The following is a 72,089-nucleotide window of genomic DNA, read 5'->3' on the forward strand; positions in this document are numbered from 1 at the left end:
TATGGAACGCGATTACCATGGTGACCAAAGGTTTATGGATCAGTTCAGTGTTTTTGTAATAAAATGTTATTTTGCAAGCAAAGCGCCCTTGTGTTTATGAAAAGCATTGTTTGGATATTGAAGGTCTCAAATTTAAAAAAAAAAGACCTAAGGGAAAGTTGTGCTTGAATTGCATCCTGTAAGAAAAAACTGTTTACCTCATATGTTTTCTTGGAAAGTAATATTTTTAAGAAAATTAGCAGTGTTCCATTGTTTACAAAACAATGGAAAAAAAATAGAAACATACTTTTGTCGAAGAAATCTTGTGCGTTCAAGCTTTCTCTTGATATGTCCTAAGCCTATATAGCAGCGGCCGGGGCCCTATGGCTCGAGAGGCATACTATATATGGCTCCTTTCCTGAGATTTCAGAGATAAAATAGAACATGTTCCATAATTTGATTTGTTGCTTTGTGCTGAACCAAATGTTGCACATGCAAAACTGAGTCAAAACTGATTCAATTAGGGTCCAGTCTATTATATGTAGGACCAACTTTTTTCTTCATTTTAGAGGCAAGGTTTCACACCAACACACAGCAGTAAATCGATAAATAAACCTTTATATGGAAGCTCATTTTAACAATTTCTGTTCATCATTGAGAACCATTATGACAAAAGGGACATAACCTAAAACAAAGGTTAGCTCTCCCTCCCCAAAGAAATATAAATATTTTTGCTTGTATGTATCATTGGATCAAAAAAGTTCCTGACCCTTTCTTCAGGGAAGAAAATAAGTATTTGAACACCCTGCTATTTTGCTATTCCTCCCACTTAGAAATCATGGAGGGGTCTGAAATTTTCATCATAGGTGCATGTCTACTGTAAGAGAGATAAACTAAAAAGAAAAATCCAGAAATCACAATGCATGACATAGCAACAGAACTATTTTTTTCTAGGCCTTCAAAATGAGTCAAACTGGTTCTTTTAGCTTGAGAAAAAAACATCTGGCATTGAATAAGTTAAGGGGAACAGTTAAATGTGGTTCAATCCAAAAAGGCACTAAGCTTCAACGACACAAGAAACAGAGGAGAAAGACTGCGGAATCGGTGCGCTTTCGTCTCAGCAACACCTATCCACGAGGCAGGCGAGCTGGCTGGTGAGCCGGCTGATGAGAAAGCCCCCTCCCATAGGACTGTCCTCTAAATAGGCATGAAATTATATCTGCCTCTGACTGAGATTAGTTTCCGTGCAGCCTCTCTCTCGTCCTCGGGCCCTTCGTCCAAAACAGCCACTTTGCAATTTTCAGCTCGCTCCTCTTCAAGTTAAGGAAAGTTCATTTCCATCAGGAGGTGCTTGGGCGTCCTTGATCCGCCTTCACGGGTCCTGCCGGATTTGTCACACATACCGAGCGCTCGGAGGACGCGGTCGACGGCGGCCGTGTCATGCACGTATAATTTGCGCTTTATTTTATTATTAAAATTTACCGGAAGGACTGGATTCTGGTCAATCACGGCCATAAAAGTCTGCTTGTCGCTTCCAGAATGCGCCTAATCTGTCTTTATTTTCAGAGGTCACGGTTTTGTGCGGTTAGAATGAGGCGCATTGTGTGGAGACATTCTGCCTTTTTCCTTTTTTTCACCTCCCTGTCCACCAAGTATGAAATTCTTCACTCCGAAATTGGCACAGCAAAACGGTAGCGACCAAGCGGCACATCTTGCATTATGAGGACAAAAACGGCTTTTACTGGACATTGCCAAGAGAACCGGGACAGACTTTCATAAACTAGAGTAGGCCTTGGGATATGGCGTCTCTGCCTTGTGACATTTTCACATTACAGAGTGGAACATTCTGTTTTTTCAGCCTCAATTTACGGCATTTTCCCTTCAATACAACATTAACAACAAATTATTTTGCATGCCCAAAACTTAACATATTCTAAATTTGAGGTGTTGCTGTGTATGATAACTTAAATATCTAAGACGCCTGTTTGCTATTGGCCCAAGTCATGAAAACGCCGAAATGCTATTGGCTGGACACTCTTCCACAATGTCTTTCCCTCACTTCAGTTCAAAATCTCATAATCCAATAATGTATTTTTTTTCTATAGGTCCCAAGCTTGCAGTGATGCTAAAGGGAGGAATAAAAACATGATAACCATGGAAAATAAGCTTGGGATTATGAAAATATTCAAAGAAGGCACGCTAATCGCTACGTTTGCTGAGGTGCATGGCCGTAACCAATCGGCAATCGGAACTATTATTGCATGCCTAAGTCATTTGCGATGTTTGTGTGTAGGGATTACCACTCTTAAGGACCCTTCTTAAGGTATCTTATTTTCCTCAATTGGAGGTCTTTGAGTTTTCCCTTGCTCTTATGTTGGTTTAAGATCAGGGGATGATGGAATTATAAATTGCAGTACTGTGAGAAGTGTTCTTATTAAGGTTATACAAAAAAATGTGACTTGATATGGATATTACTTGGCAGAAATCCACTTAATATTTGTGTTAGGAATTTAATTAACCATGAAAATCAAGGGAATGCGGTCTTGCTATTGATATTGCCACAGTGTTGTTTATTGCAGACATAAATCATGGCTAATGTGCTCAATACCAGTGTCTGAAACTCATGACCATGACACCAGGGCAGACAACTCTAAAAAATAGTTGCCTGCCCAGCCATAAAGTTGTCTGCCCCAATTTTTACAGCTTGAAACACAATAAGACGACTAATCGCAAAAAAAAAACATTGTTGCAAAGTATTAAGGATTGATAATCAGAATATATAACAGAACAACACTTTAAAGTTAAGTTTATTATAAATCTACTTATCACATTCATTGCATGTATATGACATCATTGTTTTCCATCTGCCATCAGTATGTACCTGTATTTACTCATCTTCATTCATGGAATGTTTGCGTTGCGTCCTCTGCGACAAGCCACGCGAACTCCTCTTTCCACGATGCTTTTCATGTACGTTTACGTTTTGTAGCGTCATCATTTTTTTTCGCTTCTTTTGAATCTTTCTTCTGGGGCTGAGGTTTTGGCTTGATTCCTAACCACTTTTCCATTTTTCTTGTGTTCTCTGTGCGTCTACTTTGGAAAATGATATGCAAATGGGCGACCTTATAAGGCTCGGGAAAGTCCAGAAGCACGAAGTTATTCGATGCAGGCTTCTGATTGGCTGCCGAGTATGCAAATTGCCAAACAAACTGAAATTCCGAAATTTCTAAACTGAAAGAAGATTTCGAAATCGTAATAAAGCAAACGTTTGATTTGAAAAAAAAGAAAACCTTTTTTTTTTTTGAAAAAGTTGTCGGCCACCCGGGCTGAGACGTTTTTTAAGTTGTACGCCCGACGTAAAAGACGTTATTTCAGACACTGTCAATACCTTAAAACAAGTCAACGATATCACAACTATGTATAACCAAAAAAAAACCCTTCTCCAATATCCCAGGTATGATAAATATTTTATTTCGGCAAAAGACACACAATTGATGCATTTGTATCTTTCATGACTTTTTCAGTACAGAGGAAATAACCCAAACATATACACAGTGTGGGTATATATGTTCTTAAAGTGCAAGTCATTTATACAAGGTCAATCATGCGTTACATTAGCGTCACGAACTTCAGTTCATTTACTTTGAGTGTGCTATCTGAATAGTAAAATAACTGTCTCACACACACACACATTATATATATATATATATATATATATATATACATATATATATATATATATATATATATATATATATATAATTTGTATAGATATATACATATGAATACAAAATAAACTTTACAAGTCACCGAAACTTCCTATTTTTTTTTTTTCGCGCTTTTGTCGGAGCACAATAACAATCAAATCACGATCTATTTCAAGTTTTGAGAGGAAAAGTGTACCATGACGTGTCTCGAGAAACCATTTTCACACAGCCCAGCGCAAGCTGACCAGAGGCCGGACAAAAACTCATTCTTACCCCGTTAGAGGGAGAAATAGCTTATTTGACGTCTGTTTTTTTCTTGTATTAAGATAACTTATCGTGTTTCTTAAATACAATTAGAACAAGTAATTTGTCCACCAGGGGTTTTTAAAGACAACACAAAAGCAGACCCCTTGAAAGCAAACCACAGAAAAGCAGATGTTTATTTTTTTCTGTTCGTACTTATTTGGGGTGGGGGGGCTGGTTATTGGGTGAAACCTAGCTAAAGACACTCAACTCATCCAACCCGAACCCCAACCGCGACAGTAACCCTAATCCTTAACCTAACCCTAAACCTCACCCTCACCCTCACCCTCACCCTCACCCTCACCCTCACCCTCACCTTCACCCTCACCCCCACCCTGACCCTGACCCTGACCTTGACACTACCCCTCACCCTAACCCTACCCTAGCCTTAACCCTAACCCTGACCCAGACCCGGACCCTGACCCCAACCCCAACCCTAACCCTAACCCTCACCCCAACCCTAACCCCAACTCAAAACCAACCCAAACCTTAACCCTCACCATAAAACTCATGCATACCTTAACCCCAACCCTCACCTCGACCCGGAACCCAACCCCACCCCCAACCCCACCCCCAACCTCAACCCCAAACCTTAACCCTTACTATAACACTCACCCATACCCTAACCCTAACCCTTACCCTAACCATAACCCCAACCCTAAAATAAGCATGTTTTTTCGCCAATGGGGTAAGAATTTCTTTTTTGCAGTTTGACTTCTGTGTTTTGTTGTTGTTTTTTTTAAATACATTTTCCTTTTTTGGGTCACGTGTCATGGGCATAGCCTCCTGCAAGCGGACATTCAGTAAACAGTTACATTCTCCGAAAAAACTAGCGGTACGTCGGACTCGGTGAGGAAAAACAGTCAATTTGCCCGGGAAGTAATCGACGCACGGGAAGTCGAAGCGACGTGACGACGGACAAAAAACGCGGCTGTCGCCATGCCGGCAGCAGCTGTTCGGGTTTGGCGTCGAACACCGTGAAATACACATACATACACAAACATACATGCACTCATTATTATGTCTTATGAATGTTTTCAATGCCCTTTATAGTGGTCAAGACAGAAAGGAAGAAAAAAAGTGCATATTGGTCATAAAACGGTACAGTGCCTAGCAAAAGTATTGGGCCCCCAAGAACTTCCTGTCATTTTGCCACATTTCAAGCTTCAATCTTAAACAATCAACAGCATGTGAGAAGCAACCATGAAGTGGGGACCATTTTTTTTCAACATTTTATATTTAACTTACAACAACAAAACTGAAAAGTAAGTGTTGCAAAAATATTGGCCCCCTGTTCTCAGCTCAGCCAACTGTCTACAAAAGTTCCCAAATGACTTCTAAGTGATCCAATATTGACCTAAATGGCTAACAATGACAAACAGAGTGCACCCGTGTGTCATTGAGTCTTGGCTTAAATGCACCGGTTGTGTGATGGGCTCAGAGGTTTGTGAAAGGAGAAGAGATAGCATCATGAAGACCGAAGAACACACATGGCAGGTCCGGGATGAAGTTGTGGAAATGTTCTAAGCAGGGAGGGCATCCAACAAGGTTTCACAACATTTACACCTCTCGTGAGCCCTGTGCTAGCAATAATATGAAAATGGAGAGAGTATAAAACCACTGCAAACCTACTAACACCTGGCTGTCCCCCTAAACTTTCAGCCCACACAAAGGGGAAACTATTCGGTGAAGCAACCAAGAGGATCATTATCACATTGGATGACATGCAGGCATACACAGGTGGGGTGGGACAATCTGTACATAAATATTAGTCGTATGTTGCAAGAATCTGCTCTTTATGGAATAGTGGAAAGAAAAAAGCCCTTTCGGAAAGAATACCTTAAAAAGGCCCATTAAGCCACATCTGAGACACATATAACACGTGGAACAAGGTGCTCTGCTCTGATGAGACCAAAATTGAACTTTTTGGGCTGAATTCAAAGCTTCACGTATAGCGAAAGAATAACACGGCGCATCACTTTGAGTACACCATCCACGCTGTCAAACATGGTAGTGGCAGCATCATGTTTTTGGGTTGTCTTTCCTTATCAAGGACTGGGAGGGAGAAATGGGCAAATATTTATGTTTCAATATGTTTACAGCCTGAAACATGGCAACATGTGAAAGGTTCCTTTTGAAAACAATACTCTCGCAAGGCACTATAAATTAGTATCGGACATCAACGCAGTTAAGAAATCAGCGGTTTTTAAATTTTTATTTATTGGCCGGCTGAACAAAAAAGCTCCGTTTCTGTGGCGTTGCTTCGGAGATCATTGCATAGTTTGGATATTCTTGACATCGTCTCGGAGCAGACGCGGAAAAGTAAGGATTTTTTTCGAAGTGAGAAAAAAGAAATTCCGTTTTGTTTTTGCCACAAAGTCGATTCTTCACGAGGGATGGGGTTCAGCTTCTTTATTGTTTTTTATCTATATTTTTGACCATTTTAATCTGACATTTTCAGAAAAAAATGTGACTTTGCACGTTTTATAACAGCTCACCGAGTGTCATCAAACACACCAAAAGAATCGCCCCATTGACCATGAATTTGACATTTTAAGTATTTCTTCTATTTTACATATACTTCCTTTTTCCCAATAAACATAGTATCTTTTTCAAGAGAAAAAGGAAAAAAAAACACTTCCAATGAGCCGTACTCTGGTTTAAAAAACGTAAGCTAGATTTGATCATTTTAAATATTAGTTTTCCTGTTTTACTGTATTTTCACGTTTTTTATTGTGTTTTACCATGTTATTTCTGATATGCAGGGTTGGGTATGGTTACTTTTACTTGATTACTTTCAATTACTTTTGGATTACTCCAATACCAAATATGCTAATAAAAGACAAAATAAACTAAATATGAATAAAATTATGACTCACAACATGTGGTAAGCTCTCTCTCCTGGCTTTGATCTCTTTGCTCTCCGGCAAAACTAACATCAAATGCGACAGAAACAAAATGAAAATAAATCCAAACAGCTTGCCAACATCTTTTTTGCCGTTCCATGTATTCCGTTACTCCCCAAGCCTGCACAAAATTTAGTAATTTTGTTCATATTTAGTTTCTTTTGTCTTTTATTAGCATATTTGGTATTGGAGTAATCCAAAAGTATTTGAAAGTAATCAAGTTAAAGTAACCCTACCCAACCCTGCTGATATGCGTATCAGACTGGTAGCCCTTCGCGCCAATATGTTACAAAAAAAGAAGCTCTCAGCTTCGATAGGTTTGGTGACCCTCGGATTAAACGTTTTGGGAAAGAAGCTGAACCCAACCCTAAAAACGAAGAAAAGAGGCCCTACGAATGCGTACAAATGTGTTAATGGAGCAAAACGCTCCGTTTACATGGTAAAATGGCCAAACAAACACCAGCATGGGACCTCCTAGCAAGGGCGATTGTCTTCATGGCATACGAAGGGTTGGACACTGGAAAATTAGCAAGTTGACGCGTCAACAGACCGACAGACCCTAGCGAAAGTATTGGCTCCCGTAAAACTTTTTGTCATTTTTGCCACTTTTTAGGCTTTAAACTTAAAGCTAAAAAGCTGTAACTATTTTCCAAGAATCAACAACATGTGAGACTCAATCCTGAAATACATCCAAATTATTTCAACATTTTGAATCATATTTACGACGAAAAAAGAAAAGTGTTATAAATATTGCCCCCCTGTTCTCTCAGCTCAGCCAACTGACTCCAGAAGTTCCCCGATGACTACTGAATGATTTAATGGCGACCTAAAAGACTAACAATGACAAACAGAGTCTGTCAAGTTTGGTTTTAATGCTCCGCGATGAAAGCAGACTCTGGACACACAGCATTTTGAACACCAACAAACAAAGCGGGCATTGCCGGGATAAAGTTATTGGAAAAATGCAAAGCAGAAATGGGATTCAAGAATATTTCACAACATTTACACATCCCCCGAAACACTGTGCAAGCAATTAAATCAAAATGGAGAGAGCAAAAAAAAAAAAACCCCACTGCAAACCCACTAAGTCTGTCCGTCCCTCAAAACCTTTAGCCCAAACAAAAGGATAACTAATGAGAGAAGCTACCACGAGGCCCATGATCACACTGGATGACCTGGAGGCATACACAGCCAAGGTTGGACAATCCGTGCAAAAGACAACTATTACTCGTACTCTGAATAAATGTTTCCTTTATGGAAGAGTGGAGAGAAAAAACGCCTTACAAAGGTCTTTTGGGCATTTGCAAGAAGCAATGGGGGACACAAACAACATGTGGAACAAGGTGCTATGGTCAGATGAGAAAAAAATTGAACGTTTTGGGCTTAATTCAAAGTGTGACGTTTGGCATAAGAGTAACACTGTACATCACCCTGAAACCCCCATCCACACTTTCAAACATGGTGGTGCAGAGCATAATGATGCCACCATGCTCTTGATGGAAAGGTAGATGGAACTAAATAAAGGACAATTCTGGCAGAAAATCTGTTGGGGTCTGCAAGAGACCTGAGAATGGGGCGCAGGTTCACAGTACAACAGGACAATGAACCTCAACATAAAGCAAAATCTAAAATGGAATAAGTCGAAACGAACAATATAAAGGTGTTAGAATGGCCAATACAACGGATGGATCTCAATTCTATTGAACAAATATCTGAAAAAATGCTGTTCACAAACCTTCCTTTTATGCAAGACTGGCAAGAAGAAAGTATTTTTGAAATAATATCAAAAAGGCCCGTTAGGCATTTGCAAGAATCTCCATGGGAGACACAAATAACATGTGAAAAAAGGTGCTCTGGTCAGATGAAACCAACATTCAACTTTTGGGCTGTAAAAGCATTGTTTGGTGTAAGAGTGCACATCGCCCTGAAAACACCATCCTCACTGTCAAACATGGTGGTGGCAACAACATGTTCTGGGTTGCTTTTCTTAGGTAGGGACTGGGAATATCGTTTGAGTTGATGGGAAGATGGATCGAGCCAAATACAGAGCGATTTTAGCAGAAAATATGTTGGAGTCTGCAAGAGACCTGAAAATGAGGGCGCAGGTTCTCCCTTCAACAGGAGAATAACCTTAAAAATAAAGCAAAATCTACAATGTAATGGTTGAAAACTAACAATATAAACTTGTTGGAATGGCCAAGCCAAAGTTCAGCCCTCAATCCTGTAGAGCCTTTGTGGAACGATCTGAAAAAGTCGGCGCAGAAACAATCACCATCCAACCTTAAGGAACTTGAGTTGTTTTATAAGGAAGAATGGGCAAATATCTGTTTCAAGATGTGCAGACCAAAACTACTTGTGGCTGTGATCGAGGCTGTACAAAGTATTAAGTCAAAGGGGGCCAATATTTTTGCAACGTCTACTTTTCAAGTTTTTTTTTCAAGCACAATAAAAAATGCTGAATACATTTAGTTTCTTTTCAGGGTTGTGTCTGCCAATACTTGCGCAAGGCACTGTATAAATGCTAAAAACAGTCAACCAGCTTTCCGATTATTCCGCGGTCCGAGACGTCCATGCTGATGTTTGTTCCCAGAGTGCAACGCGTTTTGTGGTCGCGGTCCCGTGAGAAGATCACCTCGCCTCCAATCACAAACCCTACTTCCCTATGACCAGCACAGAGTCCGGTTTAGTCCTTTATTTTCTTGGACCAAAGTCCAAAACAGACCCTCAACTCAACTCCTTTAAAGCGAATGAAACTTACAATATGTGCACTGAAATAAAAAATTAAATAATATAGTAGGAAAATAAATAGAATTCCAAGAAGGCTTTGTTTTTTTTTTCTCTTGAGCGTATGTGTTTTTACTTTTCAAAATAGTTACTCTGAATACTCGACGTGGATACTTCGCTCTCGGTTTAGCCACGTTAGCGTAGTGGCGTTAGCGCCGGAGAGCTCAACAGTCGTATGCGTCGCAAAGGACAGATTTTGGCCTAACGAGCTGCATGATGGTTTGCGGACAACACGTTACGGCTAACGGCTACGTCTGTCATCCAAAAACAAACATCGTACGGTGATACCTCGGTAGTCGGTTAAATCTGTTCTAACAAATCGGTATTGGGATTCGAAAATCTGAGTCATTTTTTGCTACAGTAAAAATCAGAATTCAAACGAACCCGAACGCATGTGGCCGAGTTACATGAGTGGCTATCTTGGCTACTGTTGCCCCGTCAACTATCATCATTTATTGTGATTTAGCGAGTTTTATTGCCTTTTTGGCTGATCATAAAGGGTCCTAAGTTAATTATAAGTTTCTTAATTTCTTAAATATTGGACACCTGCAAAGGAGATTGCAGAGCATGCTGGTTTGCTATTTTGACTATTATTCCTCACTATTGTTCGTTGGTTTGACTATGATGCACTTTACATCATTGTGCTGTTCTGTTATTTCCACAACCCTTTCGTGCAGAACTGCTTTTGAAACCTGGGCTCAGAATTGGGCTTTTAGATCAGGTTGGAATTTCTTATTTGAGGTTTGGGCTCCCTCCCCTGTTCTTGCATGTTCAAAATCCATTGATGTCTTCATTGTCTACTATCATTTAAATTTATCAGTGAGTCACAAGGGAAAGGAAAAGAGAGACCAACAATTGAGTTGAAGAATTGAATAATAGGAACATAACAGAAAAAAACATAACTTCTTATTTATAACTTATTTTAATTAATTGCAATTGTAAGTCTTTCCTTTGTTTCAGTTGCGTTTAATTCTCTGTTCCTGTTAGAACCTATCCGTACAAAGACGGTTCTTTCCGGTGGAAATTCTCTTATTTTCATTTTGCTTTTACGTAATTTATAAGTTTATTCTGTTTTTAAAATTGGACCCCTGCAAAGGAAATCACAAAGGATTCCAGTTCGTTATTTTGACTATTACTAATTTGACCTGTTCATATCGTTGTCACTATCAAAGCTGCTTTTTGTAACTTAGTAGATTAGTAGATCAAAAGAAAGGGCTCAGGGGAGGGTTTTTTGAACAGATTTGGAATTTGGCATTATAAGGTTTTTTTTGTACAGTCCTCACCTGTTCTCTTTGCAAAGTCAAGAATGCATTGCTGTATTTTCTCTGTATTTTGAGTCCCTCTAACCTATAAACTTCCAGTAGCACCAAAATCCTAGTGCCTTTTCCCTGTCGCTTTGTGCCCGTAATATTCTGTACTAAAAACTTCAAAGGAACTGCTCATCTCAGATTTTTAATTTTAAAAAGACATGCAAAGGAAGAAAAGCCTTTCTTTTCTATTACTCGAACTAGTTGGTGTTCAAAAAACGATCCCGAACGAGTCATGGTCGAGTACCGAGGTATCACTGTATTTATAACATGTGCTGTATCTGTACACTAGTATTTTGGTTTTTCATGAATAGCATTCAGGGCAGTTTTAAAGTCTGTGTTTTGTTTTGTTCTATATTTTTTTGTTTTTGTGTTTTTTTTTTCTTGGTTTGGTCGGTTTAAAGTGACCCCTCAAAGGTTCTGGCGACCAAGCTTTCTTCGTAGAAGGCTAGCTATGGTAGTTTCGATTCACCTTCAAGTTACAGTACACGTAAGAGTTAAAAAATACACGTGGAGGTAACCTTCACGTCTCATGCTCACAATTTGACTGGTCTCGTCACTGGAAATCGGACACATCGAAAATAAACGTCCTTGCGGTCTTAACGGGACGTTTAACAATGGATGACTTATACATTTTTATGCGCCGCTAGGAAAGTGAAATGAGCGGTTTAAATGGTCTCATGACTTTCGGGGCCCGAAGGAATTCCTAATGTTGATGAAATATGTTGGAAACTGTTAATGGGACTTTGTGAGGCGGTGGGGTGTATGTTTAGCACGGCGCGACGTGCAATAAATTGTTTTGTATGTGGTTGTACCAGAAAAGTTCCAGGATTTGTGTAGAATCGAATGTATTTTAAAGGAAAATTACATGTGGGTCAGATGATTAACCAGCACATGTATGAAGAACATGGCCCTGAGCATCTGACACTTCCGGGTAGGGAAGAGACTCCCCATCGTGGAGCAGCCTCTATAGTTAGCTCTAATTTTATCTTATGGATTCATTTTTAAACCACTATATCTATGATTCTTTCAAAAATGGCAAATGTTGTAGTCCTGTCTGAGATTAGAAGGGAAAGGTATTGCCATGATTCTTATGACACCTGTAATTACTCCCGACTGTATACTTGAATACTCCAAATACATAATTTGGTCAACCTCACACATTTGTATCTTTTGTGTTTCCGATTGGCAATTAATGAACACATTGAGTGTGTCAGGCATGAAAATGTCTCATCTTTTCATATTTTAAGTCAAGAAAGTGTACTTAACATTTAATAAAATTGGCTCTTCTAGCATTTGGTAGATGACTTTGCTAATTTAAAGTATTTCTCTTCTAATCAGAGTTAGAAATGTTTTTTAAAATTATCTAACTGTTAACTAGAAATACAAATCTGCTTAAAAAGATTTTTTTTATAACCATACAGGGTGTACTAAAAATCTTAGGGTTAGGGTTAACATTTTTCACATTGAATATCTCAGAAAATATTAAGGATATAAAAATATGTATTGTAAATTCAGAAAGCTTGTCGTCTCAATTTTTTCATGGAATGTTCAAATAAGTTCAATGTGATCACACTACACATATCAAGCCGATAGTCAAATTCTTGCCAAACATGTCCCAGCATTGCATTGTCAATGGATGAAAGAGCTTCTGCAATTCATGCTTCATGCATCACTGGTTTGTGCTTAGTCGGAGAAAGCTGTCTACGGACCATTCTTCTTTGAAACAGCAACAGTCAATTGTAAGAAGTACCTCGACATGCTGGAAAACTGGTTCATGGATACGTTTAGAAAGAGTCTGGTGACTTCATTTTCCAACAGGATGGGGTGCCACCACACTGGAGCTGAAGGGTTATGCAGTTTCTGAACACAACACTGCGCAGTCAGATGGATTGGACAGTCTGTGCAGAATGATCATCTAACGTCCGGGCCAACCAGATCTGTGGATCTCACACCTTACGAACGGGAATTTGTGAAACAAATGGTCTATGTGCCTTCTACTCCAAGAGACATGGACGAGCGGAAGGCACGAAGCTGTTGCAACAATTGACAAATTCAAAACTGGGACACATTCGGCAAGACTTTCACTATCTGCATCTGACCAATGAGGCTCACCTTAAACTTCTTTGAACATGCCATAAACAATTGAGTATCCAAGCTTTTTGAATGTGCCAGATTTCTTTTTATATCCTTAAAGCCCCAGTGTGTAATATTTGGCATGATCCCAGACAAACATCGCGGTAACCCCAAGGTAGGGATTCTACTATGTAAAAGAAGTACAAATTTCTCAACCTATGATTTTTTGTAAAAAATAACACTGATATGACAGTTTATGTATATTTGCTCGATATTCAAATCTATGTCTTATTTTTAGTAACTGACAGTTTTTTTTGTCCCACTGGATGGCGCGAAATATTTCACACTATCCCTTTAAGAGTTTCCACAATATTCAATGTCAAAATGTGCCAAAGAGCTTTGGAACACCCCATATTGAAATAATATCATTAAAATATGTCACAATAAGAATGACTATAATTAAAAGGAGCCTGAGTTTAATGGCGATAATGGCTATAAACGACGTGCGCTTTGTTTCTATGGATGTCAATGGTAGTAACAGAAGTTAAGAATGTCATTTTTGCAGTGGACCATAGCAACAATCAAATCCACTCCAAGGGGTGTTCCGGTATTCCCCGGAGGTGAATATTTGTGTGTTTTTTCCCCGATTCCAGTCGAGCGTAGGAATGAACCAATGTGCTCACCCCGACGGAACGGAGGAGCCATTCGAAATCGGAGAGCAGAGAAAGAAGTTAGGAGCTGTCGGCAGCCGGGCGCTTTTTGCCAAAGTGACTGGCGGCGTCTCTGTTACGCAGATTAGGCTGAATCTTGTAAATATGGGGCCCCACCGACCAGCGCCAGTTCCCGCGGGCTTCGGTTCCGGTCGGGTCTGCTCCGGCCGCGGCTGTTCCGGATGCGGACGCGCACGGCTTGTTCTGAAGAAGCTGCAGGAGCATGCTCATTTCGGGGCCCATCCGGGACACCATGCTGGCCCTCACGCTCTGCACCGTGTCCTCGTCACAGTCCATCAGGCTCTGCAGCAGTCTCCCGTAGAACCTGAAGGCCCCGCACAAAAGAGATAAAACGAAAAACACTTAGATTGTGGACCACGGATTGAGATTTGAGAACCCTGCCTTGAATACAGGGTTGTACGAGTGCTTGAAATCCTACAAAACGCTTGGATTTTTATGTTGTATTTCAAGGTTTGAAAAGTACTTCAATTTTGGGGGAAGTGCTTTAAAGCTTTGCTACCCTGACACAATAAAAGCTTAGTGGAAAAGCAAGGACACATAATATACAGTGCCAGTATTGGCCCCTCAACAACTTTTTGTCATTTTGCCACAGTACAGGCTCCAAACTTAAAATCCCCCCAACATTATAAAACTTTTTTCAAGAATCATCTAGCATGTGAGACACGACCCTGAAGTGGAACAATTTTTTTAACATTTTCTTATATATTTACAAAGGAAAACATGTTGCAAAAATATTGGCCCCTGTTCTTTGCAATTCAGCCAACCGACTCTAGAATTTGCCTGATGACTTTTGAATGATCCAAAACCTAAATGACAATGATGAAAAATACTGTATACTGTATTAAGTCTCAGTTTGAATGCACCTACTCTCTGACGGGGTCTGTGAAAGCAGACGGTGGAGAACAGATAGCATTATGAAGAACAAATAACACACCAAGCAGATTGGTGGTAAAGTTATGGAAAAGTTCAAAGCAGGAATGGAATGCAAGAAGATTTCACCACATTTATATATCTCATGTGCAAACAATAATATAAAAATGGAGAGAGCATAAACTTACTTCAAACCTACCAAGACCTGACTATCCCACTAAACTTAGAAAATTAATCAAAAAACAAACAAAACAATACATTATCACATTGGATGACCTGCAGGCATACATAGCTGAGGTTTGACAATCTGTGCATTAGTCGTCCTCTGCATAAATCTTCCCTTTATGCAAGAGTGGCAAGAGGTAAGCCTTTATCGAAATAATATCAAAAAGGCCTGTTAGGCATTTGCACGAAGCTGCATGGTAGACATAAATATCATGTGGAACAAGGTGTTCTGGTCAGATGAGACCAATATTCAACTATATTGGGCTTAATGCAAAGCATTACGTTTGGTGTAAGAGTAACACTGCTCATTGCCCTGAAAACACCCTCCTCACTGTCAAACATGGTGGTGGCAGCAACATGCCCTGGGATATTTTTTCTCAGGTAGGGAATAGGAATATCGTTAGAGTTGATGGGAAAATAGATGGAGCCAAATACAGGGCGATTTTAGCAGAAAATCTGTTGGAGTCTGCAAGAGACCTGGAAATGAGGGCGCAGGTTCTCCTTTTAACAGGACAATGATCCTAAATATAAAACAAAATCAACAATGTAATGGTTGAAAGCTAACAATATAAAAATGGTAGAATGGCCAAACTAAAGTCCAGCCCTCAACCCTATAGAGCCTTTGTGGAAAGATCTGAAAAATTCGGTGAACAATCAATCACCATCAAACTGTAAATACCTTGAGCTGCCTTTTAAGGGATAGGGAAATATTTCAGTTTGAAGATGAGCAAAACTTAAAGACATACCCAGAAAGACCTGCGGCTGTGATCGCGGCAAAGGGAGGTTGTACAAAGTATTAACTCAAAGGGGGGCAATATCTTTTTTTTGTTTTTTTTAGCACAATAAAAAATATTGAATATATTTTGGTTTCTTTTCACAATCGCGTCTCACGTGTTGTTGTTTCTTGGAAAATATGTTTTCATCTATGGGTTTTAAGCCTGAAATATGGCAATATGTCAAAAATTTCTTGGAGGGGGCCAATACTTTCGCAAGGAACTGTATGCCCTCTGTGCCGTCGAATTTGATTTCCCGGCCGCTTCGAGCAGATGGTAACCGAAACATGCGAGTGAATGCAACGTGGGCCATCTGTTATGCTACATAAATCCAGGTCAAAGTGGCATTCGGTGTTCAACGTTCATATCTGCAGCACTCAATTCTACTTTTGTAGGAAAACTCTTCAAACAGTGGCGCTAAATAGGGCATGCATAGCCTATAGGTGTCTAATCAGCACCACCAGTATCACCTTACGTGCGTAGAATGTGAGCCCTGTTTTCAGTCAGGAGTATCCTACTAGGGCAGGCATGTAAAACCTATGGCCCGGATCCGGCCCATTGGATGATTTGACCCGGCCCGCCCTAAATATTTGAGTATGTTAGAAAAAGAAGCAAGTCTCTAGGTCATTTCTATCAAAAGTTATGTTTTTTTTATTTAATAAAGACAAACCAAATGATCTCTGCGGCCGCTATAGGGAAGTGTTGAGTTTCTATCTCGTGGTGAGTTGGTTCAGGTGTAAAACGGCATTCACTCAACTGTTTAAATAAACCAGTTGACACATTTAATCCCAAACATTAAAACATTTCTTTTCCCAATGTTTGTGAATAAATGTGTTGTTTCTGTCATCCGTGATTATAATATGTAGGTTAGGTTGCTAATGAAGGCTGAAGCTGAATGATAAACCATGATACTGAAAAACAAAGCTAAAAAAAAATGGAGTTGTCATTCTTTCACTGATCCAGCCCGCCTCAGTACAGAAAGTCTGGCTACGGACCCAGAGCTTAAATTAGTTTGACATCACAGGGCGTTTCATAACAGAGTACGCCCGGGATACGGCGACCCGGCTCACGATGTTTTCACTTTAGAGTATGAAATAAGACATTTTAGGACCCTCTTTGTGACATATTTCCCACGATACGTCATCAACAACAAGGCATGAAAATTTGGATATGCTAAAGGCGGACATACCTCCCACAATACCTTTCCCTTTCTTCATTCAGATCAGAAAGTGGTATACTTTGTAAATAAGGCGATACAATACTACAGTGCCGTGAGAAAGTATTTGCCCCCGGTTGGGATTTCCGTGTTTTTTGCCTATGTATCACACGTAAAGGTTTCAGTTCATCAAACTAATTTAGATATCACACAGAAACCACCCAAGGATATACAAAATGCGGTTGGAATTCTTGATCCTGTTTAATAAGGCACAAAAAAAACCCCAAAAAAACCCGAATCAAAACATATCTGGCCCAATGTGAAAAAGCAATTGCTCCTTTTTGTTAAATCACAACTGGCCATATCCACTGTTTACTATGGTTTACTGCCGTCCGTCATGGTGGCCTCACTCGGTTAGGTCAAGAGTGTGCAAAGAGTCAATACTCACTAACTAGCGTGGCCGTAACTTATCGAGGCGATTAAAACAAGAAAATCTTCTGTACGCATGTAAGTGGGACTTTTAAAACTAGTTGTAATTTCATTCTGCAGTCTCCTCCCCCGTCTGCATTCACACCTGAACTCCACTGTACCAGCTCACGGCACACCAAAGGTAGAGAAACTATCATGTTTTCATTCCATGTATATTTATTTATAATTATAATCAATTATATACATGTATATTACACATAAGTACTAATTACGATCTACAATTCTGTTATTTCAATGCTTTTATCTGGAGTATCAAGGATTCTGAGCTATTTTTCATGTTTCTTTTATGGTTGCAACAGATGAATGTTTAAATATTGGTAAAGTGGTCGTTTTTTTTTTTTTTGATGAATCAATTAATTGGATTTATAAAAAGAACACATGTTTTATTTTCTCCACTTTATTAACATATTGAACTTTTGAACGGAAAAAAATAGTGCACAAAACAACAGAATATTCTATAATATGAAACAATAACAAAATCCAAACAACGATACACACAAATGTTTGCTACTGTAGGACATTCAACATAGTATCAGAATTCTGTTTTGCAATGAAAAAAAATAATAATATCAGGACATGTGCTTAAATGCAATTATTCAGCAGCAGTGTTCCCTCTAAGCTGCGCGTGTGCGCAATTGCGCACTGCTTGCACATTCTCAGCGCACTAGAAAATCTAGCCAGCGCACAAAAATGAGGGCTCAAAATGACTAATTAAGAGGCAACTTAAGTCAAAGATACAGTGCATGAAGGTACAAATGCACGGGTTCCCCCGACGTTGTGTCCTAAATGCGGTATTTTGAAGTCGAGTTGAAGTAGAACGAAGTTGAGTAAAGTTAGTAGAGTTTGTCGAGAACCGGCTTCTTCGGCTCGGCTCACTAAAAGGAACCGGCTCTTTTGGGTCCTAAACGGCTCTTCAGGTTGATTTTGCTTCTTTAATCCCAACATGACTGAATATTATGTAAAATTATGCACAAAATGACTTAAAGGAAGGGGGGAATAGAACAAAAAAGAAAAAAATACCAAAATGAAAAAGTAGTGAAAAGCTGAAAAAAAAGAAACAAAAAGGAAGGGAAAAAAAGAAGGAAAAATTTAGAAAAAAAACAGAAAAAAAATAAAAGAAAGAACTGTAGGAAAAAAGTTAATAGAGAACAAAAAGAAAAAAGTAACGGCTTGGAAAAAATAAACACAATGAGATTTTTTTTAAAGGAATTTAAAAAAAGTAGAAAAAAAAACACAGAAAAAAGAAGAAAAAGTTTGTGTTGCATTCAAATCATTTCTAATTATATCAAGTGAATTTTGTTGCCAACATTGTCCTTCCACTAAAAAATGTGATTAAGTACAGTTTTGTATCTTACACTCGACTAAATAAGCCCCCAAAAATGTTAATATTATGCGACAAAATATATCAGGAAATAAAAAGAAACGGATATCTTGTGAAAGATTTGTAAAAATAAATGACGTTTGTAGGCCGTACAACCTTTGCAATAGTACATGAGTCAATTCATTCAAAAGAGAAAAATAATTTTGCATTGCCGGAAACTCAGTAAAATGTGACTTGATGTCAAGTTTTGGACATGTTTGCTAATGAATTATCTTGCCACACTTGGGATTATGGTTGCTCACTGTTGTTTCAAGCGTTGCTCACCGACATTGTGTGAACGCTCACACGCGTGGAAAATTAGAGGGAACATTGTTCAGCAGTCCCCAGATGTCCGACCAGAGTGGTGGGAGGAACACTCACCTGTTGGGGAAATGGCTCGGCAGCTGAGCCACTTCTCCGATGGCGTCGGCATTGGCCCTGGCGATGGTGCAAATGTCCAGCTTGCTGTAGCATTCCTCCTGGACTTCGTAGATCATTCTTTGGAATGTGGAGCAGCGGCGGATGGTGGGGAACACCTTGGAGGTGATGCCATTGGCAATGCACTTAAGGCTCTCTTTCACAAACGCTTTTCCCTGCAGAAGGATGATAGCGTAAGGCAGGGAATTGTATGCCATGAAAGCAAAGTATTTGGATTTTTTACAATAACCACACCATATATTGTAATACCCCTCAAAGTGATCAATGACACACTCAGTCGCCGATTATCCCGTTTCCAATTTAATAACAAAATAACAAGCTGTATAAACATTCACACAAGAGCTACTGTTGGTCATAACTCACACCGTTCACATTCTCACCCAGAATGACTTCAGAGCACAAAACTTCCACATCTGTCGCCTCCCCCTCCCTCGTGTCAGGTCCTATCTTAAAGGGTCCATGCGTGAACACAAACAACAGCAACAAAAGTAACCGACATTACATTATATTTTAAAACAAAATTCAACAAAAACATCAAACCCGCTCTCCAGACACAGGCTACTGTAATTCTTCAGCGCATTTTATTTCGCTGTGTGTGATAGCTATAAAATAAGAATACCAGAGCCCATTTTAAAACTATACCACCTTGGATTTGTCTCCCTCCCGCAGGTACTTAAGATAATTTAGGCTCATTTTAGTCATAAATAATGGTTTCGAAACAAGGTGTCAGCAGAGTTCTTTTGTAAAAATGTCACAGATTATTGCAAACGAGAAGGATACATATGTATATACCTTCAGCTTTGGACCACCGACCCCTACCTCTCATACTATCAAATTGCTCTGGGTAGTTGGCCTACCGTGAGTAAAAAATTGTGTGATGATGAAGTAAAATGTAAAAGCTTTTCCTTTGTAATTTAGTTCCATAATGGTCTAATGAATTCAGAGTGTATTCAGGCTCCGTTCGGGACCCAGTGCTGTGGACTGCTCTTCCTCCCGAGATTCGATCTGCAAACTCAGTGGAACTGTTTAAATCTAGGCTTAAAACAGACTTATATTCTATAATTTATGGATGTTTCATGTTTCATGTTTCACGATGTCTGTATATTGCAACATCCATTGCAGCCTGGTCATCTCATGTGCGGTCCCTTGTCAAGGTTACTTGATTTTTCTCATGTTAAAGTTTTTGAGTTTTTCCTTGCCCTCATGTAGGTTTTAGATCAGGGGATAGTGCAATAATAGTCCGTAGTTTGCAATCATCTGTGGTCTCTGCAGCCCTTTGAGACTCCTTATGATTACGGGCTATACAAATAAACATTACTTGACTTATTTATTTCGTCGTGTTTATATTTTGTTTTTTTTTTCTCATCGTGTATTCATTTCTGTATTTGTTTTCATCACAAAACATTCATCATCATCAAACTCTAAGGAACTCGTGTCATGATTACTGATTCGGGGCAACTGCGGCTGCCCCGTTGGCGTCAACAGCCACGGGACCTGATTGGCTGTTGGACTCTTTTTAAACTCCCGTCTTCCGAAAGGAAGCCGTCAGACCGTCTGCGAACCTATGCACTCAGCTAAGCAAGCTTTTGTACTCACCGACATTATCCTGCCCTGTTTCCTGCCTAAAACCTGTTGCCGACCTCTTTTCTGGACCTGTTTCTGTTTTGCTCCTCTGTCCCGGCCATGGACCTGCTTTTCTCGCTGCCAACGACTACCCTTTGCTACCTGTGACCGACGATCATCGGCTCGTGGATGCAAGCACTATTCTTTTTCTTAATAAAAACTGAGTCAAACGAACGCTATTGGGTCCCGTCTCTGTTCCTGGTCTGTGACAACTTGAGCCCTTTGGTAGGAAAGAATGGGCAAATATTTCTGTTTCAAGATGTGCAAAACTTCTAGCGACCTACCCAAAAATACTTGTGGCTGTGCTCGCTGCAGTACAGTATAAACTTCTCAATATTTTATTTGTACAATAGAATAGAATAGAATATACCTTTATTGTCATTGTTACAACACGGGTTGAATATATTGTGACAACGTATTTTGGACGTGGCACTCCAGGTCCACATTTTACAGTGAGGATAAAGAAAACAAAGAGATAAAGTAACAACGAAGATGTTTGTACTGTCCTTGTTGGATAGGCTTTGTTTTCCTCTGGAGGGGTGTGTGTGAGGGGGTGAGGGACAGACAGAGATGGGCGGATCCAACTAGATGTTTGATCTTACTGTACACACGGTCCAGTGTTTTTTCCCTGATTGCTCAGTCACAATATAAAATGTTGGACACAATTTCAAGATTATGTCTTACTCGTTGATCATTCTAGTTTCTTATCTGTAAGTTTGAAACCTGAAATATGGCATTAGGTCAAAAAGTTCTGGGTAGGGGAAGGGGGGCGATAATTTCGCAAGACACCGTGTATTTTCCGACCGCGGCGGCGTGGAGTGTAAGCGTATACCTGAGTGTCAAATTTAGCAGCACTGTACAGGAAGGACTTGCAGATGTCGTGCATGCCGTCCGTGTCGCACGTGGAGTTTTCCAAGCAGGCGAAGGCGCCGCAGCCCACTTGGAGGGCGCCGTTGAGACAGCGTGCCACATCTGCTGCGGGCAAATAGACCACGGTGATTGGAACCTTAGCCAAAACTAGCGCATAGCAGTACTCTTCTTGCCAGGCTCAGGCGACAAGAAAAACAAGGAGGACACCACTGGAGATTGGACACCCGAAGCGAGGGAGTGGGCTAATGCATCGGTTTGAAAACAGGGTGAAAAAATGCCGGATGGAGCTACCGTAATTTCCTGACTATGGGGTACACCGAAAAACCCTAATTTGGCCGCAATTTAGCACCTAAAAACCGTGTGCACCTTATTCACGCAGACTACAGGAATACGGTCTGGAATGCATACATATACCTACGAATACATAGAGTAATGGAAAATGAAAAATATTTAAGGGTTTTACTGCATTCATTCAATTGATTTGCTACCGATTTATCAAATCCGAAAACATCCGAAACCTAAATTGCAAAACATTAAATGCGGTAGAGAAAAAAACCAAGTAACGAATGAATGCCTTTATTGTTATTTTACAAGTATAACGATATTTGAGCTCCGCCTTTATTGTTATTATACGAGTATAAGAAAATGTAAACTCCGCCTTTATTGTCACTATACGAGTATAACGACATTTAAGCTCCGCCTTTATTTGCATTATACAAGTACAACGAAATTTAAGCTACATCTTTATTGTCATTAAACAAGTATAACGAAATTTATCTCCGCCTTGATTGTTATAATACAAGTATAACGAAATTTAAGCTCCACCTTATTTGTTGTTTACAAGTATAACAAAATTTAAGCTCCGCCTTTATTGTTGTTATACAAGTATAATGAAATTTAAGCTCCGCCTTTATTGTCATCATACGAGTATAACGAAATTTGAGCTCTGCCTTTATTGTCGTTATACAATTATAACATAATTTGAGCTCCGCCTTTATCGTCTTTATACACGTATAATGAAATCTGAGCTCCGCATCTATTGTCATTATACCAAAATAACGAAATTTAAGCCCCGCCTTTATTGTCGTTATACAAGTACCGTATAACAAAATTTGAGCTCCACCTTTATTTTCATTACACAAGTATAACGAAATTCAAGCTAAGCTCCGTCTTTATTGTCATTATACAAGTATAACAAAATTTATCTCCGCCTTGATTGTTATAAAACAAGTAAAACGAAATTTAAGCTCTGCCTTATTTGTTGTTTATAAGTATAACGAAATTTAAGCTCCAACTTTATTGTAACTATACGAGTATAACAAAATTTAAGCTCCGCCTTTATTGTTATAATACAAGTATAACAAAGTTTAAACTCCGCCTTATATGTTGTTTTCAAGTATAACAAAATTTAAGCTCCGCCTTTATTGTTGTTATACAAGTATAATGAAATTTAAGCTCCGCCTTTATTGTCATCATACGAGTATAACGAAATTTGAGCTCTGCCTTTATTGTCGTTATACAATTATAACATAATTTGAGCTCCACCTTTATCGTCTTTATACAAGTATAATGAAATCTGAGCTCCGCATCTATTGTCATTATACCAACATAACGAAATTTAAGCCCCGCCTTTATTGTCGTTATACAAGTATAACAAAATTTGAGCTCCGCCTTTATTTTCATTATGCAAGTATAACGAAATTTAAGCTAAGCTCCGTCTTTATTGTCATTATACATGTATAACAAAATTTATCTCCGCCTTTATTGTCATTTTTCAAGTATAAGAAAATTTGAGCTCCGTCTTTATCGTCATTATACGAGTATAACTAAATTTAAGCTCCGCCTTTATTGTTATTATACAAGTATAACGAAATTTGAGCTTGAATAAGATAAGATAATGTGTGCAATAAACCAGTACTGAGCCTCTGTCAGCTACATATAAAGTGTCTGAAGAGGTAATGGTTGGTAACGGTGGTGGGAGTGCCGACACTCAACCACTAGATCACCCGTGGTACAGATGACATTCGAAATGTCATTAGAGCTTATCTTATCATCACACTAGTTTTACTCACTGTGCCAGGGACACTGATTTGCATAGTGCGCTCTAAAAAGTTCAACAGTCCCTCCACGTCATCCCAAACCAATTTTAGAAAATGGAAAAAAAGTATTTCAACAAAATATAATACAAGCTCTTTTACGTACGCATACATGTTGAACCGAGACGACAAACAAGTCAATAAGTCCGAATCACTTTTATTATCATTGTATTGCGACAAGGAAATTAGGGTTGCACTCCAGTTGGCAAAAATATATAATAAACAACAAATGGAAACATATAAAGTATTCATTTCTAGGATAAAGTACTCACATCTAATGTAAAAATTATACACAACCTGGATGTTGCACTTCAAACATTGGTATTGCACTTTGAACTGGGATATTGCATTAAAAATATGGTTGAAATATGGCTTAGAGATAAGAGATACACAATGTCAAGTCTATTGCGCACATAGCTCACGTAGCATTCAATGGTTCAGTCCAGTATATAAATACTATACTAATTACACTTTACAGTCAAGGTGTCACACCAACAGACCCCGTTTTGGCTATACGTCGCTAAAGAATCCATTATATGAAAGCTTGTTTTACAATTTAGGTTCACTGTTGAGACACATGATGATAAAAAAAACCCATGGAAAAACTGTAATCAGCCAGAAACGCCGGCCAAGCACACAGAGCAATTTGATTGGGTGAGCGGCAGGTTGGGCGGAGCTATGCACACAGCGCACTTCTCTCTGCCCAGCGCTGTCTGCACCTTGGGTAAATCGTCAATACCCACGTTTGCAGTATTTTGTAACGTTTTTACAAAACTAGCTCTGCTTGCACCTTGTGGTGAAACCATTGTTTAGGACAAAAATGAGCCTTAACGGTCTTAAGTAACTGCAAGAAGGAACGTTTAAAGTGGTATATTTTCTCATACGGGACACAGGCTCTGCATTATTCTTATTTCATAAATTTTATCAAATCATCTATCGTCACACAAAATGCACTGAAAATTCAATTTTGTACCATGGGCGAGTTTAGTGGTTTTGCTGAAATTTGTCCAAAAATATATGGTATAAATATTGTCCTATAATGTCTCTTTGGATCAAAAAACTTCTCCATCCCTGGTTTAACCTATTAGAATTAACTATGCAAATAAGTGTTGTTTCACCAAGAGTAAAAATAGTGTGATAATAGGCTAAGATCTCATGCCATTTGTAACACTGGGGATCTCGTGGTAATGTGTCGGCGCTCTAGCTACCACTACTCGGGTTATGTAATGTCAATAAAATTGTTCAAAACTCGGGTTCAATTCTCAGCACAACAATATAAAATTAATAATAACTAATCGAGCCTATTAATATATTAAACAGTATTAATATGTATCTAAACTCAATTCTATGCGTGTCATGATTACTGATGCGGGGCACCTGAGTCTGCTCCGTTGGCACCAACAGCCACGGACGCTGATTGGCTGCTTCCTCTTTTTTAAACCCCCGCCTTCCTGAAAACACTCGTCGGATCGTTTGTGAACCGACGCTACACGCTAGGCAAACTTTTGTGACTCCTGACTATCCTGCCCTGTTCTTTGTCTGATTCCCGTTGCCGACCTCTTTTCTTGACCCGTTTATGTTTTTGCTCCTCCGCCCCTGCCATCGATACGGAAGTGCCACTTCCGCGTTCCTACTATCTGCTACCCGTGACCGACGATCATCGGATCGTGGATGCAAGCCCTGTTCTCCTTCTTAATAAAAGCTGAGTAAAACGAACGCAATTGGGTCCTGTCTCCGTTCCTGGTACGTCACAAAGCGCCTTATAATCCCGCACTTATATAGGAAAGCTGTATGACAGAATACTAGTTTTGGGGGGGGGTGAGTCTTATACTCCAGTGCGCTTTTAAATGCGGAAAATACTTTTTAAAGAATATTTTGTATAAAAAGAGCTGTATATCTGATACCTCGGCAATACAGGAAGTCACAAGCTAACTTAGGCCAACCTTTCTCTCTTTCACTTGTTTCTCTCTCTCTCTTCTCTCTTTCTCTTTCCATCCCTTTCCCTCCTTTTGTCTCACTTTTTTCTCTCTTTCTTTATCTTTCTTTCTATCTCTTTCACTCTTTGTCTCTTTTTGTCACTGTTTTTCTTCTCTCCATTTTGTACTTCCTCTTTTTCTCTTTTTCATTCTGTTGCTCTGTTTATCCGTATATTTCTCCATTTCCCCCTTTCTTTCTCTCTTTCCCTCTCCCTCTCTCTCTCTTTGTTTTTCTCTTTCTTTCTTTCTTTTTCTTTCTTTTTCTCACTTTCTTTTTTAAGCTCTTTGTCTCTCTTTGTGTCTCTCTCTTCTCTCCCTTTATTTTCCTCTTCTAGTTTGCTGGTAGTCAGAAAATGCTGCTTTGGGAGTGTCTCTTAGCACTGGCGACATCCAGTGGGCACAGTTAAAACTGCAGGTCATTGTTTGGGACTTATTTTTCTTATGTACTTCTCTTAGCTTTGTCTCGCAGGCCTCATCTGGCCTGTAGTTTGCCTAGCCCTGGCCCAGGGCTCCAACTTTTTTTTTTTTCTTTGGGCGCAGATCGGCTTTTCCCTTGGCGAGAAGGATACTTCTCAGCAGAGTTTTTGGACCAACGGCACCAGAAATACCAAAGAGTTTCCTGAGAATGATTGGCCCGCCACCAGCCTCTGTCTGCAATTATTTTTTGCACCAACTGGTAACAGGGGAGCCGCGTTTTTAGGACTGCGACCACTTCGCTCTGCTTGACACAAAGACCAAATTGGGACCACTGTATCATGTAAGCCAGGGGTCTCCAACTTGTTTGACCTAAGGGGCCACATGGTAGGAAAAGAAACTCTCACAGGTGTCGGATTAGTTACTAGTAGATTAAAAAGAAAGAAAGAAAGAAAGAAAGAAAGAAAGAAAGAAAGAAAGAAAGAAAGAAAGAAAGAAAGAAAGAAAGAAAGAAAGAAAGAAAGAAAGAAAGAAAGAAAGAAAGAAAGAAAGAAAGAGTGAAGGAAAGGTAGAGAGAGGGAAAGAGGGAGAGAGAGAAAGAGGGAAAAATACAGAGAGAGAGGGAAATGTATATAGAGAGGGAAAGACAGAAAGAGAGGGGGTGAGAGGAGGAAAGAGTGAGATAAAGAGAGAAAGAGAGACAGAGGGAGAGAGAGACTGAGAGAGGGGAATAAAACAATAAAGATAGAAAAAAATAAAAAAATACAGGGAGAGAGAGAAAGAAGAAGAGAAAGAAAAAAGAAAGAAAGAAAGAGAGAGAAAGAAGGAACAAAAGAGAGAGAGAGAGAGAGAGAGAGAGAGAGAGAGAGAGAATATATAGAGAGAGAGGGAAATATATATAGAGAGGGAAAGATAGATAGAGAGAGGGTGAGAGAAGGAAAGAGTGAGATAAAGAGAGAGAGAGACAGAGAGAGAGAGAGAGAGAAAGAGTGAGAGAGGGGAATAAAACAAGAAAGATAGGAAAAAATGAAAAAATAAAGGGACAGAGAGAAAGAAGAAAAGAAAGGAAAAACAGAAATAAAGTGAGAAAAAGACAAAGAAATAGAGAGCGAGAGAAAGGGAGAGAGAGAAAAAGAGCGTAAGCAAGAGTGAAAAAAGAGAGAAAGAGAGAGAAAAGGCATGAGGGAATAAAAGTGGGGGAGAAAAATAGAGAGTGATAAAGAAAGAAAGTAAGGGAGAACAAAAAATAAATAAAATAAAGAAAGAGAGAGAATTTAAAAGTCAGAGAAAAAGAGAGAGAAAAATTAAGAGAGAGATCAAAGAGAGAAAGAGAAAAGAGAGAGAGAGAGAGAGAGAGAGAGAGAGAGAGAGAAAGAGGGAGAGAGAGAGAGCATGAGAGAGAGTAGGGCCGATAGAACAAGAAAGACAGAGGCAGAAATATGGTTGTGGTCTTGGGGCGAGCTCGCCACCTACAGGTCCGTCTAAGCATAAAATTACATTTTATTATTCGTGCCAAAATTCTTCCCAAGTTTAACGACGTTATGGAGCTTTCGAGTTTCGTATCATTGCTGTGTGCATATGTCGAGTGACGTCTCATGTCGGCGAAATTTTTGCTTCTAAAGATTTCTTATTTTCCTCATGCTGAGGTTTTTGAGATTCTCCTTGCCCGCATGCCGGTTTCAGATCAGGGGCTGGTACAATTGTGGCCTGTGCAGTCTTTTGAGACGTTTGTGATCAAGGACGTCACAAATAAATGTGACTTGGCTTGCTTTATTGGAACCTCGTTTTATGCATATTCAAAATGTGCGTCCTATTGTAAATCCTTGTTTATCGTGGTTAATGGGGATCAGGTGCGCTGCCGCCTTCGCTTGCAGCAGTATTGGACCGGGGATAATGGATCACAGCCACATGGGTGCTGTTCATTTTAAGCAGAAAGAACGAAAGAAAAGCCGCCACACATGACACAAATTGGCCCACTTCTGCCCTTGGTCATCACAATAGTCGACCGGGGATAAAGGATCGCAGCCGCACGGGTGCTGTTTATTTTAGGGGGAAACAACAGAATAAAAAGCTGCCACGCATGACACAAATTAGCCCTCTTTAGCCCCCGGTCTTCGCAATTGTCGACCGGGGATAATGGATTATTTTCTTCAAAATGACTAAGACATTACAGGATATTTATGGGGGTGGTTTCTGAAAAATAACACAGGACCTTGGCTCAACTTAAGCCAAGTATTGGATTGGTCAATTTTTTAGCCAAACTTGACTTCTTTTGTAGTCATGTTTATTTGTAACGCCATTAATCACAAAAAGTCTGAAAAGGCTGTACAAACTACAGACTGTTATTACACCATCACCTAGATTTAAACAGTTCCACTGAGGTTGCAGATCGAATCTCAGAGGGCAGAGCATTTCACACTCTCAGACCAGTGGATTTCTTCTTGGCTCTTAGGGGACGAAGGCTCCGAGCAGGAACCCAACTGTTTTTATTTTGGGTAAGCCAGAACGGAGCGCCCAATGACAAAAGTGCCTTCCGGTGTGATAGTCCTCGCTTGCAACAATATGCGATCAGGGATAATGGAACCCAGCCGCACGAGTGCACTTCACTTTTGGGTAAACCGCGCGGCAAAATAAGAGTTGCCAGGCCTGACAACAAAAGCGTTTTGCCGGCCCCTGTTTCCAGCAATATACGATGGGGATAATGGATCATGGAATAAGAAAAAATAAGGTGCACCCCTGGTCTGGCCCAATTTGATAAAGTGGCCTTCAAGATCTTTGAGTTTTTGGATGTCAATGTTGAAAACAACAGTGTGAAGTGGGTAACATGTCTGCCTCGTTCCCGTGGTTCTGGGTTTGAGTCTTTGCTTTAGTTTGGATGGGAATAATGGATTTTCTCAATGTCAATGGGGACATTGACCCATCTCTCAAGTCTCCTTTTGCCTTTCAATGCGCACACTAAATACAGTAGATCTCCCTAGATACAGTGTCCCCACCTTAGGAATATTTCACTTTATTTTTTTCAGCTCCTCTTTGTGGCATTTCCCCCACTATACGACATCAAGACCAAATTATTTTGAATGTCCAAAAATGTTCAAAGTGGGGTCTCTACGGTGCCTGTCAGTGATTGGTTTAGGTCATATAAAATGCTGGTCTGCTTTAACTCCAACAATGCCTTTCTCACACTTGGTTCAGTTCAAAATTGTGTGGATTTCATGAAAACTTTGTTATTTACTGTGATGCAATATTGTGTTTTTTGCACTTACTTTCCTGCTCTTTTGTCTTTCTCGCTTGCTCTTTTTTAATCCCTTGTCTCTTCTCTTTTCTCTCTTTTCTCTCTTCATCTTTCTTTTGCTTCCTTCCTTCTCTATTTCTTCCTTCTTTTCTCTCTTTCTTTGTTTCTATCTTTCTCTCTTGTTCTTTTGTCTTCTTTTTTCCTTTCTTCTTTTTTCCTCTCCATTCCTTCTTTATTTCTTCTTCTATTCCATCTTTCCGTATTTTTCTCTTCTTTCAATATGTTGCACTTTCTATCTTCCTTCTCTCGCTCTCCCTTCTTTCTTTCTCTCTTCATTTCGTCCTTTGTTTCTCTCTCTCTTCTTTTTGTCCTTTCTTTCTCTCTCTCTCTCTTATTCTTGCGTCCTTTCTTTCTCTCTCTCTCTTCCTTTTGAGAAAGAGAGGGAGAAACAAAAAGAGAGAGAGAGAGAAGAAGGTAGGGAGACAAGTATTCAAAGAGATGAAGAAAAATGGAATTAGGTGTGACTGAGAGAGCGAGAGAGGGAGAGCGAGAGAGAGAGAGGGAGAGAAAGAGAGAGAGAGAGAGAGAGACAGAGAGAGAGACAGAGAGAGAGACAGAGAGAGAGAGAGAGCTAGGGAGAGAAAGAGAGAGACAGAGAGAGACAGAGAGAGTGACAGAGAGAGAAACAGAGAGAGAGAGAGAGAGCTAGGGAGAGAAAGAGAGAGACAGAGAGAGACAGAGAGAGTGACAGAGAGAGAAACAGAGAGAGAGACAGAGAGAGAGAGCTAGGTAGAGAGAAAGAGGAAGAAAGTAAAAAAATAAAAAAAGAGAGGGACATAGAGAAACAAAAGATGGGGAGAAACAGAAGGAGTGAAGAGAAAGCAAGACAAAGAGGGAAAGACAGAGACAGAGAGAGTGAGATAAAGAGAGAGGGGGGATACAAGTAAAGGAGATGGACTGAGAGAGAGAGAGAGAGAGAGAGAGAGAGAGAGAGAGAGAAAAAGAGAAGAGAGAGAGAGATGATAGATGGAGAAAAAGAGACAGAAATAGGGTAATATGGGAGAGGGAAAAAGAGAGAAGGAGAAAACAAGAGGGCAAAAGATTCAGAGAAGAGAAGGAGAGAGACAAACACAGAAAGACAGAGAGACAGAGAAAAAAAAGAGCGATAGCCAGAGGGGAAGAAAGAAGAAAAGAAGAGAGAGAAAGAAAAAAAGTGAAAAGGGAGAGAGCAAGAAAGAGAGAGGGAGAGAGTAAGGAGGAGAGAAAAAAAGCAAGAAAGCTAGATAGGAAAATAAATACAGATAGTTTCTTTAGGAGTGTCGCCTGGGTTTGGCGACATCAAGTGGACATTCCTATACCACTAGTCATTTTTCTCTTGTGCTACTCTCCCCATCGGGATTCAACCCCTCGATTTGACCTGCAGACCGCATCTCTGACACCCTTGTCTCTATTTTTTTCTCTAAAAACTGAAAGAAGCATTATAGTGAGGACATTTCACACTAGTGCACAATTTTAGTGGGGGCGCTCTGCAGCACTCGCAGGTTCGGCGCTCATCTGTTGCCGGCTCGGACACTTGCAACCAAGTCACGCAACAAAAACCGCAAAAAAACTAAAAAGAAGAAGAAGAAAAAAAAAGATAGACGTGCGCGCGCGCACGCGTGCACGAGCTTCTCCGTGTGCTACTTACAAGGGCTGTTGGCCGAGAAGCGAGCTCTCCTGGACGGATAAGACTCGTTGTGGTCCAGCTCGTATGCAGATGATGCGTTGAGGAGCATCAGGAAAAAGAAGACTCCCGTCCTCACCAGCATCGTCTTCCCGGCGAAGGTGTCACAAGTGATGGCAAAGACACGGCCGAGCCTCCGCGGGGGATTCATTCGGATAGTAGATGGAAATTGCGAAAAGGAAGGGAAGAGGGGACGGGGGAAGGAATGAGATTAAGGGAAAGGAATGAAGGATGGTCTGCTCCTCGCTGTACTTTGGACTGGCATGACTGGCAGCGATGCTCAGTCGGAGCTGGAGCTTCCCACCTTTTATATACCGGCGAAGAGAGAGAGAGAGGGGAAGAGGGAGAGGGAGAGAAAGAGAGAGAGAGAGAAGGAGAGAGAGAGAGAGACGCCACGCGCGGTGCGCCTGCGCCAATTGCGCCGCTGCCTTATTAATTGGGGGGTGGGGGGTTTGGGGGTGATTCGCAAATTGCGATTATTCATCGCGTGGGGGAAAATGATGCCGTCTTATGAGATGCAGAGTCATCAAAAATGAAGAGTTATCTGGATAGCGGTCGGGTCGGGAAACCCGCACGTGCACGGGGAATCCGCACAAAAACTTGTTGCAATAAGTTAGAAGAGTTCTATTTAGTTTACTTCAAATTGTTATTTCTTTTACAGTGGAACCTCGGTTCTGGACCATAATCCGTTTCAGAACCCTGTTCGAAAACCGATTTGTTCAATCACCGAAATCGTTTTTCCCATTAAAAGTAATGTAAATCATTTTTAATCTGTTCCAACACCCTGAACGCTTACCATGCACGTAAACATGAAGCTAACCCAGGCTTATCGTACGTTCGCGTTTCGTACGAAAGATTACGCTAACTTGAACGTGTAAAAATAAAAAAATATGGTCGTTTACATGTCATATAGCACCCGGGTCTCCACAACAAGTGGCTAGCGCTTCATTGGAAATGAGGCTCCGTTACAACACCCTGAATGTTTTACGTAAACAAAGCTAACCCAGGCTAATCGTACGTTCGCGTTATCGTAATCTTCCGTACGAAAGATTACGGTAACACGAACGTGTAAAAATAAACAAAGGGTGAAGAAAAGAATTATGAATATGATTTCTTACCTTTGTGGTGCTCAGCAGAAGCCATGCTGTATGTATAGCAAGATCGGAAACTCGCACACCTTCTTCATATTTTGTTATTATTTCTTTCTTAAATGCAATAGTTGTACGCACTACTCTTCCTTTTTCACCTGTAGCAACTTTGCTGCTTGCACCGACCTTCTTCGGAGGCATAATTAGGGGCTAAAACATTTGGTACACCTATATTAAAAGCAAAAGCAAAACGAAACACGTCCGCACATGATAACAAATCTACACGATCTACACCCGTACGCCGCTCAGCATCGCACCCTAGCGTATCGGCGTTCAAACTCCGATTATTTGACCAAACAGCGAAGCAAGAATTTCTCGAAATTTTTGGTCGAGAACCGATTTGTTCGAACTGAGAGGCGTTCGAAAACCAAGGTTCCACTGTACATGCAATTGATGCCGGAACTTCGTCAGACCAGACTTTTTAGCTGTTCATCTATTTATCTGCCAGTACATCCTGTCACGAACCAGGTCAGAAAACAGGAATAAAGAACCCAATCGCGTAACATACTAACAGTTTATTAGGGAGAGGAGGAATGCGCGCACACTCGATCCGGGGATCGATGGACGCAGAAATCGATTGAAATCCGAACAAAAGAGTTGTCAAAATCTAACGGATCAGGCCGAAAATAAAACGGGATCAAACACAGGCAAATTCACAGAACTAGGCATTTCACACAGAGTTTAACAGGAGTCTTGCAGACGCTCTGACAACTTACGGCTCAAAGGACCGCGTTTAAGTACTCCCAGTGAGCAATCTGTCAACGCGTTTGAGCCAATGTCCATGGGCGGGGCAATTGGGCGCCGTGGCAACCGTGACAGAACCTGGCGCCACACGGCTCGGACCAATTGGGCGCCATGGCAACTGTGACACATCCATTTATCCATCAGTCAATACTTTCATTAGGACATCTTTTCAGTCATTTTTTTCCACCATCCATCAATTCCTCCCTCCCTCCATTCCTCCATCCATCCACCAAACTGCCTGTCCATCCATTTATTCATTTGTTCATCTGTCTGTCCTTCTCTCCATCCTTTCGTTAATCACATACAGTGTGTACAGTACTTTTCTCCATTTATTTGTCTTTCTGTCTTTGTGGCCCTCCATACATCTATCCATCCATCTATCCATTCCTCCACGTGATGGACTTCCACCCTCTATCTATTGCTCTCTCCCTCCCTTTCTCCTTAACCTCCCTCTCTCCATCCCACCCTTTACCCCTTCTATCCATCCATCTATCAATTCATCCATCCATCCATCCATCCATCCATCCATCCATCCATCCATCCATCCATCCATCCATCCAATTGTCTGAGTGTCTTTCCATTCATCTGTTCCTGTCCTTCCCTCCATCTATCTACATGTCTCCTACCTCAATCCATTCATCTTTCAGTCTTTCCTTCACTCTATTCATCCTTCTGTCTCTCTAACTCTTCATCCCCCAATCCAATCATCGGTCTGTTCATCCCTTTATACATTCATCCAATTATTTGTCAGAGCATGATTCCATTGACCAACCATCCATCTGTTCATCTCACTTTAAGTCATATTCTTTGTTTTTGCTTCGAAACTGGGTGGTAACATGGTGGCCCGGAGAGGGATGGGCGCCACCAGGCTGCACTTGCCCAAGATTCACCACAGGAAAAGTTGCCCCTACAACTCTAGTGGTTAAGGGATTCAACCAACCAACCAACCAACCAACCAACCAACCAACCAACCAACCAACCAACCAACTAACCAACCGACCAACTGACCAACCAACCAACTAACCAACCGACCAACCAACCAACCGACCACTCAACCGACGAACCGACCGACCAACCGACCGACCGACCAACCGACCGACCGACCGACCGACCAACCAACCGACCGACCAACCGACCAACCGACCAACTAACCAACCGACCACTCAATCAACGAACCGACCGACCAACCGACCGACCAACAAACCAACCAACCAACCAACACATAAAGTTAACATGGTATATGTGTTGTTGCACCATTTATGTGCACACATTTACATTAGAAAAACCAACCAACCAACCAACCAAACAATCAACCACTCAACCGACCAACCTACCGACCAACCTACCAACCAACCAACCAACTTACCAACCAACCTACTGACCGACCGACCGACCGACCGACCGACCGAACAACCAACCAACCAACCAATCAACCAACCAACCAACCAACCAACCAACCAACCGACCAACGAGCACATAAAGCTCACATGGTGTTGTTGCACCATTTATGTGCACACATTTACATTAGAAAAACCAACTAACCAACAACCACCCAACCAACCAAACAATCGACCACCCAACCGACCAACCAACCAACCAATCAACAGACCAACCAACCGACACACTAACCGACCAACCAACCAACCGACCAAACAATCGACCACTCAACCGACCAACTAACCGACCAATCAACAGACCAACCAACCGACACTCTAACCGACCAACCAACCGAACGACCAACCGACCAACCAACCAACCAACCAACCAACCAACCAACCAACCAACCAACCAACCAACCAACCAACCAACCAACCCATAAAGCTCAGATGGTACACGTGTTGTTGCACCATTTATGTGCACACATTTACATTAGAAAATGTTTTAAAACCATGCGTTTGATGCGAGTTTCATTGGAGCATCAATATTGGGTATGCATTTTAAGATAATAGATTTTCATACAAAGCAAAATCATCTGAACATTTAGTCATTTTTAGTATGAGAAAAACATATCAAGCTTTCATTAAAGAGATTAGCCACGGCCCACCGTTTTCAAATAATGTGGTTTAATTTCATTAGATGACATTTCAAACAGCAACAAGGACATTTTCGTCGGTTATCAACCAATCGTGCGGAGTGTTATTGACGCTACTGTTGACCTCCTTTTTCAAGAAGTCCACCAACTGGCTGTTTGCATACAGAGGGAGATGTGTGGGACTTATCTCACGCCTCTTCAGCAGCAAAGCAGACAGGATGAGCAACCCGTATGATGCCGCGGAGCAGAATGAGAACACGTCAGTGTCAGTGAGGAAACATTATGCTGTGAAATGACCTCATGTTAACAAAATCAACACTTTTGGCTCGGAGGAGTCTTATAACAGCGGCAACGTCCGATCAAACTCTTATAAACGTTCTATAGGATGGTGGCCACTTCTTTTGGGATTTTGATTAAAATCGAGCCTCTATAGCTGCATTCTCCCAAGCAATGGATATAAAAGCTATGGATGATGACAGTCAGGTGTAGTGAGATTGGACGCAGGCGTGCGCAGTTCTGCCACTCCCTAGTTGCTGCCCTCTGGGGGATGGTGGCCAGGGTTGGGTAGGGTTACTTTAACTTGATTACTTTCAATTACTTTTGGATTACTCCAATACCAAATATGCTAATAAAAGACAAAAGAAACTAAATATGAATAAAATGATGACTCACAACACGTGGTAAGCTTTCTCTCCTGGCTTTGATCTCTTTGATCTCCGGCAAAACTAACGTAAAATGTGACAGAAACAAAATGAAAATAAATCCAAACGGCTTGCCAACATCATTTTTGCCGTTCCATGTATTCCGTTACTCCCCAAGCCTGCACAAAATTTAGCAGTTTTATTCATATTTAGCTGCGATTGGCTGGCAACCAGTTCAGGGTGTCCCCTGCCCACTGCCCGGAGATGGCAGGGATGGGCTCCAGCCCCCCCACGACCCTAATGAGGACAAGCGGTACGGCTAATGAGATGAGATGAGATGAGATTCATATTTAGTTTCTTTTTTCTTTTATTAGCATATTTGGTATTGGAATAATTCAAAAGTAATTGAAAGTAATCAAGTTAAAGTAACCCTACCCAACCCTGATGGTGGCATGCCAGGTCCTGACACATTCTTTCCTCAAAGTTTCCAAAACATTAGTTGAAAATTGAATAAAAGAGTCCACAGATGGGAATGGAATGGATCCCTTATACCAAGGGTGTCAAACTCATTTAAGCTCGGGGGCCACACGTTAGAACAAACATTCTCTCGGGGGCAGGTTTAGTAGATTAAAGAGAAAAAAAAAAAAGAGAAAGAAATAAGAGAAAGATAGGTAGAGAGGGTGGGACAAAAAACAGAAGAGAGAGAGAGAGAGAGAGAGAGAGAGAGAGAGAGCGAGAGAGAGAGAGAGAGAGAGAGAGAAATTAGATAAAAACAGAAATAGTGAGAGAGGGGGAAAGAAAAAAAAATAATGAAATCCAAAGATAAATAGAAAGAGAGAAAAAGAGGAGAGAAGAGAGAAGTAGAGAAAGAGAGAAAAGGGAAAGACGGAAGGGGAAGGCACGAGACAGAGAGGAAGAGAGTAAAGGAAAAAATGAATAGAGAGCAAAAGAAGGTAAAAAGACAGAGAGAAAGAGACAAAAAGGAACAATGAAAGAGAAAAAGAGACAGAGAGAGTGAAAGAGAGAGAGAGACAGAGAGAGTGATAGAAAAATGAGAGAAATAAATATATCAAAAGAGAAATAGAAAGAGAGAAAGAGATGAGGAGAGAAAGAGAGAAGGGGAAGGGAAGAGAGAGAGAGAGAAAGAGAGGAAAGTGAGAGAATAGGTAAAAAGAAAGAGCAAATGAAGTTAAAAAGACGCAGAGAGAGAGATAGAGAAAAAGAGAGACACAGAGAGTGAAAGAGTTGGAGAAAGAGAGGGAGAGAGAAAGAGAGATTAGAGAGAGAGAAATACAAGTGCAGCGTTTGTGAGAGGCACCTGGCTTTGGCAACATCAAGTGGACCTATTTCTTTCTCTTGCGCTTCTCTGAGCGTTGTCTCGTGGGCCGGATCCAATCCCCTAGCGGGCCTGATCCGGCCCGCGGGCCGCCTGTTTGACACCTGTGCCTTATACTGAACATTAATCTTTGTTATTTGTTTAACCAACAAATATAAGTCATTATCTCACGATTAACAAATAATCAGTAAATATGTAATATTTTTTGTGTGTCGTAAAAATGTGCTAAAACTTGTAGGCGCTTTATTCTTCTTAATACAATTGTGTCACAGACCAGGAAAGGAGACGGGACCCAATTGCGTTCATTTTACTCGGTTTTATTTAGAAGGAGAAAAGGACTTGCATCCACGATCCGATGATAGGTAGTCGTTGACAGCGGGAAAAAACAGTTTGATGGCCTGGGCGGAGGAGCAAAACCATAAACGGGTCCAGAAAAGAGGTCGGCAACGGGAATCAGAAAGTAAACCGGGCAGGATAGAGTTGGAGAGTCACAAAAGCTTGCCTAGCTGGCAGCATAGGTTCGCAGACGATCTGACGGGTTCTTTCAGGAAGACGAGAGTTTAAAAAGAGTCGAACAGCCAATCAGGGTCCGTGGCTGTTGGCGCCAACGGGGCAGCCACAGGTGCCCCGCATCAGTAATCATGACACAATTGAGCTTGAACTGGCATACTGATTTACTGGTGGAGATTGAATTTATGAATATTTTTCCCTAAATATGATTTGGAAATGTATTAAATACTAAAAAATACACCATCCTTTAAATTTGAATAGCAGATTGTCTATCAAATGAATGAAATAAATGAAAAATCGACAAATGTTCTTTTTTAACCTTAAAAAAAAACAACTCATAATGTCAAGATACAGAAACTACACATTAAATATGTTGACATTACAAAAATTAATCTGAGACGTACCTCCTGGTGCAGTTCGATTTGTTGTAAAAAAAAAGTAGTATTTTTGCAGTATTACTGTAGTTTTTGGGGGGGGTATTAATATATATTTTTATAAATATTAAATATACTATGGTTGACCCTCCAACTCTATCACATCGACGTCGATGTCATTTGAGGACGAGGTTTAGATCTAGGTGCTATGTTATGATATCAATAGAGCGTCGAAAAAGTTGAGACGTGCTCCAGATTCGCACACTTGAGGATAATGTTTTGGAGAAACCGTATCGCTGTATTGTTTCCCTTTGGCCCCATTACATCGGTTTTGTTGGCAGAGGCCTGATGCACGCTGAAACGCCCGGAATTCGGAAAATAACACGATCAAGTAACACAAATAACGCATCCATCTATCTATCTATCTATCTATCTATCTATCTATCTATCTATCTATCTATCTATCTATCTATCTATCTATCTATCTATCTATCTATCTATCTATCTATCTATCTGTCTGTCTGTCTGTCTGTCTGTCTGTCTGTCTGTCTGTCTGTCTGTCTGTCTGTCTGTCTGTCTATCTGTCTATCTATCTATCTATCTATCTATCTATCTCAATCTCTCTCTCTTTCCATCTATTTTATCATTACTCTGCCTTTTTCTTTCCCTCTCTCTTTCTCACTCCTTCTCTCTCATTTCCTCTATCTATTCCTCCTTCTTTCTCTTTTCTTATCTCTCCTCTCTCTTTCTCTTTTTCACTCTCTGTCCCTCTCGCTTTCACTATCTCTTCATCTTACTTTCTCTTTCCCTCTCTCTGTTTCTGTCTCTTTTTCTCTCATCCTTCCTCTCTTGCCCTCTCCCGCCACCGCTTCCACTCTCTCTGTCTGCCTTGCCCTCTCTCTCTCTCTGCCCTGCTCTCGCTCTCTCTCTCTCTCTCTCTCTCTCTCTCTCTCTCTCTCTCTCTCTCTCTCTCTCTCTCTCTTTCACGCTCTCTCTCTTTCCCTCAATTCCTATTCCTTGCTCTCTCTCACACCTTCTCTATCCCTCTCTCTCTTAACCCAAGTATTGGATTGATCAATTTTTTAGCCAAACTTGTTTTTTATTTTTGTAGTCATGTTTATTTGTAACGCCATTAATCACAAAAAGTCTGAAAAGGACGTACAAACTACAGACTGTTATTACACCATCACCAACACCAAGTTCCACTGAGGTCTCTATGTCTATTCTATCTATCTATTTCTATCCCTCTCCCTCTCTTACTCCCCTTTCTTCTCTTTCTCTCACACCTTTTCTTACTCTCTCATTTTCTCTGTCCCTGTCTGTCTTTCATGTTACCTGTCCCTCTGTTTCTTTTTTCTCTGTTTCCCTCTTCTCTCTCCCTCATTCTTCCTATATATACTGGGAGTCCTGTATCCCTGTATAGGGGTATGGTGTCCATTTTAGTTGTAAAATGCAAATAGTCAAGGCTAAACGCAATTAACATCGGCTAAAACGTGATTCATGAATACCTGCAAACACATTCAATTAAAAGTTGTTGATCTTTATCCAAGGCAACTCAAAAACACTCTTAAGAAAATAAGTACTTCACGTAAATCAGCCTTGGCGGACGTTCCTACGCCATTGAGTTCTCTTGTACTACTCACATGCACAATTTATTGGTTTTTGCTAATCGGGGTCATAAATGTCAGATTTTCCGTATTGACAAAGTCCGTTTTTTATTCTTTTTATTCGCTATTCCACTCAAGGAAAAGCCACATGGATGATGCCGGCTGCTCTGACTCAGCGTGGAAAATCCCACTTTTATTACGGTGCACCTGCAAACCGGAATAATAAGCAGAACAAGCGAGAGCTTAGCTCACTTTGACCCCGGGGGACTCTCTCAATGTTTAATTTCACTTTATTTCGCTTGCAGATCTTGCACTTTTTTTCATCAGCTTTCAAAACGTAATTGACTTATTTTACTCACCGTGCCGGCGCACCTATTTAATACCGAGTCCCGAAAAGTTGGAGGCTTTGACGGGTCAATAAAAAGTGAGCTTGCAAAAGGATAGAATAATGAGGTTTTAAAATTTGTATGCGCATGGTTTGTTGCATAACCTTGCAATTTTATGACTACAATGTTTTTTTTTAATGGAGTCAGCACTGAGAAAGAAAAACCCAAAGACTAATATTATTTTGCTTCTTTATCTATATTTTTTCTTGTTTTTTGATACTCAGTATGTTTGTATTTGTGTATCTAGAGGTGAAAATTTACAAAAATAAATATATCAAAAAATAAAAAATAAAAATGACAGACAAATATATTTTTGGGCACCTTATTTATCATCATATAATACACAGTAAAATATATTCCATCATTGACATAAAAAAGTTTCTAAAGTTTAGTTATTGTATTTCTTTTAATAATTTTGTAAAAAAAACGATTTGTAGTTTTTTAAAATGAGAGAAAAATTGAAATTATTCTTTATTTTTAAAAGCAAATGAGCAAATGACAAATCATTTTTGGGTTGCTTTAAAAGTATGACTCAGGAAATCCATTATTCTGTCAACTGTCAGAACCAGAACAGACCATAGACCCAAAAGCGTAACGTTTCACACCGAGCTTTATTGCGGAAGCAGAGACGTCAGGCGCGGGAAAACAAAAGAAGCAGGAAGCCCACGAGATTGGAACGTGGTCGGAGGGCAAAAACGGGTTGTGCAGCCGAGACGGGAGATCAGAGCGTGGTCGGTGGACATAAAAGGTCGGGCAGCCGGGATGGGATATCAGAGGGTGGTCGGAAGAAGGAATCAAGTCAGGCAGCTGAAGACGATCGGAAAGCCAGGGGCAGACGAGCAGGATGCAGGATGCTATCTACTCGCTGTTTCCTTTTCAGTTTTTCACACGATAAAAACTTTTTATGATTTCCTCTGTTCCTGTTTCCATTAGAAAGGGGGAATGGGAATCAATAATTTACCCCCCTCTCCCTTTCTCTTTCTCTCCCTCTCTCTTCTCACTCTGACTCTCTCTTTCTCTCCCTCTCTCTCTCTTTCTCCCTCTCTCTTTTTATCTTTCTCTCTCTTGAGTTCTCTCTCTCTCATTTCTCTTTTCCTGCTCTTTTTTATATATCTCTGTCTGTCTTTATTGGTCCCTCTTCCTTCCTCTTTTTCTTTTCCACCCTTGCTTTTTCCTCTAGTTCTCTCTCCCTTTCTCTCTCTCTTGTTCGATTTCTTTATTTTCTCTCTCCCTCTTTATTTTTTCATACTCTTTTTCTTACTCTATTTCTTTCATCTCTCTATATTACTGTCTATCTTTCTCTCTCTCCTTGTCTCTCTTTTTCTTTCCTTGTTTTTCTGTTTTTCATCTTCTCTTGTGCTCTCTCTCTTTCTTTCCTGATCGGTTTTGTTTTATTTCTTTATTTTCTCTCTCACTCTTTATTTTTTTTCTGTTTTTCTCACTCTCTCGCTTTCTTTTCTCTCTTTCTCTATATTACTGTCTATCTTTCTCTCTCCCCGTGTCTCTATTTTTCTTTCCTTCTTTTTTCTTTGTTTTTCATCCCCTCTTGTGCTCTCTCTCTCTTTCTTTCCTGATCTCTGTAATCTATTAGTCTGGCCCAAAAACAGTTCTTTTCATACAAAGTGGCCCCCAATGAGTTTGACACCCCTGGTTTATATGAAGGTGAGTTTGAATTCAGAGGCTTTGTATTTTTCCGAAGTATTTATTGTATTTATGTAGTATTTTTGCAGGATCCCAGCATGCACAATGAGTTTCCAACCAGAATCATCGAAAGATGCACGTTTAAAAGACAAACTCATTTCACGGCAAGCGTGTTTGTGTGCCTCACAGCAGGAACCGTGAATTCAATCTCGGGAAGTTGTGCTGTGTCAGAGCGTGTCACTTTTTTACCTGAGTCTATTTGGGGAAAAAGTCAGCAGCAGCAGCAGCACATTTGAAGGACTGGAATGACTAAGATGCCCAGCGGGCTTGTGGCGCACTCCATACGGTATTTCAGCAGGCTGCGTGATAAAACCTCTGGTGTCACACTTGTATATCGTCAAAGTGGCAGTTCAATTTGCATGCTAATACTGTTCCTGATAGAATCTGATATGAGCTGCAACACTGCCACGCTTGTTTTCTGCCAACCTCCTTTTTACTTGGCATCCATCCATCTTAGATGAGGAGACTCGCTTTACTGTTTTTTTGTCACATATTGCATTGACTTTGACAGGTACAATGTCTTGCAAAAGTATTGCCTCCTTCAAGAACTTTTTGTCATATTGCCACATTTTAGGGTTCAAACTAAAAGCCAAAGTTTTGATTTTTTTTCCTCAAGGAATAAAAAACATGACAGACGCCAAAGCTGAACCAAATGATTTCAACATACAACCATCCATTCGTTATCTGAACCACTTATCCTCAATAGGATGCTGGAGCCCCTACGGGCAGTGGGCAGGGGACACCCTGAACTGGTTGCCAGCCATTTGCAGGGCACACAGAGAGAGACAACTCACTCGCTCATACCTAGGCCAATTAGCCTTACATGCATATTTTTGGGAAAGTGGGAGGAAACTGGAGTTCCCAGAAGAAATCTATGCAAGTACAGGGAGAACATGCAAACCCCGCACAGGAAGGCCAGTATCTGGATTTGGTTTCATGACCTCAGAACTGTGCCGCAGATGTGTTAACCACTCAGCAGCCCCATTTTAACATTATATATTATTTTTACAACAGAAAAAACTGAAAAGTAGTTGTTGCAAATGACCAGAAAAGTGTCGTTAGACAGTATTATTAACAACAAAGGATACGACAGAAAGGTCCGGGATGAAGTTGTGGGAAAGTTTAAGCAGGAATTCACACCAATTACGCATCTCTTGGAGAACAAAACAAGCAATATTGTAAAAATTCAGAGAACACAAAACCATTACAAACCTACCAAGACCTGGCCGTGATACTAAGGAGAAAACTAATCAGAGAAGCAACCAAGATCCCCATTTTCACATTGGATGATCTGCAGGCATACACAGCTCAGGTGATAACTCCTAGTCGTAATCTGAATAATTCTGCCTTTTATGGAAAAGTGGCAAAAAGAAAGCCCTTTCTGAAAGAGTTGATTGGGTGGAGCTGTATACAGGGCAATTTGGACAGAAAATCTGTTGGAGTCTGCAAGAAACCTGAGAAAGGAGCGCAGGTTCACTTTCCAACAGGAGACTCTCCCTAAAAATAAAGCAAAGTGTAAAATTGAATGGTTTAAAACTAACAATACAAAGGCATTAGACTGGTCAAACCAAAGCCCAGACCACACTCCTATAGAGTGTTTGTGGAAAGATCCGAAACATTCCGTACACAAATGATCACCGTCGAACCTTAAGGAACTTCAACTGTTTTTTAAGTAGGAAATAGAAAATATTTCAGTTTCTAGATGTGCAAAACTTAAAGAGACATACCCAAAGTATATGTTGCAACAAAAGGTTGTAAAAAGTATGAATTCAAAGGGGGCCAATATTTTTGCAAAGTCTACTTTTAATTTTCTCAAATTTGTCAGGACAGTATAAAATGTATTCTCTCACATGTTTTGTCTTTACAAGATTGAAGCTTAAAATATGGCAGTATGTCAAAAAGTTCTTAGGGGGGCTACTACTTTTGCAAGGCACTGTAGCTTCAAATTTCTCAAGGCTGCCCTATAAAACAAGACAGAAACTCGCAAAGGGAGGTGGGGGGGGATATTTTCTTTCAACTTTCCAAGGCTGTGATTGCTAAGTCAGGCTGCAGTCTTTTCCTAAAGGCGAGCAGGAAAATGTTCACAACGTACTTATTGTATTGCATCCAAACTGGAAATATATATGATTATATATATTATATATAATTATAATTATGGGGTGTAGTTAGCAAATTTACAGACATACATTTAATGCCAAACTAAATCATGAGCCACAGTTGGAAGTTGTACATATCAAAAAATTGGCAAATTCAAGAAATTCAAATTAATAAAAAGGCGGGAAAAATAACTACCGACGCTCAATTGTTTGCATATTGACGCGGAGTTGTCTTTGTACTGTGAGTTGATTTGGTTTTAAGTTACCCCGACACACAGTTTTCACAGTGCTATGGTGAACCTGATTGCTACAACTAAATGGAGAAACCCCTTAAGCATCAGTCGAGACTCTCTTTGGGGATCCTAGGGTTGCTACATCATATAGTTCCTCATTCCTTTAGCATTTTTTTAACAAACATTTTGGTTCTACTGTCTGATAGCGTTGCAAATTTTGATACATTACGATTTAAATTCTCTGCAATGTCAATGTAGACTTTCACTCATATTTATTGCCTTTTTTAATTAAATGTTTCACCGTTAGTAAAATATTCTATTTTAAAATACAATCTTTCTTATACTATTATATATTTTAGGTTATCTTCTTGTAAAAATTAAGTAAAATCATCTTCTGTCTTTTTGCAATTTTATACAACTTTTTTTTCCACTGCCAGTTAACGTTAAATGTTGACATAATTTTTTTTCCACTATTTTGCTCTTTTGATTTTAATCATTTTTTATCAAGACAACTTAAATGAAATGATCTGCCATTTCACATAAGTCTTCGCTTTTCTTATTTTTTCTTATTGCATTATTTTATATTTCTCATTACGCCAGATAAATAGTTTTTTTAAAAAAAATATTACTGCAAATAATACGTACAGCAGTGCAGCAATATATATATATATATATATCTGTCTTTCTCTCAGTCTCTTTTCCTCTGTCTTTTTTCTTCTCTTTTTTCTCTTAACTTTCTTTCTTTCTCTTTTTTCTCTTTCTCTCTCTTTGTTTCTCTTTTCTTTCTATTCTTTCTTTCTCTTTCTCTTTTTCTTTCTTTATATCTTTCTCCCTCTCTCTCTTTCTCTCTAGCTAGTGTGTGTGTGTATTGACAGTGCCTTCAGTTACGTAATCTTAATTTGCAGTCCAAGATGAAAAAATTGTATTGTGTGGAAAAGGAAAGCAATATAACATCTGTTAGTTTCTGTCAACACCTTCAACTCTCTTCTCTTTTTTTTGTTGCTCATTCAAAGCGACCTTCTGCAAGATTCCTTTTTGTCACTTCACTGCTACAAGCTGCATTTTCTTCACTCTGTCCACCCTCAGTATACAGCTATTTCCATTTTATTGAGCATATATACACTAGAAGGTACATAGAACTGTACAAAGAAGAAAAAGAAAAAAGTAACATGACACATAGACAATAAAGCATAAACAAAAGTGATTATATTCTTTGTCTTCTGAGTAAAATAACTAATATTATTGCAGTACTGATTAGCCATGAGTGGACTTAAGACCACTAAATCAAGGTTTCCCAACCTTTATGAAACTGAGAGCCCCTTTTTTGTGACTAGTTAGCGTGAAGGGCTACCAGTTTGATATACTATCTTAAAATAACTATTTTGATGTTACAATTACAGTATGTTTTAGTATGTTATTATCATGTTATTACCAGGTAGCCTAGATGGTAAGGCGCCCGCTTTGAGACTGGGAGGTTCGGGTTCGCGCCCCGGCCGAGTCATTCCTAAGACTTAAAAAGTGGTCGGCGGCGCCCTCTGTTGGCTGCGGCTGCATCGGCTCGCTACAACGGGTCAGGTGCAATCGACATTTCGTTCTGTGTACATTGTTACACAGAATGACAATACAAGGAAATTATTATTATTATTATTATTATTAGGTATGGATTATAAGGCATAGTTAAAATGGGCTCAGTCAACCACATATATGTAATAACGTATACAGTACAGTGTATACGGGGAACTGAATGATTAGGCAAATTATACATTTTTGTTTTCTTTTTTAACATAAAGCATGTTGGAATTTTTAAAACTATTATTCATGTGCGGAATCAGTGTAAGGTATGGGTATCAATGAGAACTCAAAATGAGTATTTATATTGGTATAAGCCATAAAAATATCCATCCATCCATTGTCTGCGCTGCTTATCCTCAGTAGGGTTGCGGGGGTGCTGGAGCCCATCCCAGCTATATTTGGGCAGTGGGCAGGGGACAACATGAACTGGTTGCCAGTCGCTGGGCAGCCTTAAAAATATGTTATAGGATTTTAGTTTTTGGTTTTTTTAAATTATAAGTGCAAAGAAGATCAAATTGCATGTATGTGTGGTATCAGTAAGGGTATCGAGTGCCACACGAGGGAAGTATCTGACTTAATTAATGCAGTAGAAAAGTGATATTTTTGTCAATATCAAAAGATAAAAAGAAGAAATATGAAATAGTATGTTTGTGTCGGTATGTGGTAATGGTATCGATGAGAACACAAGGGTTCAGTATCAATATTGGTATCATTCTAAAATGAGATGCTGGTATTGGAATGATTTATAATCAAATTTGATTCACAAGTGGTATAAGTATATGGTTTGGGTATCAATAACTTAAGAGCTGATTATCAATATCAAGATCTGTCTAAAAATATGTATTATCAAACGTGGTATAGCATCCATATGAATAGATTTTATCAGTTATTTTTTCTGAGAATATAGTATTTCATTTACGGGTGGTATTGGTATGTGGTATGGATATCGGCGACTATTCAAGAGTTGAGAATTGGTATCAGTATGAAAAAAATGTCCTTTCAAATGTGTCTAGGGATTGATATTTATATTTTTAGATCAGTCAATTCTGGGGAGGTGATTAATTAGTATTATTTTGGAATAATATAATTAGGGGCGGCAGTAGCTCAGGAGGTAGAGCGCTCGTCTTGGGATCAAGGGATCCCAGTTCGAATCCCGGCTTGTCCGTGTTACATGTCGAAGTGTCCTTGGGTAAGACACTGAACCCCTAATACCCCCAATAAGCAGGTTAGCGTCTTACATGGCTGCAATTCAAGGCCGCTATTGGGAAATGTGAAGCACACTGTAAAGCGCTTTTGGAAGTCATTGACTTGAAAAGCGCTATATAAATGCAGATCATTTCATGGAATAACTATATATGTATTAATATTTAAATCATGATTCAGGATGTGTGAGAAAAACTATGTAGGTATCTGTAGGACATGCATATATAATATATATATTGCATTGGGAAACAAAACACAGTCGACATCAACAATAAACATAGGTGATATGTAAAATTGTCCAAGAAGTCCAAAACGATGACGCAGCTTCGATCTACGCCGGTTGGTTGATGCAGTTAATGAAATGCTTCATGTCCAGATGCTGGTCTGCTGACTCATTCTAGTTTGTGCTCCTCCCTCATTTCACCATCGACCAGGCTACTGGAGATGACAGGAAAATTAAAGGTATGAGGTGGGCATCCCAATTATAAGCTATTTAAAAGAAGTGGGTCTTAAGTCTAGTTTTAAACACTTCCACTGAGGTTGCAGCTCTTATCTGAGAAGGAAGGCCTTCCACCGCCCCTGGTCACGGATGGAGAACGCTCTCAAGCCTGCAGATTTCTTCTTGGCTCTTGGAGTAACAAGCAGACCAGCATTTTCCGAGGAGAAGCTCCAAACAGGAACATAGGGGAAAATCAAATCGGAGAGATAAAAGGGTGCAAGTACATACAAACATGTGTATGTTAGTAAGACAACCTTAAAGTCTCAGCTAATATAGGAGTAATATGGTCAAACTTTCTTGTCTTAGTCAAAAGTCTAGCTGCCGCATTTCAAACTACCTGCAAACTTTTGATGCTAGACATTGGGAGACCAGAAAGAAATACGATACAGTAATCAAGCCGAGAAGTAATAAAAGCATGAATTACAATCTAAAAATTTGATTGAGACAGTACTGAGCGAATCTTCACAATATTACAAAGGTGAAAGAAAGCTATAATAGTAATATTTTTCACTTGTAACTGTCACAAGCCAGAGACAGAGACAGGACCCAATAGCGTTGGTTTAACTCAGTTTTATTGAAAAAGAGAGCAGTGCTTGCTTCCACGATCCGAGGATTGTCAGACACGGGTAGCTGGAGGCAGGAACGCGGTAGTGGCACTTCCGTGTCGAGCGGGGATAGTCAAGGGTGGCAGGAAAGCTGGTCGGTAGCCGGGACGGGAGAGCAAGGGCGGTATCGAGTCCAGAAAAGAGGCTGGCAACAGGTATCAGGCAGGGAACAGGGCAAAACAGGTCGATGGTCGGGATGGAAGAACAGGGCAGAAACGGGTCCAGAAACAGGTCGGCAACAGGTATGAGGCAGGAGAAAACAGGGCAGGAATATGTCGGAAGGTATGGAGCTTGCCTAGCTGGGAGCATAGGTTCGCAAACGGTCTGACGCTGGTAACAGGGAGCTGGGGGGGTTAAAAAGTGGCAAGGGGCCAATCAGCAACCAGGGATGCGCCAACAAGGGAGCCGCAGGTGCCCCAAATCAGTAATCATGACAGTAACTTAAACGACAGATTGGAATCAAATATGACACATTTTTGACTGAGTAACTTTGGGTAACATTACATTTTTCAATGTTAAGAGCAGTGTTCAAGAACAAGTCATGACAATGTACAGCTCGTTTTTGGGGGGGTTAAGGAACAAAAAATTAGGTTACATCCACAACTTATCGGTGCGGTTGCCTCCAGTGGCAGATACAATTGAGTGTTATCTGCATAGCAATGGAAACTCTTGTTATACTTGCAGATAATATCACCAAGCGGAATCATATAAATCCTAAAAAGAAGGGGGGGCAGGTACAGAGTCCTGTGGAACACCATTATCCATCAAGAAGCTAATGACAGTTTGTGAGCGCAAACAAGCGCATGGGGTCACGAAACTCTTCCTCTTGTTCACAGGATATGAAATGAGCACACAAATGAGAGACGCAGCAAGCTTAGTTTTGCTTTCAGGACTTGTCACTTGAAGCCTTTGCAAACATGATGAAGGTCATAAAGCAGGCCTTAACAACCTTTCAAGCCTACTACTCTTTTGTTACTGATTAGCACGGAGGGCTACCATTCTGGTGTACTTTTATTAGTACAACAACTTATGTTATTACTATATTTTCTGGACGATAATTTTCAGATTTTTATGGTTTGTTCAGGGGTGCGACTTATACTCCAATGAGATTTTTATGTGAATTTATTAACATTTTTTTTTTAATTATTGTATCATTTCGAATTTCATTTTCACACTAAACCACAAGAGAGCTCTCTAAGCCTGTGTTGATAATTTCAACCTTGCCGTGTAATGCCAAAAAGTAAAGCACAGAGCGTTTGCACCTTGTATGGAAATCACTTTTGAGCAAGTTGAAAATATTTTTAGTACTTTGGCGAAATGACACCAAATTTTCATACCAATTGTCAGCAGAGCACATTTTTTGTCGGGCATTGCGGCTCTTTTGTGAAGTTCTGTTCTGTGAACTGGCCTTGTGCGGCCGTGATCCATTATCCCAATTCACATTTTGCTGTGAGTAGAGTCCAGTAGAGTAGACTTGTCGTGCCTGGCAGTTTTTTTTTTCTTTTTTTTTCTAATATTTCCGCCAAAAATATTGTTGCAAGCGGGGACAACAGAAGACACTACTAGCCTACCTAAAATTAAAAGCAAGGTTGTGGCCACAATCCATTTACCGCAGTTGACTATTGCTGAGAGCAGGGAGAGGAAGACTGCATTTTCATTTTTGTTTCGGGCGGCCTAAAATGACTTGTACATTTGTGGCCGCAAGTCATTACTCCCGGTCAACCTTTGCTAAGAGCAGGGATCTGCAGATGGAATTTTTTTTTTCACTTACATCGGCCAATTTTGGCCTGCCGAAGGTGGAACACAAGGTTGTGGCTGCAATCCATTAACCACGGGTGACTATTGCTAAGAGCAGAGGCAGGAAGAGTGCATTTTTTAAATTTTGTTTTGGGCTGTCTAAAATATACAATTGTGGCCGCGAGCCATTTTCTCAGACAACCAGTGCTAAGAGCAGCGGCCTGCAGAGCACATTTTTTTTCTTGCTTCGGTCCACCAAAATGTGCCATTGTGGCCCGCCTAAAATGAACTGCACTGTTTTGGCCGTAATCGGTTATGCCCAGTTGACTCTTGCTGAGAGCGCAGATTTGTGTAATACCCTTTTTTTATGTTATTTCCTCCCAAAATGAACAGCACTCAAGCGGCTGCGATCCATTATCTGTTAAAAAATGGGAAATACAAAATAAAGAGTACTGAGAATAAGTAAATACATAAGAATAATAATAGGTAGGGCTGCAAGAGTATCGTGTCGGTAATGGTGTCGAACTTACCCTTACTCACAAAGGCGGCCGATACGAGTTTATTCGATTATTTTACAATAAGGACAGGGATGAAATCAATGATATAATAATGAATGATTTATATGTATTTCTTTAAGATTATGGAAGTAATTTTATGTGTGACCGGTATCTGTGTCTGCTATCTGTATCGACGATTACTCAAGCGCTTGGTATCGTTATCCATCTTAGAAATGTGATATCTCGCATCCTTAATTGTTAATCTGATATTTATATTTCTTGTGCTTGGTTAAAATTATAAACAAGACGAGCAAATACTAATCACATGTGACTTCTTTTCAAGCCCAGATTTCACTCTTAATTTATCTTAAATATAACAAGGTTAAATGCCTATTTTTTTATACCATTTAGCCTGTGAACTTCTAGCACCTTGTCATAAAGCTTGGCCAATTAGCTAGTGTTTTTTATAGTATACCGATTCAACATTCCTGACTATATACTTTTTTTTTTAATTCTTATTTTGTGCTAAACATAAAGAAACGAGGGGAGTTCACCGAGGTCTTCAAAGCTTAGCTCTGGTTTTAATACAGCAATAAAGACAGATTAGCTTTGGGGTAGTTAGCAGACGTGCTTTACATCGAAGTGGAAGTTTTTTTTCTCTTTTTATCTCCGGTATAAAATACAAATACGTTGGATGACGATGCTAATTTGAGCGCGTATTATAGCTCACATTTATTTACAGTTGATGAGTGTCACGTTATAGTTTTTATAGTTAAGGCTAGTTTTACTAAATGAGGCGTCATGTGATCGTTTTAAAGCGACACTGCTAGCTACAAAGTGTGAAATATCAATCAATAAAAACAATTTTAAGACTAGGAATGGAATTTTTGAGCTAACTGTCAAAGTAAACAATACAAAAAGCTTAATTTGATTATTTACCATGTATATTTCGCTTAGTCTTTTGTGTACTAGCCTGTCTGCTCTTTTCTGATGTTCTGTCCACCAAAAAATTGCACTTTTGCGGCTGTGATCCATTATCCCCGATCGCATATTGCCGCAAGCAGAGAGCGGCAGAGTACACATTTGTCGGACCTGACAGTTATTTTGCCATGACTGTATTTCTGTCAAAAATGAAATGCCACCATCTATGATTGCTGTGAGCAGGGACCTTGCAGACCCTTTTATTGAAAGGCATGCCGTTCTGGCCCGCCTAAAATGAAGTGCATGGTTGTGCCTGCGATCCATTATTCCTGATCTACTAGTGCTGAGACCAGTGGCCAGCGTTTTTTTGTTCATTTGTTTTTAGGCAGCTAAAGCGTGCCATTGTGGCCAACCTAAAACGAACTGCTCTGTTTTGCCCTTGATCTATTAACCCCAATTTACTATTGCTGAGAGGGGGGGTCGACAGGGCAAATTTGTGTTATGCGTCACGTTTTTTCTTCTTCTGTTAATTTAGATTTAATTTCCCCCTATGTTCCTGTCCAGAGCCTTTGCTCTGAAAATGCGGGTCTACTATGATGCCAAGAGCCAAGAAGAGATCCATAGCTTCGAGAGTGTTCTCCATTCGGGGCCCCGGTGCTGTGGAATCCTCTATCCCCTGAGATTCGATCTGCAACCTCAGTGGAACTGTTTAAATGTAAGCTTAAAACACACTTATAGTTAATTCATAAGCCTTAGAATATATTTCATATTGACAATATCTTTGCTGTTTGCTAATGCTACATCCATTGCAGCCTGGTCATTCTGAAGGGGGGGTTCCCTCATGTGCGGTCCCTTCTCTTGGTTTCTTCATTTTTTCCTTGCGTTCATGAAGGTTTTAGATCAGAGGATGGTGTAATAATAGTCTATAGTTTGCAATAATCTGTGAGTGTGCAGCCCTTTGAGACTTCTTGTGATTAAGGGTGTCACAAATAAACTTGACTTGACCTGTGTGACCACACTCCAAGTCAAGTGTTTAGTGTGCTCAGCTTACCGAACCCAATCTAATTGCAAACCTGAGCGTTTCGAGACACGGGTTTTTATGTGGAAAATGCGAGGTGTGTTCGTGTTCTGTTCGCCATTCAACAACACTGGTGGTGACTTTGTTGGAGGTGAATATTTTCCATTAAGAAATTCATGAGCTTGTAAACAGGTCGGGTCCTGGGAAGCGTCGCTCCATCTGGGATGATAACCAGCCTGTTTGCAGGAGGACAGTTTTTTGTTTTTTTTTTCCTAACGTGCCCTTCCCTGGCGAGAACAGCTCGCGGCTTAGAAGTTCCTTACCTCCCTGCATGAAATATTTCGAATATTTGAACTCTTTGATTATGCTAAGCTTGATTATTAGGGACAAGGGTCGGAAAGTGTAAACAGGTGGAGTCCAAACTACAGCAGATGTGGCCCTCAGGACATATTTATTACACTATGAATTATTCACGATTTTACAATTCACAGATGCTTTGACCGCCTGAGTCACCACTTCCTGTGGTGTGCCTTGGACAAATACAGGCTGGTGGCGCCCATTCCTCTCCATGTTGTTTTTTGGTAGGTGTTTGCTCACCCACATGAAACAAATAGTACTGGTTTAAATGGGTACCAGTAGCAGAAGAAGCCTCCTTATCCGACTCAAATACAGCACTTACATCATCTGCTCACCGTATTTTTCAGTATAAAGCATCCTCCAACTCTTCTGAGATTGAGTACTTGCTCTAAAAATATGGATTAATTTACTATAATGCTTTTGTAACATCTCAAATTGTTGCATGTCCCTTATTTAGTAATTTTAGGAGACTTTTTTTTAATCTATTACATGTATTACGGCTATCTTGGGGAAAAAAATCTAAAAAACATTTTTGGCTGAATTTTCACAATCCTAGAAAACATTTTTTTTTAAGAAAACAGAAAAAAAATTAAGTTAACTGATATCCATCCGTCCATCCAATTTCTTCCCCTTTTTTGGGGTTGGGTGGCAAGAGCAGAAGCCACAGCAGGGAAGCCCAGACCTCCCTATCCCCAGCCACTATATCCAGTTCATACGGATGGGATCCCGAAGCGTTTCCAGGCCAGCCTAGAGAGAGTCTCTCCAGCGTGTCCTGGGTCGTCATCAGTTTCTGCTGGAGAGGTATGCCCGTAACATCCGGGGGAGGTATCCAGGAAGCATCCTTATCAGATGCCCGAGCCAACTTAGCTGGTTCCTCTCGGCGGCTCTACACTCTGGCTCTTACAGATGGCCAAGCTTCTCACCTCTAAAGACAAGCCCAGCCACACTGCAGAGGACTCATTTCAGACACTTGTATCCAGGATCTTGATCTTTCGGTCATGACCTGCAGTTCCTGAACATAGGTGAGGGTAGTGATGTTGATCTCTACCGCGACGGACCGATACAGAGTCTGCATGACGGCAGACTCTGCACCGATAATTTGTGTAAAATTATCCCTCAGATATTTCTTTCTACTGTGCTATTTATTTGAGTAAAACAGGAAATTTGCACTTAAAATGAACAAATCGCTTGTTTAACAATATGTTTTAATATATTTCTGATATGATTAATTTTAAAATAATACAAGTTGAAAGACAATGAGACATATTTAATTTTCATTCTAAAATATTTTTTTTTTATAGTAATAGTGCTTCCAGGCTGTACTTTCCCAATACACACCACAAGAAGTGGTACCGCTACAACTCCAGCGATAAGGGATCCATGAACCGTGGCCTGGATGAAACAAATATTTGTATAACTTGCTCTGCTAATTTTAAGTATTACCATATTTTCACGTCTGTAAGGTGCACCCCCTTAAAAAATATGTTTTTGTCATAAATTTGTCCACACATAAGGCGCACCGGACTATAAGGTGCTACAGTCGGAACGTCAACAAAACAGTCAGATTTATTTTTTTGGGTTTGAACAATTTTATTGACACTATTAACAGCAAATAAACTGTGAGGTTTGAACAAATTTTCACTCAATCTTATTAACCCCCTTAACATTCTGACGGCTCACAAAGAAGCCAATACGTGTCTCAGACACATACAGACACGGTGTCTGTATTATGTCACCAATCACTCAAATGCGTCATTCTACGGAGGAAGGTTAAACTCTTGGAGTTCAAGAAACGCCAACCAGTTTCTATTTTCTTTTTCACTGTGTGGACAGAAAAGTAAGAACTTCATCGTGCAGGGAAACGTGGTTCTTTGCACACTCTTTAAACACTTTGAATTGATTTGAATTTAAAAAAAAAGACTCATCACAGAAACATCAAGATCAGTCTGAAACAAGATACCGGGAAAATATAAAGCCGGGCTAGCTCACCAAAGTCGTCTTGCAGCCATCACGTTCAACAATGATACGCAACCATGGACCTCTTACATCCGTGAGTGTAGTAAATCCAAACGTGTAAAATATTTCCACACTCCAAAACGAATAAAAGAAAAAATCAGCCGAGAAGTATCTGCATCAATATACGTTGCTTGTTGCTAGCTGTCAGTTTAGCCCCTTAATTCCTGTCTAAAAATGCAGTCTACAGTAGTAAAAAATTATTTTCTCCAGGCCGTAGAGCAACAGAACATGAGTTTCACATCTTTTTCAGCCAATTGCAGGCTTTGTTTTGCCCTGTTTTAGTCTATGCGAGCCTGTAAATGCTAAACAGGACCTGCCTCCTTTACCTACGAATAACTTTAGCCAATATTGACAGATTCAAATGATGATTGACACATTGGTTAGAAAATGAGTCGCCGGTTTATATATACCAGCATCAAACCTGTCAACCTCCACGGCCCCATGCCCGTACAAACTGTCGGATTTTCCCGTACAAAATACAAAATTTCGGAATGATGCATGATGGGAAATTTTCAGGCGGCAGACACATGAGCACAGTAGCATCAAACCGCTCGCTTCGTTTGCAACGAAAAAACCGATACCGAGATAGAGGCTTCCGTGGCGAACTCGTTTGACTTGATTGATTTGCCGTTTTGTGATAGTCGGTGTATACCGGATGGTACCCATTGACAAATTTGCGTTTTTCCGTACAGATTTCCTTGTACGTCGTACTCTTCTTAAAATGCATAAAAAACGTACTTTGCACGGTAAAACCGTACAGGTTGACAGGTATGCAGCATACACCGCTGACTACTTCTTCTACGGGGAAAAATCTAGTCGGCGGCTGCTCTCCTTGGTAGCGAGACCTAATGACTCAATATTGATCCATGTATAGGGCGCACTGTATTACAAGGCGCATGGTCAGCTTTTGAAATAAATAAAGGCTTTTAGGTGCGCCTTATAGTCGTAAAAATACAGCACCGTGTATTCCGGACTATAAGCCGCTACTTTTTTCCCAAACGTTCAACCCTGCGGCTTATTCAGATTCAGATTCAGATTCAGATTCAGATCTACTTTATTGTCATTCTAGTACACGTGTATACAGAACGAAATGTCGATACATCTGACCCGCACAGTTTCCACGAATGTACAGATATAAGTAAAAGTTGTATTGTATTATGGCTATGTATAGTATTTTACCATACCATAGTGCCGATAGTGCAAGAGGAGTAGCTAACCAGATGTGCAAAATGGGCATTCAGGTTAACAAGTCAGGTAAACAGTAACATTAACACTGTAACAATAACGCTGTAAGTACAATAGTGCCGAGAGCAAATGTGCAAGGAGTGGCAAGCTATAGAGAACTGCCAGTAGTGCAAAAAGTCAGATTAGCAGCCGTTAAGATTTAGGTTAACTATATGTTAGATTGACCATTTAACAGTCTAATGGCCAGGGGGACTAGACTACTGCGGAACCTGGTGGTCCTGCACCGCACACTGCAGTACCTCTTCCCAGAGGCTAGCAGAGTGAACAGTCCATGATGGGGGTGAGAGGGGTCCCCGATAATGTTCTTAGCATGGGATAGGCAGCGCTTCTGGCCAATGTCCTGAATGGAGGGAAGTGTAGTCCCGATTATTTTCTCTGCTGTCCTCGTTACCCTCCTCACACTACCCCAGTCGGTAGCGCTGCAGCCTCCACACCACACAGAGATACAGCTGGTCAGGATACACTCTATGGTGCCCCTGTAGAATGTGATGAGGGAGGGTGGGGGCAGGTGGGCTCTCCTCATCCTCCGCAGGAAGTACAGGCGCTGCTGTGCCCTCTTAACCAGTGATGCAGTGTTCACGGACCAGGTGAGTTTGTTTGTAATGTGCACCCCTAGGGACTTGATACTGCTGACAACCTCCACAGCCTTGTTGTTGATGCAAAGTGGGGCATGGTTGGGCTGGTTTTTCCTAAAGTCGACAATGATCTCTTTAGTTTTGTCAACATTCAGGACCAGGCTGTTGTCCCTGCACCAGGCCACCAACTGCTCCACCTCCTCTCTGTAGGCCAGGTCGTTGTCGTCCCTGATGAGGCCCACCACTGTTGTGTCGTCAGCATACTTCACGATGTGGTTTGTGGCGGACCTAGGGACGCAGTCGTGTGTCATCAAGGTGAACAGCAAGGGGCTCAGGACACAGCCTTGGGGGGAGCCCGTGCTGAGGTAGATGACATCTGAGATGTTCTGACCTATCCGCACTGATTGGGGTCTGTCACTGAGGAAGTCCAGCAGCCAGTTCCGCAGGGGGGTGTTGAAACCCAGGAGTCCCATTTTGTCTACCAGATGTTGTGGGATGATGGTGTTGAATGCTGAACTGAAGTCCAGGAACAGCATCCGCACATGGGTGTTCTTCTCCTCTAGGTGTGTCAGGCTCAGGTGAAGCGCAGAGGAGATGGCATCCCCGGTGGAGCGGTTTGTCCGGTAGGCAAACTGAAAGGGGTCGAATGAGGAGGGGAGACTGGAGGTGATGTGCTCTTTAACCAGTCTCTCAAAGCACTTCATTATGATAGGAGTCAGTGCAACGGGCCGGTAATCGTTGAATGATAAGATCTGGGGTTTCTTTGGCACAGGGATGATGTTGGCAATTTTGAAGCATGATGGTACTTTGGCTTGGTCTAGCGAGGTGTTGAAAATGTCTGTTAGTACACAAGCCAGCTGATCGGCGCACTCCCTAAGTACCCTCCCCGGAATGTTGTCCGGGCCTGGAGCCTTCCTTGTGTTGACCCCTCTCAGGGTCTTTCTCACGTCGGTTGAGTCCAGGTGGAGTGCCCTTTCGTCCTGATTTGGAACCGCTTTTGCTGCAGTGGTGCCGTTTTGTGCCTCGAACCTTCCAAAGAATTTGTTGAGGTCATTCAGAAAGTCCATGCTAGTGTCCTGCACTGGGGCGGTGGTTGGCTTGTATTTGGTAATGGCCTGAATGCCTTTCCACATATCCCTGGTGTTGGTTTTATTGAGGAAACGTTCCTGGATTTTTTGACTGTACGTTCGCTTTGCTAGTCTGATAGCACTGTTCAGGTTAGCCCTCGCTGATCTCAGCGCCTCCTTGTCACCAGATTTAAAGACAAGGTTCCGTACTTTTAGTTGTTTGCGTATCTCAGCAGTCATCCAGGGCTTCTGATTGGCACGGGTGCATATAGTTTTGGTATTGCTGACGTCTTCTGCGCATTTACTGATATAGGCTGACATAGAAATGGCGTACTCATCTATATTTATTTTGTTGTTGTAAGTGGCAGCCGATTTAAACATGTCCCAATCAGTGCAATCAAAGCAGTCCTGTAGTGCCTCCATTGCCCCCTCAGACCACACCCTCACCTGCTTCACTGTAGGTTTTTCTCTGGTCAGCAGGGGCTTGTATGCTGGCCAATTTATGTAATTTTTCTAACGGCCGCCAGCGGCACTCGAGTACAAAAGTCTTAGTTTGTGCACAAATTAATTTAGCGTAGACATATCCTCATCATGCAAATTGCAAAAAGAAAGGCACATGACGCAACTTTCAAGCTAAACGCAATCGAGCAGTCTGATAAAGAAGGAAAAGAGCCACTGCACGTAAACTTTACTTTGCGAGCGTGATGCTAGCGTGTTTGTGAATAAGGGAGCATGGGACGACGTCCATATGACAAAGTCTCTTACCCATACTGAAGGAAGACGACTTTGATGACGTCAGTTATAGGGAGGAAGATGAGAACGGTTAACCGTGCTAACTGCAAGAATGGTATGTTTTCTTAACAGAGCTGATTACTGTGTTGCGAGCGTGTTGCTAGTAGCGTTTTGCTACCCTTCACAGGCACAATAGTGGATATATATTTTTCCCACCCTTACCTTTGGAAATATACACTTTTTTCCTTGGATTACTTTCAACGGGCACCCGGACTCTGCAGGTCTGCATTAAATCTTAAGTACCGGGATCATTTTCAGTTCATTCTGCTGGCTGTGTTTTTTGGACTGTATCGGGTATGGATTAATTTTGTGTTTGTATTGCCTTTTCTCAATGTGGGCGCATGCCGCTAATATACAGGTGCGGCTTGTGTATGTACAAAATCGGTTTTCCTCCCGAAATGTGGTGGGTGCGGCTTATAATCAGGTGCGCTCTATAGTCCGGAATTTACGGTACTTTATTTATTTATTACAAAATGAAAGCTTTGAAATGAGTGGGCTTTTTAGAAAGAAACCTGCATAGTTTTCTTTAAGCTTAGTTTAGAATTTCCCTCCAGAAACTAGGAATATATTTCCTTGTGATTTTAAAATGCAAAAGATTAAAAAAAAGTCATAGTGTCCACTTGCATCCTTCAGTTTTCTCTGGAAGTGGCCCTTGGAATAAAAACCGCAGCAAACCTCAGAGATGTGTTGCCGTCATGTTACGTTCCGTCGGAAACATCGCAATTAGAACACATTTAGTTCGAGTTTAATAGTGTCATCATAAACTTTTAACAACTGTACAATCTCAACATTCTGACAGCGTATAATAATAAACCCCAACGTACGCACACGAGAGAAAGAACAGGAAGGCGTTTTCCGAGCGGGACAAAGTACCGCTGGAATAAATACAAGCCATTTGGCCGTTGCCAGCAGAACAGTACAGTGCCTAGTATTGAACACTACCCCTCTCCCCTAGAACTATTTGTCAAATTGCCACATTTCGGGCTTTAAACTTAAAGCGAAAAAGCTGACAATTTATAAGAATCAAAACATGGGGGAATAGGTATAAACTTGCGAGACACAATCGGGAGGTAAAATAAAATTCTTTCAACATTTTATATTTATAACGAAAAAAACTTAAAGGTTGGTGTTGCAAAAAATGTTAGGCCCCCTGTTCTCTCAGTTCACCCAAGTGCCCTAATGAATGTTGAATGATCCAATGTTGATCTAAAGGACTAACAATGAAACACAGAACTCACCTTCGAGTGATTAAGTCTCAGTTAATATCAAAATGGAAAGAGCATGAAAACCAATGAAAACCTACCAAGACCTGACCATCCTTTCAAAAGGTCTGGTTTGAACAAGGAGAAAACTAATCAGAGAAACAACCAATATACTAATTATCACGTTCGTTGACCTGCAAGCACATACAGCTGAGGTCATTTATCAAAGAATGGCAAGAAGAAAGCACTTTATGAAAGAATTCCATAAAAAGGCCTGTTTGGCATTTCCAGGAAGCCACGTGAGAGACACAAATAACATGTGGGACCTGGTGATCTGGTCCAAGTAGACCAAAATAAACATTTTATGCTAAATGCAAAATGTTACATTTGGCGTAAGAGTAACACTGCACATCACTCTGAAAACACCATCCCCAGTGTGAAACATGGTGGTGTCAGCATCATGCCTTTCATGAAGCGAGGACTGGAAAAATTGAGTTGAAGATGGATGGAACCGTATACATGGCGATTCTGGCAGAAAATCTGTTGGACTCTGCAAGAGACCTGAGAGTATGGTGCAGGTTCACCTTCTGACATGACAACGATCGCTAAAAGTAGAGCAAAATGAACAACGGAAGGATTTTAGACTAACAAAGGTGTTAGAAAGGCCAAGCCAAAGTCCAGACCTCAATCATATAGAGCATTTGTGGAACAATCTGAAAAGTACTGTGCACAAACAATCACCATCAAACCTTAAGTGACTTGAGTTGTTTTGTAAGGAAGAATGGACAAATATTTCTGCTTCAAGATGTGCAAAACTTAGAAACATACCTAAAAAGACTTGACCAGCTGCCTTCCGGCATACGCTATAGGTCACACAAAACAAAAACAAACAGACTCAGAGATAGTTTCTTCCCCAGAGCCATCACCACCCTTAACACACACCGCACAAAATTGAAACTCTTGCAAACACACTACCTCATACAGATGTCAAATTGTATTCATGCCTATGCTCACTTTGCACAATGTTGACTATTTTTTGCACAATGTTGACTATTTTTGCATTTAACGCATATTGCACTAATACGATCCCAAAACTGTATGTAACATCCTACATGCCCACGTTTCTTGTGTAAATATTGTGTAAACTAAAACATTTATCTTCTCTGTTTTCTTTTATCCTCTGTTAAATGTGAAACTTGAGTGCCACGTCCAATTTCGTTGTCACATTTTGTAACAATGACAATAAAGGTATATCCTATTCTATTCTATTCTATTCTATTCTATTCTATTCTATTCTATTGAGGCTGTGATCGCTAAAAGATGTTGTACAAAGTATTGACTCAAAAGGGGCCAATACATCTGCAAGGCCTAATTTCGTGTTTTTCTAGAACAATATAAAAAGTTTAATTTTATTTTCACGATTGTGTCTCATGGCGGTGCAGTGGTTAGCGCGTGTGCGGCACAGTTCTAAAGTCTTGGGAACCTCCTGTGTGGGTTCAAATCCAGCTACCAGACTAACTGTGCGGAGTTTGTATGTTCTCCCCGTGCTTGTGTGGGTTTCCTCCGGGCACTCCGGTTTCCTCCCACATTCCCAAGACATGCATTTCAGGTGGATTGGCCGGTCCAAATTGTCCCTAGGTGTGGATGAGCAAGCGAGTTGTCTGTCCTTTTGTGCCCTGCGATTGGCTGGCAACCACTTCAGGGTGTCCCCTGCCCACTGCCCGATGATTGCTGGGATGGGCTCCAGCACCCCCGCGACCCCACTGAGGATAAGCGGTGCAGCTAATGAGATGAGATGAGATGAGATTGTGTCTCACGTGTTGTTGTTTCTTGGAAAATATTTGGAGTTTTTTTAATTTATGTGTGTGAAGCCTGAAATATGGCAGTACGTCTAAAAGTTCTTGCGGGCCCACTACTTTGGCATGGCACTGTAAACCCCAACGTACGCACACAGGAGAAAGAACAGGAAGGCGTTTTCCGAGCGGGACAAAGTATCGCTGGAACGGATCCAAGCCATTTGGCCGTTGCCAGCAGAACAGTATGTGCCGTTTAAGTCATCGTCCGTTCGACAAATGTTTCTTTCTCGTGCTTAATTCATTTCAGCACGTTGTGCAGAGCAGCAGGACACTTTCCTATGTCACACCGAGAAAAATCTGGTCCGTACTACTTTCGGGTTCTCTGGTTATCATCTCGTTTTGCTTCTCCGCTGCCAGAGATGTGATTTTTTTTTTCCTGTGGAAAAAAAAGCTATAGAAAAAGAGCTAATCCGTTAAATAGCTGGCGGGCTGAGAGATTGCAGAAGTGTAACGCGGAGTCATCCGGGGTAATGCATGGAAGTTGAACTTAACATTTGGATTTGAGTTTTGAAGTCGTGATTTGTTTTGGTGTGGGAAACATTCAGATGCATTAGGTCTATCCATCTATTATCTGCACCGCTTATCCTCAGTAGGGTCGCGGGGGTCCTGGAGCCCATCCCAACTATCTTCAGGCAGTGGGCAGGGGACACCCTGAACTGGTTGCCAGCCAGTTGCAGGGCACACAGAGACAGACGACTCGCTCGCTCAGTCACACCTAGGGACGATTTGGACCGGCCAATTAACCTGACATGCATGTTTTAGAACACAGGTGTCAAACAGGCGGCCCGCGGGCCAGATCAGGCCCGCTAAGGGTTTGAATCCGGCCCGCGAGACAACACTCAGAGAAGCGCAAGAGAAAAACAAGCTGCAGGTTGAAATATGTCAACTTGATGTTGCCAAAGCCAGGTGCCTCTCACAAAGACACTGTACTTGTATTTATTTCTCTCTCTCTGTCTCTCTTCCACACCTTTTCTCCCACTCTCTGTCTCTGTCTCTTTCACTCTCTATGTCTCTCTTTTCCTCTTCTTTTGTTGCTCTTTGTCTCTTTCTCTCTCTGTGTCTTTTTAACTTATTTTGCTCTAACCTCATTTTTTCCTTTTCTCTCTTTTCTCTTTCTCTCTTCCTACCCTTCGCGCTTTCTTTTCTCTTTTCTCTCCTTCTGTCTTTCTATTTCTCTTTGGATTTCTTTCTTCCTCTCCCTTTCTTTCCCCCTCTCTCACGACTTCTCTTTTTTTCTCACGCTTTCTCCCTCTCTCTCTTTCTTTGTCCCACCCTCTCTCTTCTTTTCCATCCCTATTTCTCTTATTTCTTTATCTCTCTTTTTTCTTTCTCTTTAATCTACTAGTCCGCCCCCGACAGAATGTTTGTTCTATTTTGTGGCCCCCAAGTTAAAATGGGTTTGACACCCCTGTTTTAGAATGTGGAAGGAAACCAGAGTTCCCGGAGGAAACCCAAACAAGCATGGGTAGAACATACAAACTACACACTGGGTGGCTGCGATAGCTGGACCTGAACCCTGCACCTCTGCACCGTGGGGGTGCGAGCTAACCACACATTAGAACTAGATTTACAATGATGATTGGAATTCTTCTAATTGATACATGTTAAGTTTATAGTTTAGTAGACACTCAAAGTAAGGAGAGAAAACATCAATGGATTTTGAGCTTGCAGAGAGAACAGGATAAAGAACAAACCTCAGATAAGTAATGACACAGTTCTAAAAGATTTCCCCCTGAGCCCTTTCTTTCTATTAAAAACACTTAAGTTGCAAAAGGGTCTGGAAAAACTGCAACATGATAGGCCAATGGTGACAATAGTTTAATTAGCACAAAATAGTCAAAACAATTGTGAGGTATAATAGTTCAAATACCAAATTGTCATCCTTTCCTCTGCACATATATCCAATATTACAACAGAATAAAATTATCTGAAACAAAGTAGTGAGCATTCTTGACAGTGAGATTAGATACGGCACTCCAGGATAACTAAGCAATAAAGACTTATAAGAGGAAAAACTAGAATGTCAGGAAAAATAGGCAAAATGTTTACAAGCTAGTGCTTGAAGACTGGCCTAAATTGTCAGTGAACCAGAACAACAGTGCAATGAAAAAGTGCAATGACATTTAGCAGCAAAGTAATTCCAAAATATGTCGACAAATAAGATACAAATATGTGGCATGCTTATTTAGGGTGGTGATGGCCCTGGGAACGAAACGGTCCCTGAGACTCTTAGTCTTCGTTTTTAGGGACCTTTAGCGCCTACCAAAATTCGGGGATTGTGGCTGGGATGAGAGTAGTCCCTTTTAATGTTGGCTCTACTGCGGTATCTCGTGCCAGCTATGTCCTTCAGACTGGGCAGAGAGCAGCCAATGATTTTCTTAGCTGTGTTGAATACTCTGAAAACTTCCCTAACCTCATTGAAAAAAACAAAAAGTTTTTTTTTTCTGTATTCTCTATGAATTCTTTCTTTTCTTTTATTTCAACCATTGTGTGTGTTGGTATAGTTAGCGTTCCGGGTCGTTGGGTGGGGATTAAATTGTCTTATTGTACATTGAATGTACTTTTGATCACAATTTGAGTTGCAATTGATTGTCTGAAAAATGCTATACGAATACATTTTGACGTTATTGGATTTGACAAATTATGCAATGCAAAAGTGACTGTCAAGAGATTTTGCTTTGCTAGAATGAACACATTTTAAAGGGACAGTGTGTATTATGTAACACCTCCTAGTGGCAATAAAAAAATGTATTCATTAGGAAAAAAAACTATATTGATTTTAATAATAAGCAAAAACACGTACACTATCATACAAACATGTTTTTTTTTTAGAAATACTCATAGGTTGAGATGAATTTGCATTTATTTAACATAACATTAACATAACATGAGCCTCACCTAGAACAAGCTGCCTTTTATTCCACTATGGGTACCTGAAAACTCCCATAAAATTCCGGAAAAGAAATCAGCTTTTTGGTCGCTTTGAGTTTCTGTAGTTTGTATTCTTCACTTTATGATGAAAAGCCACAGAAGAAGTTGTAACCCAAAAGATCTAGCAAAGAATATAATTGAATTATGTGAGCTGTAGGAATGGGCAGAGCTATAGAAGGCGCGCGTGCGCACTTATTTTCCTATGCCCAGCGCCGTCTGCGCTGAAGGTAAATACCTTGTTATCCTCAATTGCGGTATTTCGTGACCTGTTTACAAAATAACTTTGCTTGCATCTAGTTTTAAATCAATTATTCGGGGCAAAAATTGCAGTCAAATTGAGCCTCAACACTCGAGAGTAACTGCAGAAGGGAGACCTACTTTAAGTGGTATATTTATATAGATATGGCTCTGGCATATTTATTATTTCATCGATTTTATCAAATTATCGAACTTCAGTGAATTAAACTGCTCTGAAAAATGAGCTTTTGCCTGGGGAGACGTTTTTGGCGGTTTTGTTGTATTTTATTGTATTTTGTTATATTTTGTCTTGAAATATATGGTGTGGCTCTCTCCCCCCCAAAAGAATAGATATGGGCAGAATGGCAGTGCAGCGGTTATTGCGTGTGCAGCACAGTTCTGAGGGATCAAAACCTTCCTGTGTGGAATTTACATGTTCTCCCCGTGCTTGTCTCCTTCTGGCACTCCGGTTTCCTCCCACATTCCAAAAAACTGCATGTAAGGTTAATTGGCCAATCCAAACTTTCCTTTGGTGTGAATGAGCAAGTGGTTGTATGTCTGTGTGCAACCGGTTCAGGGTTTCCCCTGCCCACTGCAAGAAGATAGCTTAGATGGGCTCCAGCATCCCAGCGACCCTATTGAGGATAAGCGGTGCAGATAATTCAAATAATATATATATATATATAATCTCAATATACTTTTGCTTTTGTGGCAATTTGGGTCAAAAAGGTTCTTAACCCCTGGAATATACCATAGTCTATATAGGACTGTCTTTAATTGGAATATTACATACCTGTCAACCTCCACCGCTCCATGCCCGTACAAACTTTCGTATTTTCCAGTACAAAATACAAAATAATCGAACAACATATTTTATTTTTTCGGAATGATGCATGATGGTAAATCCCCGGGCGGCAGACGGATGCGCAACGAAAAAAACAATACCGAGATAGAGGCTTCCGCGGGGAACTCGTTTGACTTGATTGATTTGCTGTTTTGTGATAGTCAGTGTATACCGGATGGTACCCATCATTGACAAATTTGCGTTTTTCCGTACCGATTTCCTTGTACATCGTACTCGTCTTAAAATGCATAAAAAACGTACTTTGTACGGCAAAATCGTAAAGGTTGACAGGTATGATATTATGATAAGGTACCTTTATTTTCTTACATTAATGAAAGATTGAATGAATAAGCGATTCAATGAATAAATGATTGAATGAATGAATAAATAACGAATGAACGAATAAACGTTTGAACGAACAATTGAATGAATGAATGAGTGAATGAACGAATAAACGATTGAGTGAATAAATGAACAAATGGAGGCCCTTTATCGTCATTATGCAAGAGTACAACCAAATTGGAGGGCTACTACTTTCAGTGCAAAAATGTGTAAAACAATACAAATCTATCTACACTATATTAATGTTATCATGACATAATAGATATGTGTGTGCAGGGTTGGGTAGGATTACTTTAACGGGATTACTTTCAATTACTTATGGATTACTCCAATACCAAATATGCTAATAAAAGTCAAAAGAAACTAAATATGAACAAAATGACTAAATTTTGTGCAGGCTTGGGGAGTAACGGAATACATGGAACGGAAAAAATGATGTTGGCAAGCTGTTTGGATATATTTTCATTTTGTTTCTGTCGCATTTTATGTTAGTTTTGCCGGAGATCAAAGAGATCAAAGCCAGGAGAGAAAGCTTACCACGTGTTGTGAGTCATCATTTTATTCATATTTAGTTTCTTTTGTCTTTTATTAGCATATTTGGTATTGGAGTAATCCAAAAGTAATTGAAAGTAATCCAGTTAAAATAACCCTACCCAACCCTGTGTGTGTGTGTGTGTGTGTGTGTGTGTGTGTGTGTGTGTGTGTGTGTGTGTGTGTGTGCGCGTGTGTGTGTGTGCATGTAGACCAGGGGTGTCAAACTCATTTTAACCCGGGGCCCACACGATAGAACAAACATTCTGTCGGGGGCCGGAGTAGTAGATTAAAGAGAAAGAAAAAGAGATAAAGAAATAAGAGAAAGAGGGAGGGAAAATGAGAGAGGGCGGAATAGAGAAAAAAAAAAAGAGAGGGAGAGAGCATGAGAAACAAAAGATAAAAACTCGTGAGAGAGGGGGGAAAGAAAGGGAGAGGAAGAAAGAAATCCAAAGATAAATGGAAAGACAGAAGGAGAGACAAGAGAAAAGAAAGTGTGAAGGGTATGAAGAGAGAAAGAGAAAAGAGAGAATAGGGAAAAAGGAAGTTAGAGCAAAAGAGGTTAAAAGACACAGAGAGTGAAAGAGACAGAGACAGAGTGGGAGAAAAGAGAGAGAGAGAGAGATAGATAGAGAGAGAGAGAGAGAGAGAGAGAGATAAATACAAATATAGTGTCTTTGTGAGAGGCACCTGGCTTTGGCAACATCAAGTTGACATATTTCAACCTGCAGCTTGTTTTTTTCTTGCGCTTCTCTGAGTCTTATCTCGCGGGCCAGATTTAATCCCTTAGCGGGCCCGATCCGGCCCGCGGGCCGCCTGTTTGACACCTGTGATGTAGACTATTGATAACAAAGGGTGTCAAAAATCTGTTCTGAATTTCGTGACATTGACTGATTTAGACGTCCCTCCACTCAAGTAGGAGAGCTAATAAGGAATACAGATGGAAGCCAATGATGTGAGCCAGGTTTAGTTTTGTTGACATGTTTTTTAGTCAATAACCCATTCTCAAAAATCCTCAAAATTTGGTGCCTTTGACGGCTTTTGGCGTAAATCCTAACGTTTGCCTTCAAGTTGTCTAGTCATAACTAAACTGAGCCGGAAGTCAATTAAATGTGGTTTAGTCTTTTGGACAATTCATTAAATATTTGTCATGTACTCATTCTCTACCAAGGAACAATAAAGACCTCAAAAATGTGTTCTAAATTTAGGGCCATTGATAGTTTTAGACGTCAAACCTCCATTTTTCATTTTAATTAGGCTGACAATGAATTAATGGGGCTGGAAGTGAATGAGTTCATAAAATATAACTATCGTAAGCGATTGAAAAAATAATGTCGGCTGCCTCTGAGTTTCCTATGACAAGGCCGTCCTCTACTGTCTCTTCCTCGATACCCATCTCCAGTTCTGATCTTAATTCTTTCCAGATTACACGAAGCGAGTGCAAACGATTCAGCGCAATGAATAACAGCGGGTCTCCAAATTCAGAAAAATTGCTTTCCAGGAAGGTTAACTTTGAAAACCTCTGGCACTCCATATAGCGACGAGGGGGGAACAGAAAATCATTGCCAGACTTTTGCACCCAATTAAATCTGAGAACGAAAATCAAGTACGAAAAAATATTCACTGGGTTAAGTAATTACTCCGCAATGTAGACTTGACCCGGAGCCAGATCCTGATCATTTTATCGTGAGCTTATTTTGTTGAGTCGGGGGAAAAAATGTGACTCAGCTGAGATGACACATGCCTGGCTCAAGGGCGGATGTGTGCTCGCTGGCTTGCAGGTGGCCCTTTAAAGTTGAGAACGTAAAGCTGCTGTGGAGCTATACTTTGCCCTGAGTCGTCTTCGCTCTTGCGGCATTTTAGCATTTACGACCGTTCGCGCCATCGAATGAAGACTATTTGTAAACTGGCAAATGTGTGGAAAGCTTGAGGCGACATGGCGGCTGAGTGGTTAGCGCATCGGCAGCACAGTTTTAGGGTCGTGAGATCGAATCCTCATGTGTGGAGTTTGCATGTTCTTCCCGTGCTTGTATGGGTTTCTTCCGGGGATTCCAGTTTCCTCCCACATTCCAATGTCAAAAGTTAACTGGGTGGTCAGATTTGAGCGAATGAGTCTCTATCTCTGTGTGCCCTGCGACTGGCTGGCAACTGGTTCAGGGTATTCCCTGCCCACTGCCCGAAGATAGCTGGAATGGGCTGCTGCACCCCTGCGACCCTACCCTACTGAGGATAACCTGTGCAGATAATGGAGTGCTCTGCGACAGGCTAGACAACCGGTTCAGGATGTTCCCTGCCCACTGCCTGAAGATAGCTTGGGATAGGCTCCAGCACCCTGCGACCCTACTTAGGTTAAGTGATGCAGATAACGGAGTGCTCTGAGACTGGCTGACCAACAGGTTCAGGGTGTTCCCTGCCCACTGCCTGAAGATAGCTTGGAATGGGCTCCACCACCCCTGCAACCCTACTGAGGATAAATGGTGCAGATGTGGAGTGCCCTGCGACTGGCTGGCAACCGGTTCAGGGTGTACCCTGCCCACTGCCTGAAGATAGCTTGGGATGGGCTCCAGCACCACCGTGACCCTACTAAGGATAAGCTGTGCAGATAATGGATTGCCCTGCGACTGGCTGGCAACCGGTTCAGGGTATCCCCTGTCCACTGCCTGAAGATAGCTTGGGATGGGCTCCAGCACCCCGCAATCCTACTGAGGATAAGCGGTTCAGATGACGGATGGATGACTTCAGGCCAATCGATTCAGTGACGAGCGGAGTTCGTACCTGGTGAGGCGCAGTCAGATTTACAAGTGGACTTTCCGCAGGCTTAAACTGCTGTTAAAATGAAAAACAATTCTTAATTTTTTGGCCTGGGCACACCTACAGCCAACCGCGTACGTAATTAGGCATCCACACCTTTGGCTGCAGAACGCTAATGGGTGCGGTACCCTTGCGTCCTTTTTCAGTTCTGCTTCAAGTTATTTACGCAATGATAGTCTGTGCAGCCCTTTGGGAATTTTTGTGATTAAGGGCTGTGTAAATAAACATAACGTGTTTTCAGATCATGTGACCATCCTCGATGGTGATTACAAAGACGAGCACGTATTTACTACTGTGCCGAAAGAAACTGCAAACGGGGGCTACATCCAGTAAAATGTGGGCCCTATTTTTTTAGACGAATGCGCCAGGGCAACCATACTGCCAGATTGCAACACAGACATATCTTTTTGTGTTGTTGTCATGGGTGGTTGCCATAGTAATGGACCAAATCGAGGCTGCAATTAAACCTATGGCCAGAGGGGGCAGATGCAAGTAAGAGTGACTGTGCAAGCGGATGTTGTCCTAGTATCGTTGGAATATCTCATTGATAGTGAAGAGAAAAACATTACACTGCAAAAAGTCTTGCTAACTGGCAGCTTATCTTCAGAGTTTGCACGGGTGCTTGAAATCTTTAAATACTTTAAATATTTTAATCTTGTGTTTTCAAGAATTGAAAAACCTTTAAATTGTGAGTGAAGTGCTTGTAAATGCTTGAAATTGTTGCTATGTTGCCCAACAAAAATGCTTGAAAATGAACCCGCCACTGCTCTATGGTTGCATTATTTTGTCATTGCATTTCTTCCCCCGGGATTTTGTGTATGAAGGGTCTTTGCCCCCCTACAGGTCACGTCCAAGACGACAGTAGCATGCTACACCTGAACACGGCACGATTAAATGTGTATTAGTGTAAGCATTATGTATTAATTATGGACATTTATTATGGGCCATGCAAAAAATTTAATTGAGCGGTTTCCTGTGGTAAATTGAAATAGATTAACTTCCTGCAACTAAGAATGTAAGCCACATATTACCAAACACCAATATTGGGAGAGATTTGTCTTAAAAACAAATATTTGTGATTTACTCTTGATAAATACGTCTTGATAAATGCAAGAATAAAAGTTGCATATGTAAATCACAGATATATTTGTGGCTTCTAAAATATACATGATTAATACCGGATAATTTTCTTTTAATGGTACTGGAAAAATTGGAAAACTTCTTCGAAAGTCCTTAAAAAGTGCTTGAATTTGGCCATGAAAAAGATGTACAAAGCCTGTATTTTGCTCACTTTAATTAATATTTCTGCCAAAATAAGGACAATAGGTTCTCTCTTTCTCCTTTCTCTTTCTCCCTTCCCTCTTTTTCTCTCTTTTTCTGTCTTTCTGTCTTTCTCTGTCTTTCTTTCTCTCTCGCTCTCTCTTTCTCCATCTATCTCGCTCTGTTTTTTTTCAATTTTGGTAGAATATATATTTTAAAATGAGCAATACTCTACCATCCCACAATGTTGCTTGTTTTAATAACATTTGTTCTTTTCTTTATACAAGAAATTAGATTTTTTTTCTTATTTTTTTCGCCACCTTTGCAAAATTGTCATTCCATCCACCAGAGTAGTAAGATGTTTTATTCAAGGGGAACGTAATATAAACTTGATCCCTTAACCACTTGGGTCGTAGAGACACCATTTCATGCGGTGTGTCTTGGGCAAGTACAGCCTGGTGGCGCCCATCCCTCTTCGGGCCAACATATGTTTCCACACAGTCTTAAACCAGGGACCTTTCGTTCCTTGAAAAAGTTGTGTTTTTGCTTATAATTTGAATCGATAAGCATTTATTTACATTAAGGAAGGCTCTTACACAAACAGGGGTCGCTATATAATAAACACTGGGGCTTTTTGATATTATCCTACTGTCCATCACAATTTAGAAAACCAATGGTGACGTATTTTGAAATACAAAGCTTCTGCTTTACTCCAAAACATATCTTGTGAGTACTTTTTGGGTTTTTCGTCATTTGTTGGTACCAAATGTTACTGCAGGAAACTATAGAAATATTGAGCTTGTGTCTTATTTTGGGGATTTTGTTGCTAAACGTTATTGAACTTCTTATCATTGCACTATTGTTCCAATGCACTATTCTTTTTCATTCACAGACAATGTACTATTGTTATGACTTGTCACAACATTGTGACTGTTTTTTCCAGTATTTTATTTTTATACATGTTTAGTGCCATGTTGAATCTCGTTACATACATGTTTACTTTGTTGTTCTCAATGACGATCAATACAATTCAATTGAATACTGGCTTCTTTCTCGCCTGGTGTTTAGATTTGCAAAATCTCTCCCAGAAACAAACAAATGTCCCTTACTTGCCCCTGGATCTGAGGTCTTAATCTTTCCAAGACATATTAGACAATTTAACTTTAAAAGTACGTTGAAACAATTCTGAGAAGTCTCTTTCCTGTCTCGACGAGCAAGCCAAGTCTACAAAAGCGGTTTAATGTGGAAGAATCGTGAAGTTTTCCAATTTCCAAACAATTGAATGCGTTGCCTTGCCCACGTCGATGCCTATTAAAAGGAATTTTTTTTACCTTGAAAAATCTCAGATGGCCGATCGCATGACCTGAAATGATCTGCTTTTACAATAGCCCTCGTTTAATTTAATTAACTAACCTCCTTCCTCCCAAATACTCGGGATTTTTAATAGCTATTATTTACAACTCAAAAGGGGAAGTCGGCCACTTTCCTGTTCACTTGACTTTGTTTCCTCCCGTTACCATAATCGCGTTGTTTATCCGGTGTTTTTTCCTGGACTCTGCCTGTTCACACGTTCCTCCATCACCGACGCTTCAAAAGATTCATTTCCTGATTGGGTAAACAGTTCAATTCTCACTTAGTCATTGAGGGATTCATCACCATCCCAAAGTCTGATGATCCTAGTCTTTTCTAGGATGCGCAGCTGCCTTTCTCCTATGTTGGAAACACAATGCCGGTCCGGATAATATCAGCCGTGTCTTCTGTTTACCCCACGCTGAAAAGCGAAGCCTTGTTCGAGGGGCGCTCGGCGTCCCAGGTGGCTGGAGGCCGCTTAAAGGGTGCGGGATTCTCTTGTAAATGAAAGATAACAGGTTGTGTGGAAGAGGACAGCAGAATCATTAAAAGACAGTTTTGTTTTCTGGAACCATCTTAACGTCAGTGAAACAAAGGCTCAGAGATGGGTGACTGCCTGTGCTGTGAGGATCAAACTGTCCCTTTAGCTCAGGGGTCGGGAACCCATGTCTCACAAGCCATGAGGCGATGGCAGCAGCTACAATTTCCAATTCTTCTTGATTGAAATTACGTCTATCACATCTCTTTTGCTTAGAACAAATCTGTAATGCTGCAA

General features: G+C 40.6%; 1 protein-coding gene across 2 annotated transcripts; it reads right to left on the reverse strand.

Moving 5' to 3' along the window:
- Window positions 1-13,484: 13,484 nt before the first annotated feature.
- Window positions 13,485-31,295, reverse strand: stc1 (stanniocalcin 1). 2 transcript variants are annotated; one of them, XM_088335144.1, is made up of 4 exons: window positions 31,003-31,295; window positions 21,560-21,699; window positions 19,048-19,259; window positions 13,485-14,097 (listed from the first exon to the last, which is right to left on the reverse strand). In XM_088335144.1, exons 1-4 carry the CDS (start codon window positions 31,187-31,189, stop codon window positions 13,794-13,796), a joined length of 843 nt encoding a protein of 280 aa, XP_088191270.1. In that variant the 5' UTR covers window positions 31,190-31,295; the 3' UTR covers window positions 13,485-13,793. The 2 variants fall into 2 exon arrangements, with proteins under 2 accessions (XP_088191270.1, XP_088191269.1); XM_088335143.1 differs by having other exon boundaries at window positions 21,560-21,702.
- Between the last annotated feature and the right edge of the window lie 40,794 nt (window positions 31,296-72,089).

Source organism: Urocampus carinirostris, chromosome 5, assembly GCF_059441175.1.
Source record: "Urocampus carinirostris isolate Australia breed hairy pipefish chromosome 5, RoL_Ucar_1.0, whole genome shotgun sequence".
NCBI lineage: Eukaryota > Metazoa > Chordata > Actinopteri > Syngnathiformes > Syngnathidae > Urocampus > Urocampus carinirostris.

Bases quoted from the DNA above. Each gene is read 5' to 3' on its own strand.
- stc1 (XM_088335143.1), bottom strand. From the start codon at position 31,189: ATGAATCCCCCGCGGAGGCTCGGCCGTGTCTTTGCCATCACTTGTGAC. The intron at 19,260-21,559 runs GTATACGCTTAC...ATCCTTCTGCAG, and splicing joins CTGCTAAATTTGACACTCAG to GGAAAAGCGTTTGTGAAAGA. The intron at 14,098-19,047 runs GTGAGTGTTCCT...CGGGGCCTTCAG, and splicing joins CCGAGCCATTTCCCCAACAG to GTTCTACGGGAGACTGCTGC.